Source organism: Bos taurus, chromosome 3 (assembly GCF_002263795.3).
Source record: "Bos taurus isolate L1 Dominette 01449 registration number 42190680 breed Hereford chromosome 3, ARS-UCD2.0, whole genome shotgun sequence".
Taxonomy (NCBI): Eukaryota; Metazoa; Chordata; class Mammalia; order Artiodactyla; family Bovidae; genus Bos; species Bos taurus.
Genome location: NC_037330.1, coordinates 78,180,100 through 78,252,188, shown reverse-complemented (window position 1 = coordinate 78,252,188; position 72,089 = coordinate 78,180,100). Strand labels below are relative to the sequence as shown.

General features: G+C 38.4%; 1 protein-coding gene across 7 annotated transcripts; it reads right to left on the bottom strand.

Moving 5' to 3' along the window:
- Window positions 1–13,811: 13,811 nt before the first annotated feature.
- On the bottom strand, window positions 13,812–58,909 carry C3H1orf141 (chromosome 3 C1orf141 homolog). 7 transcript variants are annotated; one of them, XM_059884911.1, is made up of 9 exons: window positions 58,877–58,909; window positions 58,199–58,283; window positions 50,948–51,039; window positions 47,050–47,207; window positions 36,048–36,160; window positions 24,771–24,838; window positions 21,958–22,094; window positions 17,024–17,207; window positions 13,812–14,800 (listed from the first exon to the last, which is right to left on the bottom strand). In XM_059884911.1, exons 3-9 carry the CDS (start codon window positions 51,020–51,022, stop codon window positions 14,213–14,215), a joined length of 1,323 nt encoding a protein of 440 aa, XP_059740894.1. In that variant the 5' UTR covers window positions 51,023–51,039; window positions 58,199–58,283; window positions 58,877–58,909; the 3' UTR covers window positions 13,812–14,212.
- Window positions 58,910–72,089: the final 13,180 nt, after the last annotated feature.

Sequence of the window (72,089 nt, the reverse complement as noted above, 5' to 3'; positions counted from 1 at the left end):
AGACTGCACTAGCTTGACCTTGTTATAGAAACAATTTTACCTTGTGTTTAATCAGGTGACCAACAATATCAAAAACTTATTTCTTGATCATGTTACATGAGGGCTATGGGTTGGCTGAGGCTCTTCTGGCCTTTGTAGGATTCAACTTGCCTTGTTTCCAGATGTCTTCTCATAGTGGACCCAGATTCAAGGCATGACCACTACTTGAGATATGCTGTTCTCATGGTGGAGGACAGGAGCAAGAAGAGCAAAGCTGAATTTTCTGAGTCACATCTGCTAACATTCTACTGGTTAAAGTAAGTCCCACGACCAAGCCCACATCAGTGGAGTAGGGAAATACACTTCAACTACGGTAATCCAAGTCTATGCCCTGATCAGTAATGCTGAAGAAGCTGAAGTTGAATGGTTATACAAAGAACTACAAGACCTTCTAGAGCTAACACCCAAAAAAGATGTCCTTTTCATTATAGGGGACTGGAATGCAAAAGTAGGAAGTCAAGAGACACCTGGAGTAACAGGCAAATTTGGCCTTGGAGTACAGAATGAAGCAGGGCAAAGGCTAAGAGAGTTCTGCCAAGAGAACATACTGGTCATAGCAAACACCCTCTTCCAACAACAAAGACAAGACTCTACACATGGACATCACCAGATGGTCAACACCGAAATCAGACTGATTATATTCTTTGCAGCCAAAGATAGAGAAGCTCTATACAGTTAGCAAAAACAAGACCAGGAGGTGACTGTGGCTCAGATCATGAACTCTTTATTGCCAAATTCAGATTGAAATTGAAGAAAGTGGATAAAACTATTAGGCCATTCAGATATGACCTAAATCAAATCCTTTATGACTATACAGTAGAAGTGAGAAATAGATTTAAGGGACTAGATCTGATAGACAGAGTGCCTGATGAACTATGGATGGAAGTTCATGACATTGGATAGGAGACAGGAATCAAGACCATCCCCAAGAAAAAGACGCAAAAAACAAAATGGCTCTCTGGGGAGGCCTTACAAATAGCTGTGAAAAGACAGGAAGCAAAAAGCAAAGGAGAAGAGGAAAGATACACCCATTTGAATGCAGAGTTCCAAAGAACAGCAAGGAGAGATAAGAAAACCTTCCTCAGCGATCAATGCAAAGAAATAGAGGAAAACAATAGAATGGGAAAGACTAGAAATCTATTCAAGAAAATTAGATGCCAAGGGAACATTTCATGCAAAGATGGGCTCAATAAAGGACAGAAATGGTAGGGACCTAACAGAAGCAGAAGATATTAAGAAGAGGTGACAAGAATACACAGAAGAACTGTACAAAAAAGATCTTCATGACCCAGATAATCACAATGGTGTGATCACTCACCTAGAGCCAGACATCATGGAATGAAGTCAAGTGGGCCTTAGGAAGCATCACTATGAACAAAGCTAGTGGAGGTGATGGAATTCCAGTGGAGCTATTTCAAATCCTGAAAGATGACGCTGTGAAAGTGCTGCATTCAATATGCCAACAAATTTGGAAAACTCAGCAGTGGCCACAGGACTGGAAAAGGTCAGTTTTCATTCCAATCCCAAAGAAAGGCAATGCCAAAGAATGCTCAAACTACCTCTCTGTTGCACTCATCTCACACGCTAGTAAAGTAATGCTCAAAATTCTCCAAGCCAGGCTTCAGCAATTCATGAACCGTGAACTTCCAGATGTTCAAGCTGGTTTTAGAAAAGGCAGAGGAACCAGAGATCAAATTGCCAACATCCGCTGGATCATGGAAAAAGCAAGAGAGTTCCAGAAAAACATCTATTTCTGCTTTATCGACTATGCCAAAGCCTTTGACTGTGTGGATCACAATAAACTGTGGAAAATTCTTCAAGAGATGGGAATACCAGACCACCTGATCTGCCTCTTGAGAAACCTGTATGCAGGCCAGGAAGCAACAGTTAGAACTGGACATGGAATAACAGACTAGTTCCAAATAGGAAAAGGAATACGTCAAGGTTGTGTATTGTCACCCTGCTTATTTAACTTATGTGCAGAGTACATCAGGAGAAACGCTGGGCTGGAGGAAGCACAAGCTGGAATCAGGATTGCTGGGAGAAATATCAATAACCTCAGATAATGCAGATGACACCACCCTTATGGCAGAAAGTGAAGAAGAACTAAGAACCTCTTGATGAAAGTGAAAGAGGAGAGTGAAAAAGTTGGCTTAAAGCTCAACATTCAGAAAACTAAGAAAATGGCATCTGGTCCCATCACTTCATGGCAAATAGATGGGGAAACAGTGGACACAGTGGCTGACTTTATTTTTCTGGGATCCAAAATCACTGCAGATGGTGATTGCAGCCATGAAATTAAAAGATGCTTACTCCTTGGAAGGAAAGTTATGACCAACCTAGACAGCATATTAAATAGCAGAGACATTACTTTGCCAACAAAAGTCCATCTAGTCAAGGCTGTGGTTTTTCCAGTGGTCATGTATGGATGTGAGAGTTGGACTATAAAGAAGGCTGAGTGCCGAATAATTGATACTTTTGAACTGTGGTGTTGGAGAAGACTCTTGAGAGTCCCTTGGACCAGTCCATCCTAAAGGAGATCAGTCCTGGGTGTTCTTTGGAAGGACTCAAGTTGAAGCTGAAGCTCCAATACTTTGGCCACTTGATGAGAAGAGGTGACTCATTTGCAAAGACTGTGACGCTGGGAAAGATTGAGGGCAAGAGGAGAAGGGGATGACAGAGGATGAGATGGTTGGATGGCATCACTGACTCGAAGTACATGGGTTTGGGTGGGCTCCAGGAGGTGGTGATGGACAGGGAGGCCTGGTGTGCTGTGGCTCATGGGGTCGCAAAGAGTCAGACATGACTGAGCGACTGAACTGAACTGATGAAGATATATGGGAAAAGTTAGGAGGAAATAAATAACTGTGAACCAATTGGAAATATTGTAAACAAGTGTTTAAAATTTGTGCCTTTATGAATTAAAATCTCCAAGCTCTACTTCTCTCCCATCTTTCTTACCTTCTCTTCTGCCACATCTCTCTGACTTCTGCACTCCTCTGCTTTTAAGGGATCATGTAATTATATTAAGCCCACCAATAATTCTAAATAATCTCCATATTTGAGGTCAGATGGTTAATAACCTTAAATCTGCCTTCAAAGTCCTTTCACAGTTGTATCTAGTTAGTGTTTGAAAAACAAAGGTTGGGAATCTTGGGGAGACATGTTTGAAATTCTACTTACCACACTGGCTTCAATAGTGAAGTAAGAAAAGTTATTTGTGAACTCATTTAGTCCTGGGGCATGTCACTGCCTTCTAGGAAATTAGTGTATTCAAATTATCCATTTCTAGAGGTCAATTCTGAGCATTTCTTTTTTGATAGGAAATCAATCCACTTTTATTTTTTAGATTTTCAAATGTGTTGGCATAAATCTGCATGTACTATTTCTTACAATTCTTTTGCTTGCTCCTATATTTATGGTTATAGGAGCATAAACTAATCAGACTGATCACATGGGCCACAGCCTTGTCTAACTCAATGAAGCTATGAGCCATTCTTTGTACAGCCACCCAAGACAGACGGGTCATGGTGGAGAGTTCTGATAAAACAAGGTCCACTGGTGAAGGGAATGGCAAACCACTTCAGTATTCTTGCCTTGAGAACCCCATGAACAGTATGAAAAGGCAAAAAGAAAGGACACTTAAAGATGAACTCCCCAGGTCGGTAGAGGCCCAATATGCTACTGGAGAAGATTGGAGAAACAATTCCACTTATTTCTGGAGAAAGAATGAAGAGATGTAGCCAAAATGAAAACAACACCCAGTTGTTGATGTGACTGGTGATGGAAGTAGAGTCTGATGCTGTAAAGAACAATATTGCATAGGAACCTGGAATATTAGGTCTACACATCAAGGTAAACTGGAAGTGGTCAAACAGGAGATGGCAAGAGTGGACATCAACATTTTAGGAATCAGTGAATTAAAATGGAATGGAGTTGGCAAATTTAATTCAGATGACCATTATATCTACTACTGTGGGCAAGAATCCTTTAGAAGAAATGGAGTAGCCCTCATAGTTAATAAAAGAGTCCTAAATGCAGTACTTGGGTGCAGTCTCAAAAATGGCAAAATGATCTCTGTTTGTTTCCAAGGCAAAGCATTCAATATCACAGTAATCCAAGTCTATGCTCCAACCACTAATATCAAAGAAGCTGAAACTGAACGGTTCTATGAAGACCTACAAGACCTTCCAGAAGTAACACCCAAAAAAGATGTTCTTTTCATCATAGGGGACTGGAAAGTAAAAATAGGAAGTCAAGAGATACCTGGACAGGCAAGTTTGGGCCTTGGAGTACAAAATGAAGCAGGGCAAAAGCTAACAGAGTTTTGCCAAGAAAATACACTGGTCATGGAAAACACTCTCTTCCAGCAATACAAGAGATGACTCTACAGATGGACATAACCAGATGGTCAATACAGAAATCAGATTGATTATATTCTTTGCAGCCAAAGATGGAGAAGCTCTATACAGTCAGCAAAAACAAGACCGGGAGCTGACTACGGCTCAGATGAACTCCTTATTGCAAAATTCAGACTTAAATTGAAGAAAGTATGGAAAACCCCTAGACCATCCAGGTATGACTTAAATCAAATTCCTTATGATTACACAGTGAAAGTGACAAATAGACTCAAGGATTTAGATCTGATAGAGTGCCTGAAGAGCTATGGATGGAGGTTCATGGCATTCATTGTACAGGAGGCAGTGATCAAGACCATCCCAAGAAAAAAAATGCAAAAAGGCAAAATGGTTATCTGAGGAGGGCTTACAAATAGCTGAGAAAAGAAGAAAAGCAAAAGGCAAAGGATAAAAGGAAAGATATATCCATTTGAATGCAGAGTTTCAAAGAATAGCAAGGAGAGATAAGGAAGCCTTCCTCAGTGATCAATGCAAAGAAGTAGAGGAAAACAATAGAATGGGAAAGACTAGCAGTCTCTTTAAGAAAATTAGAGATACCAAGGGAATATTTCATGCAAAGGACAGAAATGGTATGGACCTTTCAGAATCAGAAGATATTGAGAAAAGATGGTAAGCATACACAAAAGAACTATACAAAAAAGATCTTCATGACCCAGATAACCACAATGGTGTGATCACTCACCTAGAGCCAGAAAAACTGGAATGCAAAGTCAAGTGGGCCTTACAAAGCATCACTACAAATAATGCTAGTGGTGGTGATGGAATTCCAGCTGAGCTATTTCAAATCCTAAAAGATGGTGCTGTGAAAGTGCTGCACTCAATATGCCAGCAAATTTGGAAAACTCAGCAGTGGCCACGGGACTGGAAAAGGTCAGTTTTCATTCCAATCCCAAAGAAAGGCAATGCCAAAGAGTATTCAAACTACCACACAATTGCACTCATCTCACAAGCTAACAAAGTAATGCTCAAAATTCTCCAAGTCAGGCCTCAATGGTATGTGAACCAAGACCTTCCAGATGTTCAATCTGGTTTTAGAAAAGGCAGAGGAACCAGAGATCAAATTGCCAACATCCATTGGATCATAGAAAAAGCAAGAGAGTTCCAGAAAAACATCTATTCTGCTTTACCGAATATGCCAAAGCCTTTGGCTGTGTGGATCACAACAAACTGTGAAAAATTCTTAAAGTGATGATTCCCATCACTTTAAGAGGTCCCATACCAGACCTCCTGACCTGCCTCCTGAGAAATCTGTATGCAGGCCAAGAAGCAACAGTTAGAACTGGACATCAAACAATGGACTGGTTCCAAAATGGGAAGGGAGTTTGTCAAGGATGTATATTCTCATCCTACTTATTTAACCTATACACAGATTACATCAAGTGAAATGCCTGGCTGGATGAGGCACAAGCTGGAATCTATATTGAAGGGAGAAATATCAAAATAACCTCAGATATGCAGATGACACCACCCTTATGTCAGAAAGCAAAGAGGAACTGAAGAGCCTCTTGATGAAAGTGAAAGTGGAGAGTGAAAAAGGTGGCTTAAAACTCAAGATTCGCAATGAGAGCAGTGATGAGAGTTTAAATTCACTGAGGAAATGGGTTTGGTCCTCACCCCTGCCCCCCAGGTTATGGAAAGAACCATGGAGTTGTTGAGTAAACCTCTCTGGGACACTATGTATGGTCAGGGCACGGGTGAGAAGCACCCAGGCAGGGCATGAGTCTCAGTCCCACAGTTCTGACCACTGTGAGCCAGAAGAGAGGGGCACCACACAGGAAGTGCCGATTCCAGAGCACGCAGCCTGGCAGGGGAAGGGAAACAGAAGGAGTGTGAGAAAGGAAGGGTTTTATAACCTCAACAGATGATACCAAGAACAGAGGCAACACAGGGAGGTCTGGCCTTCTGAATGCCAGATCCAGATGCCTGACCTGGATTGCTTTCCCCATTTCCCCTGTGGCAGGAGGAGTCCTGTCACCTTCCAGAGAACTGAGAATGGGCCTTCTAGAATACATCCTTCCATCTGCTCTTAGATCGCCACTTTTTTTTGTTTGTTTTTTTAAATCAAATAGTTCGTTGCAATTTTGAAGTTTTGGATTTCTCCTTTCATCTTTACCTTCCCTTTCAAATCCTTTAATGATAAGAAAAAGTGAAGTTTGGTGCCAGCTAAACTTTTTAAGTGGTGTGGAAATGAAGATAGTACCAAGTAAAAGAATTCAGATATTACTAAGATTTTTTTGGTTTTGAGGTGTTGTAGATAAATGTATTTATGTGCCTAGTGGGGAATCCAATATTATGAATATTAAAAAAGGGGGCAATAAAAAGGGTATGTAAAATATGCATGAAGAAAAGGTGTATAAAAATTTGCCCTTATGCACGGAACTCTGTTTCTAAGTGCCAAGCACAGAAAGCCGCTAAATAAAATCTTTGCAATTGTAAAAAAAAACAAAAAAACTCAAGATTCAAAAAACTAAGATTGTTGAGGTCCTTTAATAGACCAGAACCTGGTGGTCTAGAGTCGATAATAAGAAAGTAAAAGAGAGAGCAAAAGAGGCTGATATTCCTTGGTTTACACAGAAAACCAATAAAGCCCTTTGACACGGGGCTTGCACTGCTACACATAGGCATTAGGTGCCCTCTCGAGGTGGGTGAAGGCAGAGTGTGCCTTCCGAGAGGGTCTTAGAAGCCTGGGCAAGAAAGTGAGCTCAGTGGGCCTCTGTGCTCCAAAGAATTAGCCTGAAAGAGACAGAGAAAGAAAGAAAGACACAGGGACCCAAGCTCTGGTGGAGTGAAGGTGTTTTATTCAACATAGTGTGGGTATGTATACTGTCTTGCTGCTGCTACTGCTAAGTCGCTTCAGTCATGTCTGAGTCTGTGTGACCCCATAGACAGCAGCCCACCAGGCTGCCCTGTCCCTGGGATTCTCCAGGCAAGAACACTGGAGTGGGTTGCCATTTCCTTCTCCAGTGCATGAAAGTGAAAAGTGAAAGTGAAGTCCCTCAGTCATGTCTGACTCTTAGCGACCCCATGGACTGCAGCCCACCAGGCTCCTCCGTCCATGGGATTTTCCAGGCAAGAGTACTGGAGTGGGGTGCCATTGCCTTCTCCAAAAGATGCTTGCTCCTTGGAAGAAAAGCTATGACCAACCTAGACAGCATATTAAAAAGCAGAGACTTTACTTTGCCAACAAAGGTCTGTCTAGTCAAAGCTGTGGTTTTTCCAGTAGTCATGTATGGATGTGAGAGTTGGACCGTAAGGAAAGCTGAGCCCCAAAGAATTGATGCTTTTGAACTGTGGTGTTGGAGAAGACTCTTGAGAGTCCCTTGCTCTGCAAGGAGATCCAACCAGTCCATCCTAAAGGAGATCAGTCCTGGGTGTTCACTGGAAGGACTGATGAAGCTCCAACACTTTGACCACCTGATGTGAAGAACTGACTCATTTGAAAAGACCCTGATGCTGGGAAAGATTGAAGGCAGGAAGAGAAGGGGACGACAGAGGATGAGGTAGCTGGATGGCATCACCAACTTGTTGGACATGAGTTTGAGCAAGCTCCAGGAGTTCATAATGAACAGGGAGGCCTGGTGTGCTGCATTCCATAGGGTCACAAAGAGTCGGACATGCCTGAGTGACTGAACTGAATCTCTATCGTTATTTCTTTTCTCATTCATAATTATATTCCTTTTTTTGCTCCTTTCTCTTAAATCAGGTTTGAGAATAGCTTATCTGTTTTAGTGTATTTTATTTTTTAAAACAGTAGAAATTATTTATTTATGTATCCTTCATTTACGGCTGTGCTGGCTTTTCGTTGCTGTGTGGGCCTTCCCTAGTTGTGGTAAAGGGGGATACTCTCTAGCTGTGGTGCAGAGGCATTTCATCGCAGTGGCTTCTCTTGTGAAGTACGGGCTCTGGGCACTCAGGCTCAGGAGTCGCCACTCCCTCATAGCCTCAGTAGTTGTGGTACAGGGGCTTAGCTTCTCCATGGCAGGCACAATCCTCCTGGATCAGGGATGGAACCCATGTCTCCTGTATTAGCAGGCAGATTCTTTACCACTGAGTCACCAGAAAAGTCTCATTTTAGTGTATTTTAAAAACAAACACACAAAACAATAACTTTTGCTCTTATTTACCCTTTTATATATATACATATATATATATTTTTTTTTTAATGTGTTTTCTATTTTCCAAAATAAGAACCTTGGGATCCTTTTCATTGAAATCTTTTCATTAAGAAAAAGGATGTAAAAAGGAAGAAAGAAGAAAAATAATAAAAGGAAGAAGAAGAAAGGAGGAGATGAGAGAGGAAAGAAAAACAAGAAATATAACTTTTGTTTTAAGCTATTCTGCCATAAAGTTTGAAAGGAAGTGGCTTCTTTTTCATTATTTTTTACTTTATAGTTTGAGTTTTGTTTTCTTCTTTTTCCTTTATTTTTAAAGCAGTTAATATATTTGGATTCTGTTTCATTTTGATTGTTTTGAGTTTTTTTTTTTTAAGTTCTCTACATTCATTAAAAAGAAAAAAAAAAAAGTGTTTCTGTGTAGCCCTGCACATAATCATTTTCTATGGACAAGCTCAAAAATTTCTCTGTTTCAGAAAAACAAAGAAACCAGAGTCTATATACATTACATTAATTTTATTAATTGCATTATATAATTACTCTGTATCCATACTTTTTTTGTTTTACCTGTTTAACTCTTAAAGAAGTGAATTTATGTCTTCCACAATAATTTTATTTTTATTACATTCTCCTGAGATTTCTAATAGTTTTTGTTTTCTATAACTAGCTGTTTTGTCGTTTAGTACATATATAGTGCACCAAAGATGCTGTTATATCTTTTACAGATAGTGTGTTTCTATTATTACATAAGGTATAAGGTCCTTCTTTGTCACATTTATTGTTTCTAATCTTAAATTTTAACGTGATATTAATAATTCCACTGCAGCTTCTCTTTGTTTCATTAGTCTGGTATCTCTGTCTCCATTCCTTTATTTTAAAGCTTCTTTTTATTGCTTTAACTATATTTCTTATAAACAGAATATATTCATCCCTTTGTATCAAGGGGATTAGTTTCAGGACCTCCTATGGATACCAAAACCTATGGATGCTCAACTTCCTTATATAAAATGGGGTAGTATTTGTGTAAAACCTATGTACATCCTCTCATACACATTAAATCATCTCTAGATTACTTACACAGAGAAGGCAATGGCACCCCACTCCAGTACTCTTGCCTGGAAAATCCCATGGACAGAGGAGCCTGGTGGGCTGCAGTGCATGGGGTCACTAACGGTCGGACACGACTGAGCAACTTCACTTTCACTTTTCACTTTCATACTTTGGAGAAGGCAATGGCAACCCACTCCAGTATTCTTGCCTGGAGAATCCCAGGGACCGGGGAGCCTGGTGGGCTACCATCTATGGGGTCGCACAGAGTCGGACACAACTGAAGCGACTTAGCAGCAGCAGCAGCAGCAGATTACTTACAATACCTAATACAATGTAAATGCTTTGAAAATATTTGTAAGTAAATATTTGTAAGTATAATGTAAATGCTGTGTAAATAGCTGCTAATGCTAGGCAAATTCAAGTTTTGATTTTTGGAACTTTTCAGAATTTTTTTAAAATAAGACTTTCTACTTGTGGTTGGTTGAATTCACATATGTAGAACCCGTGTATACATAGAGCTGATTGTATAATTAAGTGTTATTTTTTTAAACTCAGTCTGAGAGTCTCTGTTTTTTAAAGGGAAAATTCAGGCATTCCCCTGGTGGTACAGTGGATAAGAATCTGTCTGCCAATGCAGGGGACATGGGTTCGATCCCTGTTCTGGGAAGATTCCACGTGCTTCAGAGCAACTAAGCCCATGTGCCACAACTACTGAGCCCACACAGAGCAACTACAGAAACCTGAGTGCCTAGAGTTAGGGCTCCGCAACAAGAGAAGCCAACTGCAATGAAGCCTTCACACCTCAATGAAGAGTAGCCCCTGCTCGCTGCAACTAGTGTAGCCAAAAATAAAAGAGTAAATTTTTAAAAAATAAAGGGAAAATTCAAGCAATTCAAATGTAGTATGACAGATATTTGATACCAATATTTTATGATTTTATATCATGTTCTTTTTCATTTTTATATTTTATAAATTGCATTTCCCCTTATTTTGGAAGCTTTCTTATATTTTCTACTCAATTAATAGTTACCTATTCTATCAATTCAGATTGTGATTGAGAGTCATACACACAACCAGTATTTTGTGTGTGTGTGTGATATACTTGAATCTTCTTTAGTGCTTTTTATTATTTTTTTAAATCAAATTATCCCTGTCTCCTCCAGAATCTTAATCTGTTCTACTTATTTTATAGCTGATTGCTAAATGAGCTAGACTTGGCAGGATAAGCAAACAGGAAAAAAACTTCTTTTTTTCAAATTTTTTCTCACTGCTAATCCCACAAAATTACTATGTTTGTTTAATACTCTCCATCCCTAGGTTAAACCTCTGTCAGTTCTCAGGCCCTTTTCCCTGTTATGTCCTGCCTGGATGGCCACTATCTGCTTGCTGTGACCCTTTAGATGGGTTGCTATTTTTCTTATATGGCTCTCAGAAGCTTAAGTCTGTTTATGGCAGCATTTAGTGACCACAGCTGTGTAAATGGTAGAAGGTAGAGTCCTTCTTATTATGTGCTGGTACTATAAAAGCAAGCAGAATATGGTCCTCTGCTGAGGCATCTCAAGGAAAAATTCTCTGAGTTCCAGATTTTTTCATAGGTTTAGTGTTTTCTTCTTAGTCTCCTGGGGACCAATGAGACCAGGAACACTTACAGAGAACCAGAGACAATCTTTCCCTGGGGTAATCTACAGATTCCAACTGCCAGCCAGTCCCTAGACACAGCACAATTTCCATTATTGCCTTCTAACTCAGAGACTGGTCTCCAGAGCCATATTCAGATCTCAGCATTAGAACAGAAACCTTGTCTAAACTTGCACCCCACTTCTTGCAGATCCCAGCATCTGTTTGGCTAAGGAGATAATAGATTAAAGCTGAGAGTAGAAGAGAAAGGTGGTGAGCTTATATCACCATCTTCCCACAACCCACTGCTCCCAGCTGTCTAGCTATTTCAATGGCCAATGCTCGGTGAGATGGAATTTTTAAATTAAGTTAGTGCCCTTCTAAAAAATAAAACTCACATGCTGCGGCAGAAACTTCCAAAAATAACATACAAAATCCTCAGTTCTAATTTAAGTCTACTTTGGGCTAAAGTCTGAAGACTGACTGTAGTTAGGTTTAGCCTCTAATTTAGAAAAGGTTGTAGTAAGAGACCGTTGGGAATATCTTTTAAGAAGTTATTCTTAAATTAAGAGCAGGGGAAAGGATGGGCTTCCCTGGTGGCTCAGATGGTAAAGAATCTGCCTGCAATGCAGGAGACCAGGGTTTGATCCCTGGGTTGGGAAGATCCGCTGGAGAAGGGAATGGCAATTCACTCCAGTATTCTTGCCTGGAAAATTCTAAGGATAGAGGAGCCTGGTGGGCCATGGTCCACGGGGTCACAAAGATTCGGGCACAACTGAGCAACTAGCACACACACTTACATTAAGAATAGGAGAAAGGATGGGAATAAAAGGGGAATTATAAATAAATGCTTACCATACTCAAGAGACTCCACATTGTTTATTTAATCTTTAAAACGAAAGTGAAAGTGAAAGTCATTTTTTGGTATCTGACTCTTTGTGATCCCGTGGACCATACAGTTCATCGAATTCTCCAGGCCAGAATGCTAGAGTGGATAGCCTTTCTCTTCTCCAGGGGATCTTCCCAACCCAGTGATCAAACCCAGGTGGATTCTTTACCAGCCGAGCCACAAGGGAAGCCCAGTCTTTAAAATAATCATACTGTAAATCAAGGTATTGTTGTCCTCATCTTAAGGCAGGAATATAGAAAAGTGAGACTCAGATAGTTGACATTATTTGTCCAAGTTGACTCATAACTGCCCAGATTCAGGGTCTACACCTGTTTCTCTCGTACTGAATATCAGGAAACCCTACCATCATTACTTGTGCTATTACTAGGTATATTTTCTATTTCTTGTCATTTTTACTGTTAGTGGCTAAGAGTCTGTGTTTTCTCTTCTGAGACCGCAGGGTAATTAGGGAAACTATTTTGCTGTGCTGTAAGCCGTCGGGATTACTTCAGTGACTATGGTGGTGGGGTGGAGATAGGAGAAGAATGGATAAAGCAAGCAAAGAGATTAAGGTCAATCTCTGTTTTCTGAAAAGAAAGGTGACTTAATGACTTTGAGCTGCAGCTGCTGCTGCTTCTCCTCTCCACCAGTAATCAAAAGAAAGGTAATTAGCCAAAAAAATTTGTGTGTTCCCACTCTATTACTACCCACTCCAGTGTTCTTGCCTGGAGAATCCCAGAGATGGGGGAGCCTGGTGGGCTGTGGGTCTATGGGGTCGCACAGAGTCGGACACAACTGAAGCGACTTAGCAGCAGCAGCAGCAGCAGCTCTATTACTTCTTACATAACTGAACCCACCACCTTATCTTGAATCTTTATTCTCTTGTTCTTCTCTCATTTACAGAGTCTCCAGTTAACATTCTCTTTCCTCCATCTTCATTTTCTCTCCTTGTCATCCTATTTGAGAACCAAAATCTGCTTCTACTCATGAAGAGATGCTAAAGAGTAGCATTGATGCCACACAATACAGTGGAAACAGAGGCAGTACAGTGGAAACCCGCACAAGTTCACTTCCTCATTCTTGAAAGTTTCCGCTGCTTCTGCTGCTGCTGCTCAGTCGCTTCAGTTGTGTCCGACTCTATGCGACCCCATAGACGGCAGCCCACCAGGCTCCTCTGTCCCTGGGATTCTCCAGGCAAGAGTACTGGAGTGGGGTGCCGTTGCCTTCTCTGGAAAGTTTCCGAAAGACCTCCAAAACCTTCCTTTAACTGAAATGCTTCTAATTAACCCACTTCTCCTCCAGTGCTAACAGTTAGGACTTTAAAAAAGAAAAGTCCTTAAACAAGTAGATTACCAATGAACTCCTGAAATGCGACTTGTTTCTGAGAAGTTAATGAATAAATAGAATAGAAACTGATTTAAAATTTTCAATCTTTCATAGGATTTACTACCAAAATTATTTAGTTACTAAGGATCAGTTGTGCTTTTAAATTGTTTAACAATTCAGAAAAAAGTCAAAGTCACACTTGATAAAGGCATTATATATAGTAAAGAAGTTTCAACATTTACTAACAAAAAGATATTTGAAATTTTGAAAAGCCTTTTAATGTCATGAATTGCTAATATAATATTGTAATAGTTTCCATCAATTATCTAAAATGCTTTTATACAATTAATTCCACATCTATCAAGTTAATGGTATATTGTTTTATTTGATATCCAGTTATGGAACAAAGTTTTTGATGTTATTTGGCTTCCAATAGCAAATATCCAGAGTCAGTCTATACCATTCTTGGTCTTGAATCATACTTAACTGTAGGAATGCTGATGACTGAGTAATCTAATTGAGATAAGAGAAATTTCAGAACTAGTTCCTCTTGGTGATCATTATTTCCTAATTTTATCCTCTTATTTACTAAAAATATTATATCACTGTTGGTTTGTGATTTCAACTTCTACGCTTTGTTCTCTTCTACCATCCACTAGAATATTACCATTTAGACAAGAATTTCTTCTGTGATCTTCTAACTTTGTTATTTGCTTCTTGTTACCCCCAAAATGCTGAATAAACAATATTTTATGAGGTGCTTATTTTTTACTTGACAAGTTTAACAAATCATCCAATGGTGTTACATTATTTATTTTATGGACTTTGAGTATATTTCTTGAAGGCTTTGAGTAATATTTGAAAGGTGAGGCACTGAATTCGCTCACTGGTTTTACTGTAGAAAACATTTTTTCAAATTTTCCAGTTTTAGCACTCATTTCTTGAATAACAGTTTTATCAAGGAAACCCACAAATTTTTTTGTTAAGCTAGAAAATGTCTGTGAAAAATTATAGAGTTTATCCCATGATATGTTTTTGAATGTCTGCTTCCTAGTTTTCTTCCTTAGTTTATCATCTACAACCCTATCGCTGACTTTAAAAGATATTGCTGGTATGTCTTTCTTCTGTGTTGTAGGCAGAGTTCTTTGGGTTTTGGAAGGAGTAATAGATTGATCTCTAGCTACAGATTTAAGCATTTCACAATTTCTTTGTAAAACAACATTTGATCTTTCATATGGGCTGCCATTTCCATTTTTCATAAAATGGGGAGGAAGCCTATTTTTTGTCAAAAGTAACATTTGTACATATCCAGCCTCATGGAACATTATGGGATTTGTATCATTTTTCCCCTGTGGATTAAGGAAAAGAGTCTTTGTTATCTGTCTATTGAGGCAAGAAGGCTAAGTAGTTTAAAACATAAAATAAAATGGCAAAATATTCTAAAAGTAACTACATAGAAGTTTTTACTATAAGCAATAATAGTATTTAAACCTAACAAAAAGATGTCCTTGTGTGTTATACACTTCCTTCTCTTAGTACTCTGTTGCAATGTTAGGGGTAAAATCTGAACTTCTGGCCTCCTAAAATTCTTTCTGAAATAGCATGAGATGTAAAGAAATGTTTGGTGCTGTCACTGGGTAATATGACATTTGGTAGCATGGAACATTGTCCTGGCATTTCTTAGGTTTCCATGCCCAGAAATAAGCAGCATACCAAACAATAGATTGAGTCAAAGATCAAAAGAAACTGATTACATAACTGATTATAAGCCAAAATTACAAAGTCTGAATATCCTAATAAATTCAGAAAGTGTAAAATTTTCTTTAAAAGACTTACATTCATTATTGTATCCCAACATATAGCACAATTTAGCACAATAAAAAGTGCTCAATATATTACATCTGTGAAATAAAAGAGCCAAAGTAGTAGATTGACTTAAAAATAGACTATTTTTATCACACAGTAGTAGCAAAATCTGTATGTATGATCTACTCACTGAACTCTCTTACACATTTCCATTATAAGATAAAAAAATTAAATCCACAGATTACTCATCAAATATAAATATTACCAGTATTTAGTTTGTAAACTTTAAGTCAATGATTGCTACTTTTCTTTTAGAAATATAATTAACAAAGTAAGAAATTAATGATCATCTAATTGTATATTAATGACCTAAGTGTGAAAGGCATATTAATACTTATGATTACTGAAAAAAATGACAAAAGATCTAGTTTTTTAATCCACCAGTGATGCCAATGTTACCTATTTAGCCACAGTAGTAGAGGTTTGTCAAATTTTTGGTCTGTCCAGTACCTTAGGGAATGTACCCTTGCATACATGTTCAGTCCCTGAGTCTGTCTGACTCTTTGTGACCCCAAGGACTGCAATCTGCCAGGTTCCTCTGTCCATGGGATTTCCGGGGGAAGAATATTGGAGTGGGTTGCCATTTCCTTCTCCAGGGGATCTTCCTGACCCAGGGATCGAACTCTCATTTCCTGTATTGCAGGCAGAGTCTTTACCACTGAGCCACCAGGGAAGCCCAATGTACCCTTGCTGCTGCTGCTAAGTCGCTTCAGTCGTGTCAGACTCTGTGCTACTCCTTAGACGGAAGCCCACCAGGCTCCCCCGTCCCTGGGATTCTCCAGGCAAGAATACTGGAGTGGGTTGCCATTTCCTTCTTCAATGCATGAAAGTGAAAAGTGAAAGGGAAGTCTCTCAGTCGTGTCCGACTCTTAGCGACCCCATGGACTACAGCCCACCAGGCTCCTCCATCCATGGGATTTTCCAGGCAAGAGTACTGGAGTGGGGTGCCATTGCCTTCTCCGAATGTACCCTTAGGTAGAGGCAAAAACTCGCTTTATCAGCTTCCCTTAAGATTAGGGCATAGGCATGTGGCCTAGGCTCTGCCACTTGGATACACTTAAGACAGTCTTCAGTTCAGAAAAAGCAAGCACTGTGAAAAGCAGGCATTGCGAAAACTGTTCTAGTGAGGCTGGTGATAGATATAGCTAGCTGAAAGGCAGCAGTGGGCAAAGTTCTTAGAAGCAGTGTCTACTGCCCAGCATCAGAATTGTAAACTTCTTTTGTCTGTGACAAGAGCATGGGCCCCAGTAGAGCAAGCTGTGGCTGTAATAGGGTGAGTCCTGATTGGATAGCTTTCCAGCCATATTGTCTGTCCAGCATTCCTAGAGACTCTGAGCTACCAAATCACCTTTAATAAAAGCTTCTTCTGGTTGAAATAGAATAGATTGATAGAGAAGTGAAACATAATCAACTCATTAAAAAAAAACACCATCTTTGTTTTATATTTCTTTTATAATCAAGAAAATTTGATAAATACTTCATAAAAGGAAAACACAAATTTTTCAGCTGGTGCCAAGGAATCCTCTGGTTGGGAATGGAGGTTCTAAAAAGAATATTAAGAATCCATGTTGTTGTCACTTCAGAATATGAAGCCAAAAGGTAAGAAGAATTTATCAAAGATTCTGGTCACTAGGATACGATATGCCTACAAGTAGTAATAATACATAAGTTTACTGAACAGTAGTATAAATAGATGTTTTTATTACCGTGTGAGAAGTTACTGTCTTTACCAGACCAATGTCGATTATCTTGGCATCTGGCTTTATCAGTTCATCCTCAAAGCACAATGGGAGCAGGCTTTTCTGTCTTACTGAATACTCATTTAGTTGATCATTTCTGATGGATTCATTTTCTTTTGTACTAAAATAATTGAAATCAGAAGATTTTATTCTGAAAATGAGTAGAAGTTCAGCATAAATGTTTATAGGACTGGTTTCAGCTTATCCCTTCTTGTCTATCTAATCCATTCCTCAAAATAACTGCTGCTAATATCTCCCTCAGATCCCCTGCCATACTTTCAACCTGATAAGACCATCATTTGCTGCTTGGTTTGTGCTAGAAAAAAGCAAAAGCAGGGGTGGAAGCAAGGCAGTAATACGTGTGTCTCTTTGGTTTTTGAGTGGGGAGGAAGTACATTATGTAGGTTGAGGAGACCAGCAAAGGAAGACAGGTATATGTGCCACATCTTGTTGAGATTCTGGGACAATAGTTCTTTTCCGGGAGCTTCCTGCCAACACAGGGTCACCTTAGCTTTATTATCAGGATGAAATGATGTGGTCAGGCAGAATAGCTTTCATTCCAGATCTCCATGGGTCCAGAAGTGACATGAACACCCGGATTAGGCTTGCCAACAAGCTTACTATCACAGGGGTAAGCCGCAGCAAAGGCTTCCCTTGGGTGAGGTATAAACAGACAGTCTAAGAACAGATGAAGACACAACAGGAACTCACTGAGTTCTACTGTTCTAATGATACCTGAGAGTGGACCCTATCCAAGTTCAGAGAGAATAGGCTGTAAGTTCATGAACCACAAGTGTCAGTAGCCACAGAACATCTAGAAATGAGGCCAGCAGTCCAAAGGCACTGACCAAGATCGTTGGCCAAATACCTTTTTCTCAATGTCACAAAGTCCAGTGAGTCCCTCGCTCAGATACCATCATAGAAAGAAACAGAAGAGCTGTTTTAAACCTAAAGTGGCTGTGAATTTTTGCTCCAATAACATAATCTTCTGAGTGACCAAACAATTCAAGTGATTCCCTAGGTTTTTTGTTTTTTTTTTTCCCCAGTTTGAGCTGAAATTTTAAAAGATTTTCATAAGAGGTACATATGTATTATGGTATTTACAAAATATTTTGTATGAAATATTTTACATTGAAAAATAACATACAAAGTACTTGGTTTCATGCTTGATCTGTAGCAGCTGTTTAGTAAAAACAAATAAACAAAATAGAACTGGAAAAGACTGAGATCAAGAATCTAATGTTTGGCTAAGACAGATCAAACATAAAACAGGTCTTGGAGATTTTTGTTGCAGAAAGGCATTCCCAAATTTGCAAATCTCTCTAATATGTAAACTCATCATTAGTCAGTGAAAGTGAAAGCTGCTCAGTCGGGTCCAACTCTTTGCGACCCCATGGACTATACAGTCCATGGAATTCTCCAGGCCAGAATACTGGAGTGGGTAGCCGTTCCTTTCCTCAGGGGATCTTCCCAATGCAGGGATTGAACCCAGGTATCCCTCATTGCAGGCTGATTCTTTACCAGTTGAGCCACCAGGGAAAGCCCAGTAGGAAGCCTCAGATGGTTAAATACTTGGCACAGAGAGAGGTCATTTAGCATATGCAAATGGTCAGTTAGGTCTTGCCACTTGGCATGAATAAAGTGTCCAAGATTGAACTCTTCCAAATATGACTGCTGGCCACTCCAGCATTTCTCTACTTTCTTAAATATGTTCCCAGACACACATGTTGTAAGCAGTAAATTCAGCTTTTTCTCTTGCTCTCAAGTAGTTTGTATTCTATGCAATGTTTCCCTTTTTCCCACATAGTGACATTTTAGTTAGTATTCTTTGTTCAGTATACCAGGATAAACACTTGAGGACACTCATAGCCTGGCTACCATACAGCCGCCTGAGCAATCTTTAAGTGCCTAAAAGATTTCAGCACACCTATAACTCTCTGAGCACAACAAATTGCCACGGTATATTAAAGTCAGTTCATTCAGTCTGTTCTGTTTTCTTCTTTACACCAATTATCTCCATGTTGGATATCTTTTCTCTTCTGTTAATATACTATCTTGTCTAATCCAATCATATTTTTATCCTTTCATATTGCATTGCATGCGATTTTCCTAAACTTGCTCTTTAGATCCTCAGTTTGGCTTACTCCATGTTTATTCTACTCCACTACTTTTAATATATCTGTCAGTTCTGCATCATCACTACTTATTTCCTTAAAAATATTGTTAACTCTGATAGCACCATTTCATCCTCAGCAATTATCTTTTGTATTTTCAAATCTTATTTCATAGGATCTTTATTTTCTTTGATTTCTTGAGCACATGAAGCAATTATTGTCTAACTTTTCTCCTATTTCATGGGTTACACGTTTAGTCAAAATGTAGCCATTAGCCATATTTTAAATTATTTCCTTTGTTTGTTGATAGGGGCCATGTTTTGTTTTTATTTTTTTCATCTACTTACCTTTGAATCAGGACACGTTAATCTGGCCTTGATATTATCCCCCAAATAATAGGGGTATATTTTCTTGGGATGTTCTCTCTGTTTACCTGAATATTATTAAATTCTCTCCTTAAAAATTAACAGGTAAATCCAGATATTTTTACTTTACATTATCAGTGTGGGCATTCAGCTATCTGAGTAAACTGCTGAAGGACGTGGAGCCCTGAAAAATCATGAGGAAATTTTCCTGTGCACTGAATGTTTTGTGAAACCTCTTCAATGACTCTAATTTGGTAGTAGTGGTGGGTTCTCTGTCCATTTACAGGTGAGTTGCCACTGAGTTCCAGTTTTTTACCTCTCTCTTGGGGTAAGCAACTCAGTCTGGTGAGGAATTCAATCAAAGAATGACTGCATGGCTCTTGGACTGTTGGATGGGGGCATTTTTTTTTTTTTTAAACAGTATCTAGGTGGCTATTACTCACACTTGCAAAGATGATTCCTAAAAAATTGTATCTGGTCTCTTCTGTTACCAATTCTCCTTTCAAGACCTTGTTCCTCCAAGTTAGGAGGTTTTCTCCCTAACTGAGAATATCCAAAGCAATCTTAAAAATACTGCTAACACAGACTTGGAATGCTGTGATTTACAGTGAGGAAAGGGATCCCAAAGGGGAAGATTTCCCATATTCATATGATTCATCATTGTTTATAAACCTTTTTCTTTGAGTGTGTGAGTGTGTTTGTGGTGGGAGTCAGGGCTGGGTAGGGGAATGGTGCTTAACAGAAGTATTTTCAGAATATTTACTACTGGCTCCTTCAATATTCCCCCCCTCCTTTTTTATAGAACAGGAATTGTGCATTGACTTCTGTAGTCTTTTCAGACTTTCATATGTAATACATAGCAGATTTTCTTTGAGTTTGAGATAAACTGTTCTAGTTTCAAGTAAATGAATTTTTCTTCTCTATTTTTCTTCTTTTTGTTACTTACTTTAGCCAGGATAAACCTGTATGCAGGTTGTCAACTTTCCCAAAAGTCTTAATTTGGAACTTTGATAAAAGAATACAACACTTCTTCTGTAGAGAGACTCAAGAAATTTTATAAAGAGAAATTTGCTTTCCTGAAAGAGTAGAACAGTTTGCCACTGCTGTTAAGGAATACCTCAGAGAGAATGTGATATCTCAGTAGAATCTTAAAGGATAAGTGGTAAACAGAGGGTTGCCTACTTAAGACTCCCCCCACCCACTTTTTTTTTTTTTTTTTTTGCTAACAGAACTCTGATCCTATTCATTTTTCTCCAAGGGAGGTTGGGCTCCTTCCTAAATCAAGGGACTGAATCTTGAATGCGCTAAGGCTGTGCTTTTCAAAATGTGACCTACAACCCATCAGTTCAGATACTAAATCAATTTAGCATCTCCTGACCAACATCTTAAAAAGCAGAAGAGAGTGTGTCACATAGATCCTTAGTAGTAACTATTCAAAGCACTAAAATACTGCAATCAATTTCAACTAGTAGAAAGACAAATACTTAGGGATCTATGAATCTGAATCTTCTGCTCCATAGATAAAGACATCAATCTTTGTAATATAAAAAGTATTAATATTTCATACTGTGGATCATATTAAAAGCAGATAATCATTTATTGGTTTTTAATTTTTATTTTTAAAACCCTTTTATTTTGTATTGGGGTATAGCTAATTAACTATGTTGTGATGGTTTCAGGTGAGCAGTGAAGGGGCTCAGCCACACATATACATGTATCCATTCTCCCTCAAACTCCCTGATTTTAGGTATGGGTGCATGAAGCTTTTCTAGCCAAGGAGACACCAGAGGAGGTCTTTAGATGGCGTTGGAGAGCATTTTCCTCATTTTTACCAAAGAGTCAAAGAGCTTATCTCTTTTTCATTGGGTGTTTCCAGTTTTGTTGAATAGTAGTCACCATCTTATATGGCAAGGCTGTAGGACATTTTATAAGATAAAGACATCTTATCTAGCAAGGCTAGAAGGACAAACTACTTGGTGAGACAGTTGAGGAGGATTGAGAAGCTGCATATGCGATGACATCACTAAATACCTGAGTTAACCTGGAGCTGCCTTACTGATGGACTTCTTGCTATCTGAGACGATTCAAGATAAATAGGAATCTATCAGGTGGAGAAGTATGTTCTAAGCATAGAGAATAGATTGGGTCAAATCACATAGCCATTGGAACAGACTATTTATTCATTGTGATTAGAATCAGTAAAGGACAGAATACACGGCCGGAAAGATATTATATGCCATACTCAGGAATCTAGACTTTACCATTTTTGGAATAGAGTCTTCAGATGTTATTAAGCAGCAAAATAACATGTCATATGATTAGACACTGCTATTTCTTGGTTAAAGGTTTCTGAATGTTTATATCTTAAAGTTAGATGCAGTTAAGTTTCAGTTATTTCAATATAAACACACAATATCTATACCTGTAAATAGAGTCTTCTTTCTTGTATGCATGAGACTGATTGCTGGGTACAGAAGAAAAGACCGTAGAACACAATGTTCTTCTACATTGGTGTCTATGCTGTGAATATAATTCCTGGAAGGGCTTAGCATATTCTGTCTACACATGAAGAAAAGGAGAAACTATTTTAGAAATTATTTTTCCATGTCTATATTGATAAATACTTTTTACTTGAGTATTCACATTTGGTATATCTAACTATGATAACAAATAGCTGTATGCACTAAGTTGCTTCAGTCTGTCCAACTCTTTGTAACCCCACGGACTGTAGCCAGCCATGCTCCTCTGTCTATGGAGTTTTTCAGGCAAGAACACTGGAGTGGGTTGCCATTTCCTACTCCAGGGGATCTTCCCGACCCAGAGATCAAACTTGTGTCTCCTAAGTCTTCTGCATTAGCAGGCGGATTCTTTATCACTGAGCCACCTGGGATATATATACATATTTGAATAGTGCTGGGCACTCTCAAGTACTATACAGATTTTTACTATTATTATCATTTGCCACAAGAAAAAAGAAAGGCAACTAGGAATTCCAGAAAAAGTACACAAGACAGTCAAGGTCTAAACATGAAGGAAACTAATGGCATTATTTTTTAGTAACTTATGGAGAATAATGTACTCAATGAGAAGAAACACAATTCTAGCACATTACTTTATTCTACAATAAACAGTTTAAAAAATATAATAATAAGTTCTGATTATAGTATTTTTAGTTTTAGAATTAACCTACAGGCAAAATATAAAGGCTTAATCAGAGTTGAAAAATGAATATAATCATTAACCTCAAAATCTAAGAATAAATATACACTTGACCTAGGGAAGATGATGTGGAGGAAAGGCTAAACGTGCTAAGATCTTTCATGTGATGTACAAGAGAAATCAGGAGTTATTGGTTACAGTTAATAGGAAAGAAGAACGTATTTAGATATACTATTTCAAGGTACAAAAGTTAAAATAGAAGAAGCAGAAAAGCAACTATCATAGATCCAGAAGAGGAAAGAGGGAGAGAGGTGAGATGTAGAGCAGTATAAACAAGCTAATTCAAATTTTTGTCTTTGATTATGTAGTAAACACTGCTTAAAGTGAAGTTGCTCAGTCGTGTCTGACTCTTTGTGACCCCATGGACTGTAGCCTACCAGGCTTCTCCATCCATGGGATTTTCCAGGCAAGGGTACTGGAGTGGATTGCCATTTCCTTCTCCAGGGGATCTTTCCGACACAGGAATCGGACCCAGGTCTCCTGCATTGCAGGCAGATGCTTTACCCTCTGAGCCACCAGGGAAGCCCCAATACTGCTTAAAATTGATAAATAAAAAAAATAGCAGTAGAAGCTCATTCTTTAGAATCATAGTTAATCATAAAAGGAATTGAAACCGCCAAAGATTAAACTTGATTGCTTCTGCAAAGAGGAAATTAGAACAGGAAGAATGGGTGGAAGGACTTAGTGCTCTTATTAGCCACATGTCAATAGGATAAAACTAATAATCCAGACACTGTATTTTATCAATATTTTTTAAAATTATAAAAAGCAGTAACTATCCAACAAAATGATAATTTGTTATTAATTATGGTGCAAAGTATGTATTTCTTCATGTTTCATTCTCCATATTTGCAATAAACTGTGTTAATAATAATTAACACCTAAGAGACTCTTTTTGAATTTCCTTTGATGATTCTCTGTATTAATTTCTTTTTCTAATAAAACCTGAATGATTTCCAGTCATGTTCAATGGTCAATGCTGGTTGGGCACTTTACAGGATGCCTGTGTACCTCTGCTCAAGCAGTCAGCGAGAGTCAGTAGTGTTGTTACTACAGACATAGAGAACACACTTGGGGCTGCCTAGAGGGAGAGGTGTTGGGGAGGGATGAATTGGGAGTTTGGGCTTAGCAGATGCAAACTATTATATGTAGAATAGGGCTTCCTAGGTGGTTCAGGGGGTAAAGAATCTGTCTGCGATACAGGAGAGGTGGGTTCCATCCCTGGATCAGGAAGATCCCCTTGAAGAGGGAATGGCAACCCACTCCAGTATTCTTGCCTGGAGAATCCCGTGGACAGAGGAGCCTGGCAGGCTACAGTGCATAGGGTCACAAAGTGTCAGCCACAACTGAAGCAAATAAGCATGCAAGCACCACATATGTAGAATGGATGAACACCAAGGTCCTACTGTGTGGCAAGAGAACCATATTCAATATCTGTGGTAAACCATAATGCAAAAGAATATGAAAAAGAATGTATATGTATGTATAACTGAATCACTTGGTTATACAGCACCAATTAACACAACATTGAAAACAAGCTATACTTCAGTAAAACAAATTAAAAAAAAATTTCCCAATAGAATTGTTTCTAAACCTAATATAATCATCATTATTGTAATTCTACGAGCTAAATAACTATAACAAAAATGGTCTTGGCTACATATCAAAAGATTAACAAATGGATGCATATTTTCATATTCTAAATTAAAATAAAATAGTTAGTTATGTATGTAGTTTTCTATGAGGCCTGTCTTAACAGACTTTATGAGAAATGCTAGTGCTTCACACATTCAATAAATAATTTTTACTGTATTGCCTGTAAAACAAATATATTATTTTCTTTATTATTTCCATATTTAAAGTTTTACATAATATAAGAGGTGAAATCATTTAAAATTTTGTCCTTCTGAATCTTAAAATTCATTTGAATTTCAGATTTAGAGAAAAATGCATAAAACTATTAGAGATAATCTGTATTTCTATTAAATAACTGTTATGTATACAAATTAAACCTACCTCAGGTATATCCTTAAGATAATGAAAAGATCTAATAGATCTTGATTTTAGATATTCTTCTACTGGCTCTAAAGAAACAAATCCAAACATAAATGATATTTCTATATTATTAGATTACTTCTAATTTAACTCAATAAACCATTTTCTCTACTTGTAAATATTTTTGGAAATGCAGCTTGTTAGAACTAAATATATTCTAGAATAATTTTCTTTTAAAACAAATTTCTATTAACAGAATATAACTTTCAGTTACTTACTGTTACATAATAATAAAGCTCTATTTTCTTAGAAAAAAACTGATTTCTAAATAGAATCATACTTGATAGTCAAATCAATCTCTTCATTAATTTCTTTGAAAAGAGAATTATTGCCTTCAACATGAATCCCCCAACTCCAATTAGGAATTTTCCTAATTTGGATTATCATTTAACAGATTTTTTTAAAAAGTAGGTATAATGTAGGGTCAAGCATACAGACTTTGGAGGAAGATAGCCTGGGACTTCTTGGGTTTGCAGGAGACACAGAATCAATCCCTGAGTCAGGAAGATATTCTGGAGGAGAGCATGGCAACACACTACAGTATTCTTGCCTGGAGAATCCCATGGACAGAGGAGCCTGGTCAACTGTGGTCCATGGGATTGCAAGGAGTTGGACATGATGAAGAGATCAAGCAGCAGAGAGTCCCAGACCTGAAGCTTGCTTCTGTCAGCAGCAACAACAGCAGAGCCTGGGACCAGAAACTACTTTCCTGTTTGTGAGTTAATTAGTTTCAGAAAAATCATTTCCCTCTCTGAGTCTTAGTTTCCCCTTCTGTTAAGTGGAAGCAATAGTACTTATGTAACAGGGATGCTGTAAGGATTAAATAAGATAACAGATGTAACAAACTTACATCTGCTATTCCTTCGATCAACAATTATTTGTAGATCACCTCAATGTGCCAGAAACTGGTGTTGGACTCTGAAATTGTGATTTCTGCCTAATGATGCACACATTTTAGTGGATAATGCCGAAAAGAATTAAATAAAGAAAAGAGTGAACAATTGAGATGCATGCTGTGACATAGATTTTGGTGAGAAATAGCATTAGGGGGAGGTATAATTTATCAATAGATAGAGTAGTTGCCATGGATTGAATGTTTGCGTTCCTCCCAAAATTCATATGTTGAAGTTATAGTCCTCAATGTGTTAGTTTGGGGAAGTGGGCCTTTGGGAGGTAATTAAGGTTTAGATGAGGAGATAAGTTAAATAAGCAGGGTGACAATATACAGCCTCGATGTACTCCTTTTCCTATTAGGAACCAGTCTATTGTTCCATGTCCAGTTCTAACTGTTGCTTCCTGACCTGCATATAGGTTTCTCAAGAGGCAGGTCAGGTGGTCTGGTATTCCCATCTCTTTTAGAATTTTCCACAGTTTATTGTGATCCACACAGTCAAAGGCTTTGGCATAGTCAATAAGCAAAAATAGATGTTCTTCTGGAACTCTCTTGCTTTTTCCATGATCCAGCAGATGTTGGCAATTTGATCTCTGGCTTCTCTGCCTTTTCTAAAACCAGCTTGAACATCTGGAAAGTTCACGGTTCACGTATTGCTGAAGCCTGGCTTGGAGAATTTTGAGCATTACTTTACTAGCATGTGAGATGAGTGCAATTGTGCGGTAGTTTGAGCATTCTTTGGCATTGCCTTTCTTTGGGATTGGAATGAAAACTGACCTTTTCCAGTCCTGTGGCCACTGCTGAGTTTTCCAAATTTGTTGGCATATTAAGTGCAGCACTTTCACAGCATTATCTTTCAGGATTTGAAATAGCTCCACTGGAATTCCATCACCTCCACTAGCTTTGTTCATAGTGATGCTTTCTAAGGCCCACTTGACTTCACATTCCAGGATGTCTGGCTCCAGGTGAGTGATCACACCATTGTGATTATCTGGGTCGTGAAGATCTTTTTTGTACAGTTCTTCTGTGTATTCTTGCCACCTTTTCTTAATATCTTCTGCTTCTGTTAGGTCCCTACCATTTCTGTCCTTTATTGAGCCCATCTTTGCATGAAATGTTCCCTTTGTATCTCTAGTTTTCTTGAAGAGATCTCTAGTCTTTCCCATTCTATTGTTTTCCTCTATTTCTTTGCATTGATCGCTGGAGAAGGCTTTCTTATCTCTCCTTGCTATTCTTTGGAACTCTGCATTCAATTGAGTACATCTTTCCTTTCTCCTTTGCTTTTTGCTTCCTGTCTTTTCACAGCTATTTGTAAGGCCTCCCCAGACATCCATTTTGCTTTTTTGCATTTCTTTTCCATGGGGATGGACTTGATTCCTGTCTCCTGTACAATGTCGTGAACCTCTGTCCATAGTTCATCAGGTACTCTGTCCATCAGGTCTAGTCCCTTAAATCTATGTGTCACTTCCACTGTATAATCATAAGGGATTTGATTTAGGTCATACCTGAAAGTCTAATGGTTTTCCCTGCTTTCTTCAATTTCAGTCTGAACTTGGCAATAAGGAGTTCATGATCTGAGCCACAGTCAGCTCCCGGTCTTGTTTTTGCTAACTGTATAGAACTTCTCCATCTTTGGCTGCAAAGAATATAATCAACCTGATTTCAGTGTTGACCATCTGGTGATGTCCATCTGTAGAGTCTTCTCTTGTGTTGTTGGAAGAGGGTGTTTGCTATGACCAGTGCATTCTCTTGGCAAAATTCTATTAGCCTTTGCCCTGCTTCATTCTATATTCCAAGGCCAAATTTGCCCATTACTCCAGGTGTTTCTTGACTTCCTACTTTTGCATTTCAGTCCCCTATAATGAAAAGGACATCTTTGGGGGGTATTAGTTCTAGAAGGTCTTGTAGGTCTTCATATAACTGTTCAGCTTCTTCAGCTTTACTGGTTGGGGCATAGGCTTGGATCACCGTGATATTGAATGAATGGTTTGCCTTGGAAACAAACAGAGATCATTCTGTCATTTTTGAGATTGCATCCAAGTACTGCATTTCGGACTCTTTTGTTGACCATGATGGCTACTCCATTTCTTCTGAGGGATTCCTGCCCGCAGTAGTAGATGTAATGGTCATCTGAGTTAAATTCACCCATTCCAGTCCATTTGAGTTCACTGATTCCTAGAATGTCGACGTTCACTCTTGCCATCTCCTGTTGACCACTTCCAATTTGCCTGATTCATGGACCTAACATTTCAGGTTCCTATGCAATATGGTTCTTTACAGCATTGGACCTTGCTTCTATCACCAGTCACATCCACAACTGGGTATTCTTTTTGCTTTTGCTCCATCTCTTCATTCTTTCTGGAGTTATTTCTCCACTGATCTCCTGTAGCATATTGGGCACCTACTGACCTGGGGAGTTTCCTCTTTCAGGATCCTATCATTTTGCCTTTTCATACTGTTCATGGGGTTCTCAAGGCAAGAATACTGAAGTGGTTTGCCATTCCCTTCTCCAGTGGACCACATTCTGTCAGAACTCTCCACCATGATTTGGCCGTCTTGGGTGGCCCCACATGGCATGGCTTATTTAACTTATATGCAGAGTACATCATGAGAAATGCTGGGCTGGAGGGAGCACAAGCTGGAATCAAGATTGCAGGGAGAAATATCAATAACCTCAGATATGCAGATGACCCCACCCTTATGGCAGAAAGTGAAGAGGAACTAAAAAGCCTCTTGATGAAAATGAAAGAGGAGAGTGAAAAAGTTGGCTTAAAGCTCAACATTCAGAAAATGAAAATCATGGCATCTGGTCCCATCACTTCATGGGAAATAGATGGGGAAACAGTGTCAGACTTTATTTTGGGGGGCTCCAAAATCACTGCAGATGGTGATTGCAGCCATGAAATTAAAAGACGCTTACTCCTTGGAAGGAAAGTTATGACCAACCTAGATAGCATATTCAAAAGCAGAGACATTACTTTGCCAACAAATGTCCATCTAGTCAAGGCTATGGTTTTTCCAATGGTCATAAATGGATATTAGAGTTGGACTGTGAAGAAAGCTGAGCATCGAAGAATTGACGCTTTTGAACTGTGGTGTTGGAGAAGACTCTTGAGAGTCCCTTGGACTGCAAGGAGATCCAACCAGTTCATCCTAAAGGAGATCAGTCCTGCGTGTTCATTGGAAGGACTGATGCTGAGGTTGAAACTCCAGTACTTTGGCCACCTCATGCGAAGAGTTGACTCATTGGAAAAGGCCCTGAGGCTGGGAGAGATTGAGGGCAGGAGGAGAAGGGGACGACAGAGGATGAGATGGTTGGATGGCATCACCGACTCGATGCACATGAGTTTGAGTGAACTCTGGGAGTTGGTGATGGACAGGGAGGCCTGGCGTGCTGCAATTCATGGGGTTGCAAAGAGTCGGACATGACTGAGTGACTGAACTGAACTGAACTGAGGAGATAAGGGTAGAATGCCCGTGGTGAGATTAATGTTCTCTCTCCACCACGTGAGAATAAAGCAAGAAGGTGATTATCTGAAAACCAAAAAGGCTCTTACCAGAACCGGACTCTACTGGCACCCTGATCTGAAACTTCCATCCTCCAGAACTGTGAGAAATAAACATTTGTTGTTTTAAGTCTCTCACTTTACAGTAGTCTGCTATAGTAGCCTAATTAAAGAGAGAACTGGGGACTGAGAGATACTGTAACAAATACCAAAAAATATAAAAGGACCTTTGGAATTGGCTAGTGGAGTAGAGGTTGAAACAGCTCTGAGGTGCATCCTAGAAGAAGCCAATACAGCCATGAAGAGATTTTAGAGGCAATTCTGGTAAGAAATCAGAAAGAGAGAAGAGAGCTGTAGAGAAGACTTCCATTTTTAATAGAAAATACATGAATTACCAAACGCAGAAATATGGACGGTAAAGGCCATCCTGACGGGGTCTTAGACAGAAATGAGGAGCACTGGAGAAAAGGTAATCTGTGTTAAAAAGTGGCAAAGAACTTGGTTGAATTGTGTTTATATTGTAGTTTTTTGTGGAAAGTAGAGCTTGTGAGTGATGAAATTTGATAGCTGAGATATCTAAGCAAAGTGTTAAATAAGAGTCTTGGTTTCTCCTGGCTGCCTGAAGTAAAATGCAAGACAAGAGAAATGAACTGAAGGCAAAATCGTTAAGCAAAAGGAATCAGAACTTACAAATTTAGAAAATTCTCATATTACAAAAATGAGAAAACATGCTCAAAAGAGAACTTTAAGGATGTGGTGCACATCTGATAGTTAAGGAGATTAGCATGGGGGTGAAACATGGACCTAATCAGACATCCCAGCAAAGACACTGCCAGTTTGAAATGAAAGGGATAAAGATAGGATAAAATGAAGGAAGGCTGTCAGACTTCTTGGCTTTTACAGGATAGGAGCACAGAGCAATCCACTGCAAATATATGTTATTCCTTAAAACAAGGGAAGAAAGATTATGAAGGTGACTCAGAGATCGTCAGGCCAGCCTCAGTTTCTGCCTGCCAAACCCTTGGGACGAGGCCAACACTACACTCCCACTAGATGAAGTCCTGGGGATGGAATTCTGGCCTACCAGGGTCCCAGGGGGGTGGTGGGAGAGATGTGACCCTCCTCTACCCAGCAGTTTTGAGAGCAAGACCTTTGCCCTGGTTGCTCAGGGAAGCAGAGCATGAAGCCAAACAGGATTATTCTTGAGCCTTAGTATCTCAAAGTTTGTCTTGCTGCTGCTAAGTCACTTCAGTTGTGTCCGACTCTGTGAGACCCCATAGACGGCAGCCCACCAGGCTCTCCCATCCCTGGGATTCTCCAGGCAAGAACACTGGAGTGGGTTGCCAACGTTTTTCGGATCTAACACTCCTTTCTTCTTTCCTATTTCTCCCTTTAGGAATGAGAATGTCTGTCCCATTCCTGTCCCGTCTTGTATTTTGGAAGCACATAATTTGTTTGATTCCACAGGTTCTAGCTGGAGACGAATTTTACCTTAGGAGCAATCATACTGAGTCTCCCCACAGCTGATTTAGAAGATATTTAGGTGAGACTTTGGACTTCAGTAATAACACAAAACTCAGTATGGCAGTAAAATAATTAACATGTTCTAAGATTCTTTTATTGTTCAGAAGGAGGGTAACACTATAGCTTGAAAGGATGAACACTGTAATTTCTAGGATAATCATTTACAGTATAGAAAAAGAGTACCTAACTTCCAAATTAGTAAAGGAGAAAAGTTTAAATTTAAAAAACTCAGTCCTAAATAAGACATAAGAGGACTGAAAAGGAATCAACAAGAGAGACAGAAAGAACAAAATAAGATGGCAGATTTAAATCCAAAGTTCAAATAGACTAAGTGCTCCATTTCAAAAACAAAGATTACAGAGTAGATTTTAAAATCTAACAATTTGATGTTTACAAGAGATGTCTCTTATATCAGAGATAGAACATAACGTTACAGAAATCATGGTAACAAGATGATGGAAAAGGTATATCATGTAAATGTTAGCCAAAAGAAAGCAGGGGTAACTATAGCAATTTCTGATAATAAGATAATCACTTCATAATTTAAAAAGATTCAATACACTAGAAATATGTAATAATTCTAAAATTTTATACAATTAATAAGACAGCCAAAATAATATTAAAGATCTTTAAGGCAAAATTTGATAAAATAATATTAAAGATCTTTAAGGCAAAATTCGATACAAGGAAAAGTCAGTAAGTCTGAAATTTCTTGGCAATTGACAGAACAAGCAAGCAGAAAAATCATTAAGGATATAGAAGAGTTGAAAAACACAATGAAGAAATTTGACCTAAAAGATATATATAGAAAACTGCACCCAATAGCTGCAGAATATACATTATTTTCAAGCACATACTGAGCATTTCCAACAATTGACCACGTACTGGGTGAAAATGCAAGTGTTAACTAATTACACAGGACTGAAATTCTATGGAGTATATCCTCAAACTGCAGTGTAATTGTGCTAAAAACTTATAACCAAATGATAATTAGAAAAGCCTCTTATTTTTGAATTAAGATATAACTTCTAAATAACTAATGGGCCAGAAGAAGAAATCATAATGGAAAACAGAAAAAAATCATGATACTGTTGAAGAACAAGGTGGGAAGACTTGCTTTACCAGATATCAAGGGTTATTTTAAGCTATAGAAATTAATGTTGTATGGTATTTATATTGAAATGGATAAATAATTTAATGAAACAGAATAAGAGCTCCAGAACAGAGTCCAGAGCATTAGGGAAAGAAAATCCTTTTTAATATCATTCTGGAATAGCTGGGTATTCACAAGAACAAAAACTAAATTTGACCCTTGGGATGTGTGTGCATGCTCAGTTGTATCTGACTCTTTGCAACCCCCTGGACTGTAGCCCGCCAGGCTCCTTGGTCTATGGGATTTCCCAGGCAAGAATACTGGAGTGGGTTGCCATTTCCTCTTCCAGGGTATCTTCTTGACCCAGTGACTGGGCCCAGTGATTAAACCTGTGTCTCCTGCATCTCCTGCATTGGCAGACATATTCTTTACCACTGCACCACCTGGGAATCCAGATTTGACCTTTACTTCACTCAAAATGTAATTCCAGGTAGACTTTGGACTTAAAGGTAAAAAGAAGAACTAAAATCTTTTGCAAAATCATATCAGTTGCTCAGTCGTGTCCTAATCTTTGCGACCCCATGAATCGCAGCACGCCAGGCCTCCCTGTCCATCACCAACTCCTGGAGTTCACTCAGACTCACGTCCATCGAGTCAGTGATGCCATCCAGCCATCTCATCCTTTGTCGTCCCCTTCTCCTCCTGCCCCCAATCCCTCCCAGCATCAGAGTCTTTTCCAATGAGTCAACTCTTCGCATGAGGTGGCCAAAGTACTGGAGTTTCAGCTTTAGCATCTTTCCTTCTAAAGAAATCCCAGGGCTGATCTCCTTCAGAATGGACTGGTTGGATCTCCTTGCAGTCCAAGGGACTCTCAAGAGTCTTCTCCAACACCACAGTTCAAAAGCATCAATTCTTCGGCGCTCAGCCTTCTTCACAGTCCAACTCTCACATCCATACATGACCACAGGAAAAACCATAGCCTTGACTAGACGAACCTTTGTTGGCAAACTAATGTCTCAGCTTTTGAATATGCTATCTAGGTTAGTCATAACTTTCCTTCCAAGGAGTAAGCGTCTTTTAATTTTATGATTGCAGTCACCATCTGTAGTGATTTTGGAGCCCAGAAAAATAAAGTCTGACACTGTTTCCACTGTTTCCCCATCTATTTCCCATGAAGTGGTGGGACTGGATGCCATGATCTTTGTTTTCTGAATGTTGAGCTTTAAGCCAACTTTTTCACTCTCCACTTTCACTTTCATCAAGAGGCTTTTGAGTTCCTCTTCACTTTCTGCCATAAGGGTGGTGTCATCTGCATATCTGAGGTTATTGATAGGTAAGTAGCAAAAGATATTCAGGACCACAAAGTAGGAAAAGATTTATTTGATATGGAACAAAAAGTACTTATCAAACAGGGAAAGATTTTGTATTTTTGACCTTATTAAAGTAGAAGAATTCCCATTCATGAAAAAGACAACATAAAGAGAAAGAAAAGAAAACTCACAGAAAAGATGAATATATTCACAATACACAAAACCAACATATTTTCTATATTCTCAAATCTTCTACAAAGAAATTTTATTATGTTCAAAAAAAAAAAAAAACAACAAAGAATGAGTAAAAAGAATATATTTAACAATCAAGGAGAAAGGAGCAAAAAACTAAATTTAAAATAAGGTAAAACTTGGATGGTTTCCAAAAGTATAAATCCAATTTGTCAATAGTTTATGAAAAAATTTTCAAACTTACTAGTAGTCACAGAAATGCAAATAAACCATAATGGTATACTATTAAATACCTAGTAGATTGCTAAAATGAAAAATTGGCAATTTCAAGTGTTAGAAAGCAGAACAAAAAGAACCCTCACAAATCTGATGAGAGCATAAGTTGGTTAAAACACTTTTACCATCATCCAATATATGATGAAAGTAGTCATCATCTATTGTTGAAGATAAGCATTCCCGGTAATGTAAATTCTGGATATACGCTCTCAAGACACTTTTACACAAATGCAGCAGGCTGCATAAAAAAACATTCATTTCAGCATAGCAATGACAAAGTAAATCCCCAAATTTCAAGAGTGGCATGGATAAACCGTGATATAGTCGTGCAATGGAATACTTAACAACAATGAAAATGAAAGAACTATACCTCCACACAACAATGTGAGTGAATGCTACAAGCAAGGCTAAGAAGAAAGAAAAAGAAAATACAAATGAATGCATATGGCATGATTACATTCATGTACAGTAAAAACAAAGCAAACTATATTTTGTAGAGATTCAAAAAATAGATGGTAAAAATGTAAAGAAAAGGAAGTGATGACTACAGAAATCAAGACAGTAGTAACCCCCAAGGACAAGGAAGGGAAAAGTGATTTGGAAAAGGTCAAATGGTTTTATGGGATGTTGGCAATGGTCTATTTCTTGACTTGCAATATGGTTATATAGGTGTTTATTTTTATAATTGATTGTTACACTGCATATTTTATGCTATATTCAGTTTTTATAATGTATGCTATTTCATAACTTAAAATGGTTTAACAAAAAAAAGAAGGAAATTGATTAGAAAGAAGGCAAGAATGAAAGAAGAAATACCTGTCAGCAATCCACTATAGTGGACACACAAAAATGATGATTTGGATTACAGTGGTGATAGCAGAAACAGTGAAAATAGATTAATTCAAGATGAGTTAGAATGAAAATAACTTGTTGATGTATTGAACTTTGGAGAGGAAGGAAAGGGAGATGAAGGATGGCTTCTAGGGCTTTATTATTTTATTATTTTTAAAAGATTTTTTACGTGGATCATTTTTTAAAAGCATTTATTGAATGTGTTACAATATTGTTTTTGTTCTATGTTTTGGTTTTTTGGCTGTGAGGCATGTGTCTTAGCTCCCCGACCAGGTATCAGACTTTCACCCCCTGCACTGGAAGGCGAAGTCTTAACCACTGAACCTCCACAGAGGGCCTGGCTTCTAGGTTTTAGACTGGAGTAACCTGCTGCACTTTGATCAAAGTACTGAGAATGGAATGCTGTTGAGGGGCAGGGGGAATGGGAGAAAGTTTTCAAGGGCAGTTAGGATAAGGAGTCATGAGACCAGTTCTGGATATTAGATTTAAGATGTAGTGAGAAGTTTAAGTGGAGATATCAAATATGCAGTTCAGTATGGGCATCTGTTCTTCAGAGGATTAGTCTGGACTGAGATACAAATGAAGGATTTAATGGTATTTCTACGGTATTTTAAACTATAAGACTGGATTAGATTACCTAAGAGGAGACAGTGTAGAAACAGAGGCAGGCTCAAGATTGCGCTCTCAGCAAATACAGTACCTTAAGGATGGAGAAGAGAAATTTAGAAGAGAGACTGAGAAGAGGTGAGATAGCAGAAAAACAGAGTTTTAAGAAGGAGGGAGTGACGAACTAACTACACTGGTATTGAGAAGTGGAAGAGAACGAAAACAAAAATGCTTTGGATTTAGCAACATGGAGATCATTGGTACCCTAATTCAGGGTAGCTTCAGTAGGATGGTAGAGGCAAAAAACAAATTGCAGCAGGTTGAAGTTTGAACAAAAGTTGAAGGAGTAGAGGCAGCATATGTAAACAAATCTTCTGAGGAATCAGATTATGAAGAGTAACAGAAATGAGGCAAATGGACAACATGGAAGCAAGGCGTCTCAGTCAAGGTTGTTGATGAGAACGACACAATTAGACGTTTTTCTGACAATGTCAGAGAAAGAACAACAAAGATGACATGAAACACCCAAATTCTCTGAGGAACTAAAATGCTGGTTCCTAGCTTACAGATTCCTTAAGTTTTTAGGAAAGTGAATTCTTTTACAGTCCCTATAAAGTAAGTTTCTACTAAACAAGATGTCCAGACTTGAGTGATTTTTTAAAAAATAATAAGAAAATTCAGGATTGAGTTGAAAGGAAATCCAAAGATTTTCTTTCTAGCAAAATAAACATTAAAATATGAATTTTTTGTGAATTGTACAAATTGCCTATTCTGATATTTATTATCTCTTTCTCCTAGGAAATCCTTCTGGATAGCTCACTGAAATCTTTCACAAGCCTTTTCAAGCAAATGCTTTCAACAGAAGCATCAAATTGTAAGAACTTATAAGACAAATTATAAGAACTATAAGACAAACAAATAATAAAGTAGTAAATAAAAGCATTCAATACATCAAAAGAGAGCCAAATATGTTACACAAAACATTACCTATTGACTTGATTTCCTGAGTTTTTATATTTGTTGGCAAAAAGGGTGGTCTTAAATTTGAGTTTTGAAAATCACTTTTTTTAGGTTCAGGCATATTTTTGAAGGAGACATATCTGAAAGAAAGAAAATTAATCTAAATTAAAATAATCAGAAAACTTATAAAATAACTTAAAAAATACATCTGAAGAAATGTAGTCAAGTCCCAGTTATATAAATTTGAATGTTATTGTTTTAATATATTATAGTACAGTGTAAAAGATAGGGACTGATTAAGCAGAAACTGAAAATATTAGTAAGAAAAAAATAGAGAAAACTGCTGGTGTTACAGGATTGAGGGCACTCAGGAAACTACTGTTCAAAAGCTATATTGACCCTTTTAGAAAAATACCTTAGAAATGTGTTAAATTAAATATTAGGAACACTGCCAACTCTAGTCAAGCAGTGGGATATGGATTTAGGGTCAGTTCAGGTTCCAGAACAGTATACCAGATAGGATCATGACATCTGTTTATTGTGAACAAAAACTTTATCCTCTAAATTCTTTGACTATTGATGGTGTGTAAGGAAGTTAATATTACCATATAATTCATGGTAATTCTGACCTTTAAATACTATGACTTAGACCTCAGACACTCATCTCTAATTAATATCATCTAGCCCTCCACCTTTAAATATTATCTATAGATTGCTATTTTACAGATTTTAGTACAGACCCCAAACTCTTCCCTGAATTCCAGATTTATGACTTCTTCAGTTAGATGTATAATGGGAATTTCAAACCTATATTCAAAACCAATGTTTGCTTTCACTTCCTTCCCAATCTCTTTCTCACCCAGGTTTTCTCAATTCCATTCAACCAGAAGGTTAGGCCCAAATTCTGCACTCAAGTCCATTTCTGTCTGTTTTAAAGTTTTTATTGGAGTATCCTGCTGCCAAGTCACTCAGTCATGTTTGACTCTGTGCGACCCCATGGACTGCAGCCTACCAGGCTTCTCCGTCCCTGGGATTCTCCAGGCAAGAACACTGGAGTGGTTTGCCATTTCCTTCTCCAATGCATGAAAGTGGAAAGTGAAAGTGAAGTCACTCAGTCGTGTCTGACTCTTTGCAACCCCATGGACTGCAGCCCACCAGGCTCCTCCATCCACGGGATTTTCCAGGCAACAGTACTGGAGTGGGGTGCCAGGGCCTTCTCCCTTTATTGGAATATAGTTGCTTTACAGTTTTGTGTTAGTTTCTATTGTACAGCAAAGTGGATCAGCCACACACATACTTGTGTGTGCGTACTCAATTGCTTCAGTCATGTCTGATTCTTTGCAACCCCATGGACCACAGCCCGCCAGGCTCCTCTGTCCATGGGATTTTTCCTGACAAGAATACTGGAGTGGGTTGCCATGCCCTCCTCCAGGGGATCTTCCTGACTGAGTGACTGAACCCTCATCTCCTGTGTCTCCTGCCTTTCAGGCGGATTCTTTACCACTGAACCACTGGGGAAGCCTGCATATACATATATCCACTCTTTTTTTGGATTTACTTCCCATTTAGGTCACCAAAGACCATTGAGTAGAGCTTCCATATGCTATACAGTATGTTCTCACTAGTTATCCACATCACACACAGGATCAATAGTGTATATAATCCCAACCTCTCAATTCTTCCCACCACCCCTCCTTCCCCCTTGGTATCTGTATATTTGTTTTCTACATCTGTGACTCTGTTTCTGCTTCATAAATAAGATGGTCTATACCAATTCTTTCAGATTTCAAGTGTATTCTGCAGTCATCTTTGACTTCTGTTTCTCTCATTTCCCATTCCTGATATCTCAACAAATCTCACTGGATCTTTCTTTGAAACACATTCCAAATTGAACAGCTTCTTTCCTCATCACTTCTGTCCTAGTTCCAAGGCCCCTTCATGTCTCATCTGAACTACTCCACATCTCTAGCCTTCTTCTGTCTGCTCTGTCTGCTATCTCTCTTGCACCCAATGGTCCCAATACAACCCATGATGACACTCATAAAATGTAAATGAGATTGTCATTTCCCTCTACCATTTCCCGTCACACTGAATAAAATTCAAAATTCTCATTGAAAGACAGAAACTTTCCTCAATTCTTATATTTCTAAGTAGATGAGTTTCCATTGAATGCCCCTTCCAGGCCTCTCTGTGCATCCCTTCACCCCTCCCCTCAACATGGAAGCAGAGTGAGTTTTCTGGCTGTTTGGTTTAAGAAAAGGAACTTGAGCTCCTACTTCAGGACCTTGGCCCTTGCTCTGTCCTCTGCTTGTAGTATTCTCCCCCTATATATTGAGAGGCTTACTCACCCAAATCATAAGTGATATATTTCATAAGTCTCTACTCAAATTTCCACCTTTCCAGAAAGGTCTTTTTTCATCCTCTCCCATCTAAAGTAATCCCTATCAATCCTAATTCCATTAATTTACTGTATTTTTCTTCATAGCATTTGTCACTAGTAAATTTACATTATATGTTGATTTATTTATTTAGTTTGGGAACCTTATCCTAGAATGTGAATTGAGGATAGGGTCTTTGTTTAGGTCACTGTTGTATTCCTAGCACCCAGGAGAGTGACTGGCACATAGTACCTGTGTAATAAGTATTTGTTGAATGTATAAATTGTTTTGGTAAATTTTCATTGAACTTTCTTAAAATCTTATAACCTGCAGTGAGTTTTCAGTTTATTCTCTTTAGGATTTTCAGTAAACAATCATTTAATCTTTATAAAATAATTAATCTGTTCTTTTCAAAACATTTAAATTTGTATCTCATGTTCTTATGTAAAAACATCATTGACAAATAATTCCACAATAGTTAGGTATACTAGTATGGACAAATAACATGTATTTACATAAGAACATGTATCTCATGTTAGGTATAATAATTTATTATATTATTAGGTAAATATTTATTTATATTTACCTAATAAATATTTATTGGAGAAGGCAATGGCACCCCACTCCAGTACTCTTGCCTAGAAAATCCCATGGACGGAGGAGCCTGGTAGGCTGCAGTCCATGGGGTCGCTAAGAGTCAGGCACGACTGTGTGACTTCACTTTGACTTTTCACTTTCATGCATTGGAGAAGGAAATGGCAACCCACTCCAGTGTTCTTGCCTGGAGAATCCCAGGGACAGAGGAGCCTAGTGGGCTGCTGTCTATGGGGTCCCACAGAGTCGGACACAACTGAAGCGACTTAGCAGCAGCAATAAATATTTATAATAGGTAAATATTTATTATATCATTTTAATATTATATTATTACCTAATATTATATTATTAGGTAAAATTTTATTTACCTAATAATATAATAAATTTATTATATTTATTATAAATAATATAATAAATATATTTATATAAAATAAATATTAAAATATTTATTAATTAAACATTATTGTTTAATTAATGTAATTACTAAGAATTATTTATTAAATAAATAAATATTAAATAAATATAATATTATTATAAATAATATAATAAATATAAATACTTATATTATTTTAATATTATATTATTACCTAATATTATGTTATTAGGTAAATATTTATACCTAACATGTATCTCATGTTAGGTATAATAAACATACATTTACATAAGAACATGTATCTCATGTTCTTATGTAAAAATATCATTGACGAATAATTCCACAATAGTTAGGTATACTAGAATGGGCATCCTATTTCTAATTTAAATGGAATGTGTCAAGTATTCCACCCTAATGGTGTTGACTGTCTTGTTAAGGAGATGATTTTTTTTATCCTTATCTAAAAAAGGTATTTTTTCAAATACATTTGCAGAATATGTTGTTTAGTTGCTAAGTCGTGTCCAATTCTTTGTGATCCATGAACTGTAGTACAACAGACCTCCCTGTCAGGAAGGGAGGAAGGGAGGAAAGAGAAGGTGATGAATTCCAGACTCTCTCATTCACCCCCACGCAGTAGTTCTGGGAAGACCCATCTGTGATAGTGGATGTGGCTATTTTTTCCCTTTTCCTGCTCTCTCCCAGGTTTAATTCCCAGTGTCTGATCCTTTGCATAAATAGAACCTTCTGTTGGATGAAATAAAAGCAAACTAAGGGACTTCAAAAAAATAGATAATAATAAAATATAAGAAAATAATGAGGAAATGATGCGTTTTCAGTATTTGTTTTAATATGTCATTGAATTTTTAGTTTATATATTTAATTTAAATAATGACTGTATTTAACAATGATCTCACAAAATCCCTGCAAATTCAACACTCAGCTCTAAGGAATTGGTGGGAGCTGGCTCTATCACAACAGTGTTCCCCTAACAGAAGGAGAAAAAAAGATTAAAAGAGGGAAGAGGAGGAGATGTGCTGGAGGAAAGACCACACCCACCCCCACTTACAGGTTAGGACAGAAAGAATCAAATTGCTGGCCATACCCTTTTCATTTCAGGTCCTCCAATGTCACTAGACTTACATATGGGGAAGGGAAAGCCTTGACTAATATGTAGGATCAAAATACTAAACTGCACAAGCTTTTAATAACCAAAAATGGGCAGAATGAAATGGAGACATATAAAACTGCTTTATATGGTCCTGAGTTGAGAACAGACAATGAAACGGGTAATATTTTATTTTAGATTTTTAAAAAATCTATAAGTGAAATACTGTAATGGTTTTATATTCTTATGGTCAGACTTGAGGATCAAAGTTATCTTTATGAGAAAAATTGGAAGTATTTCATCTTTGTCTATGCTCAGAAATCATTTAAATAGTTCTTTGAAGAAACTCAACCCTTGACACAACTTCAGGGTGGTGCTTTGGTAAAAGATAGTTTTCTGACAGCTTTCTCAAATTTTTCTAGCTATTGATTTATTTATGTTTTCTTCGTTGTTAATTTTATTTTCACCATTTATAGTTTCCCAGATCATCCATTACCAGACTCATGCTTCAAAGCAGCATAGTTATACGTGTGCTCAATTGCTTCAGTCATGTCTGACTCTTTGCATCCAACATGGATTGTAGCCCATCAGGCTCCTCTGTCCATGGGATTCTCCAGGCAAGAATACTGGAGTGGGTTGCCATGCCCTCCTCCAGGGGATCTTCTGGACCCACGAATCAAACCTGTGTCTCCTGCATCTCCTGCATTGCAGGCAGATTCTTTACCCACTGAGCCACTGGGAAGCAATGTACTCATAATTATCTTAATTTCTTCTACATCCATGTTTATAGCTCTTCCTTTCCCATTACTAGTACTGTGCCTTTCAATTTCTCAAATTATGGTCATTTTAACATTCTTTGGGGAGGTCTTAAACATGCTAATTTTGCAAAATACTCTTAAAGATTCAAAGTGCTTGTGAGAGGAAAGCAAAGTTTGGTGGAATTCCTGGGAGATGACAGCTTTATTTACTTATTTATTTATTGGTCCTTTAGTAAATGCACACTTAATTTATAAAATAAAAAAAAAAACTGAACTAAGTGCTAGGTACGTGTAAAATAAACTTTACATAAACTCTGTCCTCAATTAATCACTTCATTTTTAGCTTACATAGTCCCTTATCATGTTGTTCTCCTTCTTACTTAAAATTTTATTATATGGATTAATTTTGTGGACTTAGTTTAGGTATAACTAAATTATAAATCCTGCTACCTAGAAGCAGGTAGACTTATAGGATAAATATAATAGCTGTGATATAGGTTCCTTCTAAGCTCAGAGGCACCTGGACAAGAATACTCTATTAGTCACTGAGGAATGAGCCACAATTTTGTGTACCACTCAGTTTAAGAGAAGCAACAAGGTTTCTGTCATTCTACCCCTAGCTCCTACCCTCCAACTAGGTGTGGAGAGCTGTGAAAAGTCAGAGATTTGACCCTACTTACAAAGTAACAAGTTGGCCTGATACAATTTCATCTCTTTTGGAAGACACAAGACTGATGGTTCAGAGACAACCAACTATTTATAACACACAGCAATAGGAGTGGGATCTTCTGCATGAATTCTCTGAGCCCCAGTTCCACAGGGCAATAAGCAGAAGGCCAGATGACATCAGCACCCACACTGGGTTATGTTACAGGACTGGAACCTTGGGTTTAGGGAACCCAGATCTTTTTAATGGGCAGTAATATTCTTGCTCCGGAGAAGGCAATGGCACCCCACTCCAGTACTCTTGCCCGGAAAATCCCATGGACAGAGGAGCCTGGTAGGCTGCAGTCTATGGGGTTGCTAGGAGTCGAACACGACTGAGCGACTTCACTTTCACTTTCACTTTCATGCATTGGAGAAGGAAATGGCAACCCACTCCAGTGTCCTTGCCTGGAGAATCCCAGGGACGGGGGAGCCTGGTGGGCTGCCGTCTCTGGGGTCGCACAGAGTCGGACATGACTTAAGTGACTTAGCAGCAGCAGCAGCAATATTCCTGCTCTTGCTCAGAAGAGGGCACTTTCTTTGTCTTCCAAGGCTGTCTGCTATACAAATGTCCTAGAAAAGATGGGAACAAAGGCAGCCAGTGCTTTTGCTCACAAATGTACAGAAATACAAGACACCTGTGGAGAGTTTTCCCAACAGTAGAAAGAAGGAATGGAGGGGATAAGAGTCTAGGAATAAAACTTGTGTTCCTAGTACTGTGTTCTCAAAAAAAATATGAGGAATTGGACTTGGACTTATAAATTTGGTAGGTGACTTCACTAGCATTAAATCATAAATCTGTTTTTTGTAAGTTGTATTGGTTTGGGGCTATGTGGATTTGTAAAAGATTCAACTCTTCCCCTCCCCCTTTTTGTCTTATAGTTAGAAAAATCCCCTGTGAAATTATATCCTGTTGCAGTTGAGTTAAAGGGGACACAGGGAAAGGCCTTGATTTGTGCTGCATGGGCTGGAATTAAAGGAAGGCTGTTGCAGGGGCCTGGAATGGACCATGCGAGTGGCACTGGCACACAAAAGAAAACCAGAGAAAGTACCGTTCAGGTGGAAGCATGGCAGCTGAGCTAAGGCTGCCTCTTCTCAACTGGAAATCTCTTAGGGAACACTTGCCTGGTAATTCTTTGGAATGCTTTATATTTTTATAGAGTAGCCATTTTGAGATGGAAATCCAGAGTTTCATTCAGGCACCATGGGAAAATTTCAAATACATTTTTGTGTAGTAAAGATACTCAGTTTGGATCTTTATTTTATTCATATTTAATTTAAATTTGGATAAAAATATTTCTCCAAGTAGGTTCCTCAGGGAGAATAAATAAGCAGATTACATTCTAAAGTCTTTCAAGTCCAAAAACTTGTCTCTGTTTTCTTCTCAAATATAAATGATGACTCAGCCAAATAGCAGATTTCTGGATTGCCATTCTGTTTAAAAGTTGGAAAGGTTTTACCGTTTTCTAGCCTCAGAGATACAGATGAGACAGGAATCTTATTTGCTATCTTTTCCTTTGTAATTAACTGCTGTTTTCTCCCCTGTCTGAAATTGAGTAATTTTACCATAAGTCTAGTACTTGCTAAAGCTTTAGATCTGAAAATTCAAGTTTGTCTTAAATGACACTTTTTTCTTATAATTCTTTTATTTCCTCATCATCTGTTTCTTGCTCTCCTGATTTCGTTATTAAATGTATATTTTCATATTGAGTATCCTAAAACTGTACCTACATGTTTCTTTTTAACCTTATTTTCATTTTGTGGCAGGGGGTGGGGGGGGTGGTATTTTTATAAGATTGTGTCTTTATTTGATCGTCTAGATTATTGATGCAGTCTTCATCTGTATTCTATTTTTAATTTCTCTACTCAGTTTTTGATTTAAAAAGTCTTTTTTTCTAAATCCCCTTTCCCCCTGTTTGAGAGAGATTTTGTAAAGTTTCCTCTGTTTCCTCCCTTAAATGTGTTTCATTAGGAGTCACCTGTTAATGAGAGTTTAGTTTTATCTCCCTCCTTCATATGAGTCCCCTTAAATGGCCTGTGGTTCTTTACTCATTTCAGTGAGTGTGGGTTCCTGCAGCAACTATGAAGGTCAAGCTATTTGGGACTCAGGTAGCACCAGGCAGTGACAAAGAAGATTCTTTTGCAGTGAACCAGTGGCAAACAATCCCCATCTTCTTAATCTCTATGCCAGGCTAATGTCACACAGAGTAGAAGACATGCATATTGAATTAAGGAAGACAGAATTTGACTGATTAAATTTCATTATAGGCTGTAATCATATTCTCTGTTCATATTTCATTATCTTTCCTGTATGCAAGTTTATCCTTCTATCATGAAAATACTTCTAAAAGGAATATTCTTTTGGATTTATTTTTAGGAAAGTGATTTTTCTAATGAGAAGCCCCTATTAATCTAAAGAAAAAGTATTCTTAATATGTCTACTTACCCTTAACTTGTTTCCTAGATCTCACCACTTAATAAGTGGTAAATTTGCCATTTTCACTTGAGAATCCAGTATGGAAGAGATCACTTTTTTCTCTTTTAAAACTTATGTTCAAGGTAATTTTTTAAAAAGACTTTTTGTTAAAATGAGTATGGCTCTTTTGTAAAAGGTCCAATTATGAAAAGTTGCAAAGAAGAGTAGCTTTGGTGTTTGCTGACAAGTTTTAAAGACCATGGACAAATGAAAGGCAAAAGACTGAGAGAGATTTTCAAATGATTATAAAACTCTCTGCCTATCAGTAAAATAATCCCAGGAATGTCCTTCCAGCAAATTTTGGGTGTTTGTGGCCATCACCTTTGTCAGTTCCCACCTATACAAGAAAAATGCAGAAATCTTGAGCTAATAGTAACATGGAAAAGATCTCTCTGGGAGTAAGAGTAACTGAGAAAGCAGCCCTATGAATTTTAATGATTCGCAATCCTAGCTTTTCTCAGAATCATCTGAGAAACCTTACAAATAGTAATGCCTGGGCCCTACTCCAAACTAATTAAAGTTGAATCCAATTATTTTAAAGCTCTCTGGCTAACATGCAGATGGGTTAAAAACCACTGTTCTGAAAACAAAACTCAACTACAGTTCAACCCTAGGTATGTTTCATCTAGGTGATCATAACACCAAGTTGAGTGTTGCTATGATATCCATATATTCAAGAAGAAGCATGGAGCTTCTTGACCAGCATGATTACAGTGGGGGCACAGCTAGAGCAGGGTGGTCCCTGTGCCAACAGCATCAGTGTCTCCTGGAGACTTAACCAGACATGCAAATTATCAGGCCCCAGCCCAGACCTACAGAATCAAAAACTCTGCCAGTGGGGCCCCACAATCTGTATTTAATGATTCCTCCATGTTTGAAAGGCTAGAGTAGTACTTCTCAATTGATAGTGTCCACAGAAATTACCTGGGGGATCTTGTTAACTACAGCTTTGGTTTGGGATGAGGTCAGAAAATTCTGTATTTCAAACAAGCTGCCAAGTGATACCAATGCTGCCAGATGGAAGATAACACTTTGAATAGCAGTAGACTAGAGGTCAAAAATGAAAAAGGCATGCAGTTGGTAGGAGTTACTCTGGTACTGGTGGGTCATGATTATGATGTAAGTTTTAGGCTGAGCTGAAATCTGTGTGAATCAGATCTGACATGTTGGCTCATGTAGGAGTGGGGCCCAACTTCTATTTTATGCAACTTTTTCTATGTATTATTAAAATATTCTATTTTAACATGGATAGATCTATAAATGATTTTGAAGTAAAAGTATTGGCCATATCTACAGAAAAACAAAGTAGTAGTGAAAGAAGTTTGTGATAAAGCTAAAGTATGTAAACCATTAATATTTATTTGTGCTAGAAACAAACTCCTTTTCTGCACAATGGAAACATGTTCTGACATGTTTTCTGGTAAATCATAAATAACAAAAATACAGTTGAGTAAGCTGTATCTTGAGTCTAAATGGTCTTGTTTTACTTTATATTCAGACATGTTTGTTCAACTGTCTTTTAGATACCACCACCTGGATGTCCCAAAGCTCAGCATTTCTTGTTCTAATCTCTTACCCACCCCAATCTGCTTTTCAACCTATGATCCCTACCTAAGTACAAAACACCAAAATACATCTAGTCACCAAGACCAAAAGCTGGAAATCAGTCTGTAGAAAGTGGTAATGATAAGAATGTAGGCTCTGAAATTTAAATCTAGCTAGTATTTAAATCTAGTGTCTGCCCCTTGCTAGCTGTGTGACTCTGGGCAGATCATTTTAGCTCACCAAGACTTGGGTTTGTCATCTGTGAAACTGCCCTTAATACATTGAGTTGTTTTTGCTGTTTATTTGCTAAGTCATGTCTTACTATTTTGTGACCCCATGGACTATAGCCCCCCAGGTTACTCTTTCAGTGCGATTTCCCAGGCAAGAATACTGGAGTGGGTTGCCATTTCCTTCACCAGGGGATCTTCCCGACCCATGGATCACACCCAGGTCTCCTGCATGGCAGGCAGATTCTTTACCACTGAGCCACTGGGGAAGCCCACCAGAAAGTTGAGTTACTACAGAATAAAAATAAATAAGGTAACAGCAGTATTGATACCCACAAATGCCCAATTGATTTGAAGTCTTATTGATTCTACATTTTACTATTTCTTTTGTCTTGGATCTCCTCCACATTTCTAGTGCCTAGAAAAAATATACCTCATTACATACATGCATAGTGCCAGTGAGAGACCAATTATTACATATTCAGGCTACCCCTTGTAAGTACACAGAGAAACTGCCTTACTTAGTTTTCTAGGAATATCTTTTTTTTTTTTTCAATATATTGGTTGAAGCTTGAAATAAATCCTGATATCAACTTGGATTGATATAATAAAGCTCAAGAAGTCTTTCTTTAAACATTTAGAATTATAACTACTATGTACAATTATCATCTACAATGGTGAAATATTATAATAAATATTTTATAAACCAGTATTCAGAATACTAATCTAGCATACTGTAACTCATAACCATTATGAAATATACCTATGTTGACAAAGCTTACATTTAATATAGATTGCACAATCTAAGTCAATAAAAATAATGCTTTAAAACTTCAGACTGAAAGTTGCAGGTAGTTATAATGATAACCTTTTTGGTTTTTTAGTGCCATATGATCTGTCTTTTGTGATCTTTGAGTTTGTCTTAGATATGGAGGTAGCAATATCCTTTTCAAGTTCCAACTGGAAATCAAACGTCAGGGGTATCACTGAAATCTTTCTCTTTACTTGACTCTGAAGGCAGTTTTTCTGCAACAAATCCAAAATATAACACAGTGAAAAAAATGAGTACATTTCATATGAGGAAAACCCTGTATGGAAAGGGCAAAATTAATCTCACTTTATACATGCACCCGCATGCACAGAATTTATGTGGCAGGCAACAATGGAAAAATAATGCAGACTGAAAATTGGAGGCCTTGTGTACAGACTCTTTTCCCATTTATTAAGTGAGGGTGTTGGACTAGATGCTCATGAAGGTTTCCTCTGAAGTTTAGAATTCTAAAGTTCCGAATTTAAGAATGACCTATATATTCAGCAAAGACAATTATTAATCTGTAGAGTTATTGGAGCCATAGCAGGCAGGTCCCTCCAACCCACTTCTCTTCCTGGAGCCGCATACATGGTGGAGCCAGAGCCAGAAATTGAGTTAAGAAAGCAATCAGAAGAGAATTCCGTTCAAGTATTTATACAGATGGACTGAAGAGCAAAAAGGGTAAAGCTAAAGAGTGAGTTAAGGAGCTGAAAATCTTCTCTAAAAAGCTCTCTCAGAGAACTGCACAGAGGAATAAAGAAATAATAACTTGAAAAGGAAATCATAGGATATGAGCACTTCTGTTTCTGCCAGTGAGGGATTAAGTGCTATAGGAATCGCCCTTCTGCTATAAACAACTAGAAAACCAGACAAAGTATATGAAAACTACAATCAGGCATTAGGAAACAGGCAGAGCAGGACCGTGATCCCTGAGGAAAGAGAAACAGATGAAGTCAACCCTACAATAGCCTAGCTTATTCTTGAAGGGCATTTCCAGACTGAGGCACAGGGAGGGGGAACTCAAACCAAACCCTGTGGCTCTAACCTGGTTGATTCTGAGAGACAGACACTGCACTGGCACACACTCTTGGGCATTCACCCCAAAGAAATAAAACTTTCATTCATACAAAATCCTATACATAAATATTCATAGCAGCTTTACTTCAGCTTATTTTTTTTAGCAGCCTTATTTTTAAAAGCAAAATACTGAAAACAATGAAATACCTTCAGTGGGTAAGCAATTGAAACTGTACATTCATATAATGGAATATTACTCAGCAGTAAATTTTACATATTATTTACCATAAAAAAACCCCACTATTACTTCATGCAAAAACTTAATGGACCTCAAGAGCATAGTGAAATAGTCAATCTCAAAATTTTACACACTGAATAATTTCATTTATATAACATTCTCAATATTATAAAACTATAGATATGAAGAATAGATTAGTCATTGCTGGGGATAGAGACAGAATTGGGATGGGGGAATGGGCTTTCCTGGTGGCTTAGTGGTAAAGAATCTGCCTACAATGCAGGAGATGCAAAAGATGTGGGTTCAGTCCCTAGGTTGGGAAGATTCCCTAGAGGAGGAAATCGCAACCCGTTCCAGTACTCTTGCCTGGAAGATTCCATGGACAGAGGAGTCTGGCAGGCTACAGTCCATGGGGTCACAAAGAGTCGGACACAACTTAGTGATTAAACAATAACAACAAGTGGATCCAAATGCAAAGAAGTAACATGAGGGAGTACTTTTATAGGATGGAGGTGTAATATGCTTTGATTATGGTAGTTTCCACAATCTGTAATGAGATAAAATTGCATAAAACTACAGATATAAATGAATAAAGGTCAAAAAATGGAGATGACTGGGTAAAGTCTGTAGTCTGGTTAACAGTAATGCACCAGTATCAGTGCTGGATGTGACTCATGCTGGTTTGGGCTAGTGAACTACAACTATGTAAGATGTCACTTTGGGGGTCAACTGAGGAAAGGTACATGGAACTATTTGTACTATTTCTGTAACATCCTGTCTATGTGTGTGTTAGTTGCTTAGTCATGTCCGATTCTTTGCAACCCCATAGGCTGCAGCCCACCAGGCCCCTCCGTCCATGTGATTCTCCAGGCAAGAACACTGGAGTGCGTTGCCATTTTCTTCTCCAAAAGGAACACTAGAAAGAAAGAAAGTGAAGTCGCTCAGTCGTGTCCGATTCTTGGCAACCCCATGGACTGCAGCCCACCAGGCTCCTCCATCCATGGAATTGAGTCTACGATTATGAATGTATGATTGTATACATACATTTGTCTTTACTTAACCTCAACTGCTAAAAGGAGTCTGCCTCAGAGGAAAGGATTAGAGGGAAGAGGCGCAAAACTATTAATATTTCTTTATATAATTTTCCTTATGTACAATTTTCTTTATATATATCTATATATATTGCTTAACTTGTTTCCAAAAATATAACTTGAAAACTAAGAAAATATTTTTTAAATGACTTTATATACTTTTAAAAGAACTTCAAGAGAATTTTCTGTCAGTCACATGAATTAAGCATAGTTACACAAAATGAGAAAATACATGGAAATGCTTTGTGCAAAGGAGGCTCCTGGAAAAGTAAGAATTATTATTACCAATTATAACTTAACCTTTTATGTATAAAGAAATTTTGTGACAAATTTAATAGATTTATCTCTGATTATACTTTTAAAGTAAATTACAATTCATTTAAAATAAAAAAATTAAAAAGCAATAAACTTTGGGGTGTCAAAGTCTAACAGGTTTGCTTTAGTTAAGTTATGCTTAGTTTGGTATTTCAAAATTTTGATAGCTATAACAGAACAAATGTATTCCATTTTTCCATATTCCTCTACTTTATTTTCTGAATGAAAGGAGATAATTATGAAATATTAAAAAACCAAATTACTATTCAAACATTAATGCTTTCATTTTCAGGTTTGCAAATATGTTCATTCACTTAAGAGTTTCTCTCTGTGGTGTCCTCCTTGATTTCTCAAACTCCATTGCTCTTTATATATACTTCATTTATCCACATTATTATATTATCTTACAAGTCTTTTTGTAATCAAATTAAATTGCTCACATGTAAAAAATCTGGTGCTTCAGAACTGTATTATTTATTAATATCTTATATTTAATTTTATAATAGTCTCATTCTTTTGAGTCTTCCCTGTTGGCTCAGTGGTAAAGAATCCACCTGCAATGCAGGAGACATTGAATCCCTGGATAGGGAAGATCCCCTGGAGAAGGAAATGGCCACTTACTCCAGTATTCTTGCCTGGGAAATCCTATAGACAGAGGAGCCTGGCAGGCTACAGTCCATAGGGTTCCAAAAGAGTCGGACATGACTTAGCAGTTAAACAACAAACACTTTTCAGTTTATTTTCTAAGAACTTTATTTCTAACTTGGTAGCTATATCAAATATTTTCTTCCTTTTAATGAACCAAATAAACAAGTTTTTACATTTAACATATGAGTAAAAACTATAGTAGTCACATTAAAAAAAATTTATTTGTCTGCACTGGGTCTTAGTCATGGCATGTGGGGTCTTTAGTTGTGACACGTGAACACTTAGTTGTAGCATGTGGGATCTAGTTCCCTGATCAGGGATTGAACCCATGGTCCCTGCATTGGGAGCATAGAGTCTTAGTCACTAAACCACCTGGGAAGTCCCAGGAGTACTCACATTTACTATTTGACTGCTTAGGATTAAAAAAAAAAAAAACAAAAACAGGTTAGATGTATCATAACCAAACATTACAGCTGGCTGGAAGTTACCTCGTATATTTAATCAATTCTTTATAGTATTTCATAAATGACTCTTTTAACTAGTACAATTATTACCTTTTTAAAAATTAGCCTGTAGCCCACTCACATTTGAAATGATAACCTTTTAATGATAAAAGTTAGTGAATTTTAGCTCATATTTTACAAACCTTTGCTCTTGTGGCCAAGAGGGTCTTTGCTTGCTCATCAAGAATATCCAACTTATCTAAGACTCTTTCTGCCATTGTCAGTCAGTAAATTCCTATTTAAAAGGAAGAGGGGGAGGAATAAATCTCCAAAACAAAGTTAAACATATAATTAATTATTTAGGCATAAATTAAGAGACACACATTTCCAACACTGTTTTAGGTAAAGAAAAGAATACAGTTCTTTTCTAGATCGTGGAACAAATCACAGAAATGTAGAAGTACTCAAATGTTTTAGACAGAAGCTCATATGATCAGAATTCCCAGAAGCATGTGGGCCCCAGGAATTCTTAAAAGCATGATTAAAGGTGAGTTGAAGAAAGTTCAAGATTACTGTATGGAAACCAGATGTGACTCATACCTGAAGCAAGGGCATGCAGTTTGATATATATCTTCTTTTTGTCATGATTTAATTTTAATGAAAGTAAATAAAGAGAGCTCACATTTATAGAATTAATTACATTCAAATTAAATTGGTCGATGATCCAAGACTGTTAATACAGCACTTAGCAGGCAATCAGTCACAAGGAGCAACAGCCAAGCTGGGAAGGATCTGTTGCCATAATAGTTCATATTTCCAGTTAATTAATTTGCTACAAATCTCATCTGGGCTCAGATGGTCCACATTAGTTTTAGGGACTTGAATATTAGCAACTAGAACCTGGTATAATTTATTTCCATTTTCAGATGAGAAAATTAAAAGCCACAAAGTACCTTACAATGCAATATACATATCTAGGGGCAGAGTGGAGGCAAGGATCAGGAATACCAATCCCAAACTCCCTCGACTTTATTTATTTATTTTAAAAATTTGAGTAGACATTCATGCATTCAACATATTTTTGTTCACTGAATTAAATGGGCTCCAGTGACATTTATTTAAAGGTCTGTAAAACTTCACAGAAAGTATTGAATTCATCAATATTTCTAGTGAACATCAATGTCTACACTAAGATTCTTTTTAGCTCAAAAACTTTTTATGCATTGTCTCTTATATTGTATATTATTCAGTCAACATCACACAGAGGCAATAAAGCATGAAAAGACAAGAATTAAGAACCCTATGCCAAAAGCTCAAATTATTTTGTATTTGGTTTCTTTTAGCTATCGTTTCTATTTTCTTTCCTTTACTATCATTTCTATTTTCTTTCCTTTACCATCTATTGTGCTGAATTCCTGATGCTCTGCTGGTGTCTTACCATCCCAGCAAGCCCTCTGACATTTTGCTATATCTAAATACTCCACCTCCATCCCATGATGTATGTAGTCCTATGTGACAAAGGACTTTTGTGAGCTATGCAGATAGCCTGCCTTGGTATGAACCACGTAACCTTGTGTTGCAGCTTGGGAAAGAGAGACATAGGGTAATGGTGTTAGCACACTGTGAATGCCTCAGATTCTCTGGGTCTCCTACAGGAGAGTAGGGGAGAAATTAGAGATTATCTGGACACTGTATACTGTCTTCTCAGATTTAGAAACCACCCCTCTCATATATCCTAAAAACAACTACAGGAATTTTAGCTTCTGTGTTACTCTTAAACATAATATGACTTCAAATATGGGGAAGGATACTCTAATTCTCACCAAAATTTATTTTAGTGGGGACAAGGATTTCTATTTCTAAATAAAACACACAGAGGTAAATAACTAGAAGAACCAAAAGAATGCATTTCCCAGTTTGAGGAAGATGTGAATTATATGAGGGCATGGAGACTTGCTGCTTACAGTGGGAGGGACAGAAAGCAGGGCTTTTAAAGGGTAAAATGTCTTATGCCTTTTACAATCCCTTGTCTTCAACATCACATCAGATATTTTAAGCTACGCCACATCATTCTAATTTTTATAAACACACACATAGAAAGCTAATTTGAAGGAAATTTTTATGTTTTTGGTTTAAAATTATTTTGCTATGAGCAAATTATTCAGCTATGATATGATTTCTGGCAAATCACTGTGCTTATGAGTTTTTCTGAAGTGAAGAATATGAAGTTTGACAATGAAACTGACAGAATGTTATTAGTTTCAGTTTTGCAGTCTTATTTTCATATTTTGGAGGCAAAATTCCCTTTTTTAGCTTGCAAATGTTTTCATAGCCCTTTGGCAACGTGCCAGTGGTTACCAGTGGATGAAGGGCGCTGGGGGGGAGTGCAGGGCAGGTAACACCACAGATTAACCTGCTTGCTTTCATCATCACCCTGGGGGTATCAAGAACCTAGTTGTGTCTCCTCAAGTAAATGCTGAGAGCAAAGGACCACCAGGTCTAATATGATGATGCATCCCAGCTGCTTTTGCATGAAGTAAAAGCTAACCTTTTAATCAAGAGCATCCAGATTATATTAAATGTCCCTCAATTTGACCATCTGTCCTTTCTTGATTTAATCTTTAATTTTAATGTCTATTTTAAACCAGCATACTGGCTTCATACTTCAGTTTCATATTCATACTTCTATGGGCATAAATTCTACTTCATTATTCTATTTCTATCAGCATACAATTTCATTTAATGATAGACATTTCGTTTGGCTTCTAGCCACTAATTCCATTACATGAAACATACTGTGCTAGGTATTCTATCACAGTAAGTTGTCTCTTGGCAGACGTTTTTCTTGTGACACCCATCTTCCTAGGCAAGGCAAATAGTCTCTCATATGTCCCCAAAAAGAATAGAGACCATCAGGTAAGAACTTCTTTAACTTCCACTTCTCATACCAAAGTCTCATTGGCATCCATCCATTGCCATCTCGCTTGTATTTTAATTTTAATAGAAGTGTTGCCTCTCCCATCCAAAGCTAATTCCTCCCATATATCCTAGACTCTACTATCTTTAGCCTCCTAAAAGAATTATTTCCATTTTTTAATTTCCTTGTCCCTTTATCTTTTATTGTTTTTCTTCACCAATTCCTTTTCCTTAGCATGCTCAGGGCTCTTCTATTTGAAAAAAGGGAAAAAATTCCTCCATTCTCCCTACTAGCCATCACTTTCTCTCTCAGCTTCCCTTGATTGCCAAATTCTTAAGATAATTGTTTATACTGAGGTTTTCTAATTTTTTACATCCCTTTTCCTTCTCAGTCGGTCATCATTTGACTTCTTAACCTATTCCTCTAAATCTGCCCCCATAAGTTACCAGGGTCACCATTTTATAAATAGGTGGATACTTTTCTGCTCGTATTTATCTTATTTGAGTTTTTTAAACTTTTGCTAATGTTAACCACTGCTTTCTACTGGTCTCCCTTCTCTTGGTTTCTATGACAACAGTCCTGTCATCTTATCTTCTCTAAACATTCCTTGCCAATATCTTCAATTTGCTGTTCTTTCTCACACTACTTCCTAAATACTAGTGTTCTTAAATGTTCAGCCATTTTCCCACTACTCCATATATTCTTTCAGGATGACGTCCCAAACTCAGGGCTTCATCTGCTGCTGCTAAGTCGCTTCAGTCGTGTCCAACTCTGTGTGACCCCATAGATGGCAGCCCACCAGGCTCTCCCGTCCCTGGGATTCTCCAGGCAAGTACACTGGAGTCGGTTGCCATTTTCTTCTCTGATGCGTGACAGTGAAAAGTGAAAGTGAAGTTGTTCAGTCATGTCCGACCCTCAGTGACCTCATGGACTGCAGCCTACCAGGCTCCTGCGTCTATGCGATTTTCCAGGGAAGAGTACTGGAGGGGGGTTCCATTGCCTTCTCCCAGGGCTTCATCTCCCACCATCTATTTCCAAACAGAATCTCTCTTCTCAATTCCAAACTATATACCTCACTCAGTCCAGATTTCCCACAGGTGGCCCAAATGTAGGACTAAAAGTAAATCCATTCTTCTGCTCCCTTAGCCAAAAACCTCTTCCAACTTTTATTATCACATAGATTATATCTTAGGCATCCAGCCCATAAACTTAGGAGTCGTAATGGTTTTCAACAAAGGTCCATCTTTGTTGAAAGATGGTTTGCCAACAAAGGTCCATCTAGTCAATCCTAGTTATACTGCAGAATGAACTCAAAAGTTTTCAAGAAGTACAAATTCCCAGTTACCTCCACAGACCCACTAAGTTAGGATTTACAGAGGTAAAGACCAGGAATATATTTTTTAAAGCCCTTCTAACGCAACAGTTCCCCAAACCAGAATTTGGTCACCACTCTCTAGGAATAGCCATAGTAAAATAGCTGTACCCAGCTAAAAAGGCAGCTGGGACTCGCAGTCCCTTTATCTCTGTGATACAGTCGGGTGAAAATCAGGATTTTCTTACTAAGAGACAAATGGAAAATAAATATCAGAAGTTCTGTCATATTCATTTTGTCTTCTCTCCTGATTGCTTCTCAAATTCTCTGCTAGGTAAATGGCTCCCATTACTTTAAAATGTTTTCCTATTTTGAGTACAACAGAGTAGAAGATAGGTATCTCTCACAAGAAATTAAAATTAAAAAAAAGGATAATGGCAAATTTTCTGTTTTGGTTTATAGATAAAGTAAAAGCTTACATCACTAGAATTTTGGCTAAGAGATGGGAACCAAACTAGGGAATAATTTGGGCTTAAAAATAGAGGTATTTACAATTAATCAGGGCTTCCCTGTGCTTCAGACGGTAAAGAATATGGCAGAAATAAGAATTTCTGCCAGTGCAGAAAACTCGGGGTCAATCCCTGGGATGGGGAGATCCTGTGAAGAAGGGAATGGCAACCCACTCCAGTATTCTTGCCTGGAGGATTTCATGGACAGAGAAGCCTGGTGGGCTACAGTCCATGGGATCACAAAGAGTCAGACATGACTGAGTGACTAACACTAACACACTCCAGGAAAACTCCTTCCTACCCTTTCTCTAAATATACAATAATCACTTTCTCTTGTATATTCTACATCCTACATATCTTTTCAGTTTTTTTCCTCTTATCCATTCACATTGCTATTTGTCTCAGTGTAAGATTCCATAACTTGTCCGGGTTAATGCAACAGTTTCAAAATATCTTTGTACATTTGTTCCATCCCATCTGTTTTATTCTTACTTTTGCCTGAATTATTTTTTCAAGAAAAATACAATCACATGCCTCCCTGATTACACTCCAACGCCTCCCTATAGATTTCAAGACAAACGTCAAACTCCTTGATTTATCCTAAGAGGCTCAAGGTTTGGCCTCTGACTAAGTCTTGAACCTCACCTGCCTCCTCCTCATGTATCCTTGATATCCCAGTCCTGATGAACAACTTGCAGTCCTTGAATGCATTGTACTTTCCTTCACTAGTTGCTTTGTCTTTGCTATTTCCTCTGCCTACAATGCTGTTATCCATTCTCTGTATTTCTAAGTCCAATGCATCCCTCAAGATCCAATAGAAATAACACCTCTGCTGGGAGGAATTCCTGATAAACTGTGATTTAGATGTCCAATGTCTACATTCACATGATAGTCTATGTATACTGCTGTCCTAGTTCTTTAATCACACTCTCTTAAAGCATTTTATATACTTTGTCCCTGCTCTATACTGTTTATTGAAGGCCAGAGGCAGATCTAACTCATCCTTGCATCCTGAATACCTAACAACCTGAATAAATGAATTAACCACCAGCCATTGAGGAAATGGAAAATGGTAAATGAAAGGCAGAAGAACCAGAGATCAAATTGTCAACATCCAATGGATCATCAAAAAAGCAAGAAAGTTCCAGAAAAACATCTATTTCTGCTTTATTGACTATGCCAACACCTTTGACTGTGTGGATCACAATAAACTGTGGAAATTTCTTAAAGAATTGGGAATACCAGACCACCTGACCTGCCTCCTGAGAAATCTGTATGCAGGTCAAGAAGCAACAGTTAGAAGTGGACATGGAACAACAGACTGGTTCCAAATAGGAAAAGGAGTATATCAAGGCTGTATATTGTCACCCTGCTTATTTAACTTATATGCAGAGTACATCATGAGAAACGCTGGGCTGGAGGAAGCACAAGCTGGAATCAAGATTGCCGGGAGAAATATCAATAACCTCAGATAAGCAGATGACACCATCCTTATGGCAGAAAGTGAAGAAGAACTAAAGAGCCTCTTGATGAAAGTGAAAGGAAAGTGAAAATGTTGGCTTAAAGCTCAACATTCAGAAAACTAAGATCATGGCATCTGGTCCCAACACTTCATGGCAAATAGACGGGGAAACAGTGTCAGATTTTATTTTTCTGGGCTCCAAAATCACTGCAGATGGTGATTGCCACCATGAAATTAAAAGACGCTTACTCCTTGGAAGAAAAGTTATGACCAACCTAAATAGTATATTAAAAAGCAGAGACATTACTTTGCCAACAAAGGTCCATCTAGTCATGGCTATGGTTTTTCCAGTGGTCATGTATGGATGTGAGAGTTGGACTATAAAGAAAGCTGAGCACCAAAGAATTGATGCTTTCGAACTGTGGTGTTGGAGAAGACTCTTGAGAGTCCCTTGGACTGCAAGGAGATCCAACCAGTCCACCCTAAAGGAGATCAGTCCTGGGTGTTCATTGGAAGGACTGATGTTGAAGCTGAAACTCCAATACTTTGGCCACCTGATGTAAAGAGCTGACTCATTGGAGAAGACCCTGAAGCTGGGAAAGATTGAGGGCAGGAGAAGAAGGGGACAACAGAGGATTTGATGGTTGGATGGCATCATTGACTCAATGGACATGAGTTTGGGTGACTCCGGGAGTTGGTGCTAGACAGGGAGGCCTGATGTTCTGTGGTCCAAGGGGTCACAAAGAGTCGGACACAACTGAGTAACTGAACTGAGCTGATGCTTGCCTTTAGTCTGCCTTTACATTTATGAGTATGTATAAATCTTTCACAGAGTCCTATTGAGGTTCTCCTAGATAAAGCCATAACATTAAAAAACACTGCTTTCTCTCCCACCTTCAAACTTAGAAAGGCAACGTAGTATACTGGTTAAGAACATGAAATCTAAAATTGGGCTGCTTGGGTTTGCATCCTTGGCTCTGCTACTTACCAGCTGTGTGACTGTGGGCTAGTTGCCTACCCTCTTTGTATTGTCCCATTCATAAAAACGGAATAATAGAAGAACCCACTTCATTTGGGCTGTTATGAGGTTTAACTGAGTGAATGCAAGTGACACATAAAGTGTTTGATAAATGAAAGAAGTAAATATAAGTAATGATACACTTACTGGTTAGGGATAAAATGTATGAGGTTATCTGTAAATTCTGGAAAATGCAAGTTCCACATATGCATATCATTTTGTTTTTTTCTGCATACCTGTCACCGTGCAACCACCAATGGTCTCCATATGTCTGATGGCCTACTTCAGAAGATATTTCTTCAATTATACCCAAACTAAATGCTTGGAAATTGGGAAACAAAAAGAATTTATTCAGCAAGTCAGTGTCTTCTATTTAATCCAGTAATTCAGTATATTCTATTTTAATTCAGAAATGTAATATCTTCTGTACCATGTCATCTATTATCTTTTTTCCTTTTCTTCTCTAATTTTCTCATAGTTTTACTTCTCAATTTTTCATTCAATTCTTTTTTCTGCGTTCAGTCAACAAAAACTAAAACTCATTGTCTCATAAGGCGTTAGTGTAGGTCTTGAATATATAGTAAGTGTTTAGGGAGACAGTTTGATGCTACTTGGATAAGCATTATGATGTTGCCACACTAGAAAATGAAAGTGAAGTTGCTCAGCCATGTCCAGCTCTTTGCAACCCCATGGACTGTAGCCTACCAGGCTAATCTGTCCATGGGATTTCCCCCCAGCAAGAGTACTGGAGTGGGTTGTCATTTGGACAGTCATCAAAAAACAAAATTAGTTTGTGTTCAAGTAAATAGATCTAATCATCTGCCTTTCAATAATATATTAACTAGGGGTGAAAGAGATGATCTTATTTCTTAAATATGCATAGATACACCTGAAGCAATCTTATATACACTTACAGTTGCTGGGAAATGCTCCTTTCTGGAATGGAGAGTTCTTATGTGGTCACAGAAACCTAACCCATAGAATCTTGGGGTTAAAATGGACCAATAGTCTTTCACATAATTCCATGTACAGTGAGGCTACATCGACCCTAACTGGACAAGCCCTTTCTGTTCAGTTCAGTTCAGTCACTCAGTCGTGTCCGACTCTTTGTGACCCCATGAACCGCAGCATGCCAGGCCTCCTTGTCCATCACCAACTCCCAGAGTCCACCCAAACCCATGTCCACCGAGTTGGTGATGCCATCCAACCATCTCATCCTCTGTCGTCCCCTTTTCCTCCTTCCCCCAATCTTTTCCAACATCAGGGTCTTTTCAAATGAGTCAGCTCTTCCCATTAGGTGGCCAAAGCACTGGAGTTTCAGCTTCAACATCAGTCCTTCCAATGAACACCCTAGACTGATCTCCTTTAGGGTGGACTAGTTGGATCTTCTTACAGTCCAATGGACTCTCAAGAGTCTTCTCCAACACCACAGTTCAAAGGCATCAATTCTTTGGCACTCAGCTTTCTTCTTAGTCCAACTCTCACATCCATACGTGGCTACTGGAAAAACAATAGCCTTGACTAGATGGACCTTTGTTGACAAAGTAACGTCTCTGCTTTTTAATATGCTGTCTAGGTTGGTCATAATTTTCTTCAGAGGAGTAAGTGTCTTTTAATTTCATGGTGGCAATCACCATCTGCAGTGATTTTGGAGCCCCCCAAAATAAAGTCTGCCACTGTTTCCACTGTTTCCCCATCTATTTGCCATGAAGTGATGGGACCAGATGCCATGATCTTTGTTTTCTGAATGTTGAGCTTTAAGCCAACTTTTTCACTCTCCTCTTTCACTTTCATCAAGAGGCTGTTTAGTTCCTCTTCACTTTCTGCCATAAGGATGGTGTCATCTGCATATCTGAGGTTATTGATATTTCTCCTGGCAATCTTGATTCCAGCTTGTGCTTCCTCCAGCCCAGCGTTTCTCATGATGTACTCTGCATATAAGTTAAATAAGCAGGGTGACAATATACAGCCTTGACGGACTCCTTTTCCTATTTGGAACCAGTCTGTTCTTTCATGTCCAGTTCTAACTGTTGCTTCCTGACCTGCATACAGGTTTCTCAAGAGGCAGATCAGGTGGTCTGGTATTCCCATCTCTTGAAGAATTTTCCACAGTTTATTGTGATCCGCATAGTCAATAAAGCAGAAATAGATGTTTTTCTGGAACTCTCTTGCTTTTTCGATGATCCAGTGGATGTTGGCAATTTGATCTCTGGTTCCTCTGCCTTTTCTAAAACCAGCTTGAACATCTGGAAGTTCATGGTTCACGTATTGCTGAAGCCTGGCTTGGAGAATTTTAAGCATTACTTTACTAGCTTGTGAGATGAATGCAATTGTGCAGTAGTTTGAGCATTCTTTGGCATTGCCTTTCTCTGGGATTGGAATGAAAACTGACCTTTTCCAGTCCTGTGGCCACTGCTGAGTTTTCCAAATTTGCTGGCATATTGAGTGCAGCACTTTCACAGCATCATCTTTCAGGATTTGAAATAGCTCAACTGGAATTCTATCACCTCCACTAGCTTTGTTCGTAGTGATGCTTCCTAAGGCCCACTTGATTTCACATTCCAGGATGTCTAGCTCTAGATGAGTCATGATCCTGGCTTTTACATTCAATGCTATTGTCTTCCTTAAGACCTTAAGATGTTCATTTTCTCTTCTCTCAGTTACTGCACTCTAATCTCCCTAATTTGCCAGACCCTAACTTTCCTCCTCATTCCTCAAATATTGGTCCTTCAAAATGCCATCAGAGCTGGCTTAATTAAACAGGACACTGATCGGGTCCAGTTCCAGCCCTCAAACCTTAGTTTGCTCCCCAATATCTGCAGAGTAACACACAAGCTCTGCAGATGACATACAGGACAGTTCAAGAAAACAGTCCAGGATCTGGCTCACTCCACCTTCCAGTTAACCTCCCCCATAACCCATCTTCTTCCATGCTTTACCATTTCTTTTCCCAGGACACATCCTGCACCTTTCCAAGCATGTCCTTCACTCCTGCTTTTTTTTCTTTCTTTTTAAAACATTTATTTGTTTGCATGTGCTGGGTCTTAGTGGCAGCATACAGGATCTTCAGTCTTCATTGCAACATGAAAACTAGACATGTGGGATCATAGTTCCTTGACTAGGGATTGAACCCAGGCCCCCTGCACTGGGAGCTCAAAGTCTTAGCCTCTGAACCACTAGAGAAGTCCCATTCCTGCTTTTCATTTCATTGGGATGTTCTTTCCTAATGTCTTCTAGTCAAAAGCCTATCCTTTCTCAACTCCTAATATAAAGGTGGGCTTGCCAGGTGGCGCAGTGGTAAAGAATCCACTTGCCAAGGCAGAAGACACAAGAGACATGGATTCAACGCCTGGGTCGGGAATATCCCTTGGAGTAGGAAATGGCAACCTGCTCCAGTATTCTTGCCTGGAAAATTCCATGGGCAGAGGAGCCTGGCAGGCTACAGTCCATGAAGTCATAAAGAATCAGACACAAATGAGCACACAGCACAGCAATGTAAAGGCAAGCTCTTTTGCAAGACTCTCCTTGACAGTCTCTCATTCTTTGTCCCACTGACAGTTACATTTTATTATGTGCTATTGTATTTTGTCCTTCATGATAGAACTTGGCACATTGTACTACAGAGACTTATCATTTGACAAATCTCTTCCTCACTGTGTTAAATCTCATTTAAAGCAAGAATTGATTTACCTGCTTTGAATCTCAGCACCAGAAAAGGATTTTACACCTAATTGGGATCTGAAAATTATCATTTAGTTTGAATGAATAAAGCATTTTATTCATTTATTTATTCTCTGAATAAAGCATTTTATGGGGAACAATCCCAGTTTATCTGTGATGGATGATATTAATTCAAGATGATTTACTGGGGATGAAATATGAAGTTGAGTGAATTATAAGATTTGGTTCTTGCCAGATCTAAACTTGGTAAAATTATTTTCAAAGGCAACTGAGATTTATGTTCTTAATTACTGGCTCAGTAATGACAGGTTTTTGAAAAAGAACCTAATGAAATAGAAAACTTGCCAACTAGGGCAGAATAAAATTCCCAGTCACTCTCAAAGTAAATCACCCCCTGGCTTCACTGCAAAGACTTGGCTACATCAACAAACAATTTCAAGGCTGTAAGGCCAACATTATAAGCAGTCAGAGACTGAGTCATTACTAAAAATAACAATATCAAACTAAAAAGTTACTTTTAAAAAAGCATTAATTCATTTTAACAGTACTTTTGAACTGGAAAAAAGTCAAAAATCAAACAAAAAGCCCAATGCTGCCAATATTATAGGCTCTGCTAAGAAGTCTTCTTCAGCAAGTTGCAAACATCTCCTATCAAAGGAAAATCTAAAGAAAACTGAAAGTGGCTTAAACTCATAAACTAAAGAGCTGGACTGAGCAACTATCCAGAAAATGGAGGCTCACATTAACGTTTACTCCTTTATCTGGCTTCATCAGGTCATATGTTCACTCCTTGCAGGAAAAGACCTCTTATACTTGTACCTGACACAGACCACTAAACACTGCATGCATGCTAAGTTGCTTCAGTCGTGTCTGGCTCTTTGTGACCCCATGGTCTGTAGCCCGCCAGGCTCCTCTGACCATGGGACTCTCCAGGCAATAATACTGGAGTGGGTTGCCATGCCCTCCTCCAGGGGCTATTCCTGACCTGAGGATCGAACCCACGCCTCTTAAGTTTTTTGCATTGGCAGACAGGTTCTTTACCACTAGCGATACCTGGGAAGCCCCACCAAATACTGTACTGAGCACTAGAAAGCACTTGTTTTAAGTGATTATGTTTTGCTCCATTTGAGATAACTGGCTAAATTTCTTTACCTCACATTCCAAGTACAGACACAAGAGAATTCTTTTTGTTTTTTTTTAGTCTAAAATGTTGACTTATATTACAGGCTGAATTATGTCACCTTCAAATCTGCGTGTTGAAATCCTAATCCCAAGTATCTCAGAGTGTGGCTGTTTTTGGAGGGAGGGCCTTTATTTTTAAAAATGTAACTAAGTTAAAATAGCTGAAATGAGGTCATTAGAGTGGGCCTTGACCCACTGTGCCTGGTGGCATACAGGAAGAGGAGATTAGGACACAGACAATATGCACAAAGGGAAGATCAGGTGAGACACAGGGAAAAGGGCTCCATCTGCAAGCCAAGGACAGAAGCTTAAGAAGAAACCAATCCTGCACACACCTTGATCTTGAACTTTTAGTCTCCAGAATTGTGAGGAATAAATTACTGTTCTTCAAGTCATACTGTCTGTGGTGTGGTGACCCAAGGACAAAGGAGCAGATAACCAAGGAGGGTCTTGGAATGCAGGAATGGAAAAACCAGACCCTTATCGTCCTTCCCTCCCTCTTGTTGTAACTATTAATGGAACAGTATAACCTGTCTCCCCACCTACCCCATAGGGAGGAGGTATTTGCCTTACTCTTCCCCCCACCCAGTATACTTTCCTCATCCAATAAGCAAATAACCTGCAAGATCCCTATCCCACTTCTTGTGCCCTGGGTAGAAAGTGGACTAAGGACCCCTATTCAACACTGGTTCTCCCTTGAGCTGCCCCACTGTTCTAACAGCATCTCCCACTCTAATAAACTTTATTTCCCTCTCATTCTGCTTCATGTCTGGAAATTCTTTTCCAACCTGTGCATGGATCATGACATGTGCTATTGCAGTTGTGGCAGCTTTAGCAAACCAACACAGCCCACAAATCATGAGAACTAGCTTCAGTTCTGTTCAGTCGCTCAGTCGTGTCCGACTCTTTGTGACCCCATGAACTGCAGCACGCCAGGCCTCCCTGTCCATCAGCAACTCCCAGAGCTCACCCAAACTCGTCCATCGAGTTGGTGATGCCATCCAGCCATCTCATCCTCTGTCATCCCCTTCTCCTCCTGCCCCCAATCCCTCCCAGCATCAGTCTTTTCCAATGAGTCAACTCTTCGCATGAGGTGGCCAAAGTATTGGAGTTTCAGCTTTAGCATCAGTCCTTCCAAAGAACACCCAGGACTGATCTCCTTTAGAATGGACTGGTTGGATCTCCTTGCAGTCCAAGGGACTCTCAAGAGTCTTCTCCAACACCACAGTTCAAAAGCATCAATTCTTCAGCGCTCAGCTTTCTTCATAGTCCAACTCTCACATCCATACATTACCACTGGAAAAACCATAGCCTTGACTAGACGGACCTTGAGAACTAACTTAAAAAATCATTATTAGAAGATTTAAAGATCAATCCTGGCCTCTGTGCATAGATCCATACTATTTAATTTCTTGTCCCCTTTGTGTTATGAGAGCAGGGGAGAAAATTGACTCGATTTTCAAACATTACTAAAATTTGCCTGTCACCAATTTGAGGTTGGATGGTAAGCTTCTAACGAAAAATATCAAAGATGTTTTAAAAGTATGTGTACAAACTCTGGGGAGTGTCATTGTGAGCAACCAATGAGATTACGATAGGAAGACTTATTGGCAAATTTGAAACCGCATCACAATTATTGCTGAAGTGATCAACTCCAACCAGCCCCGTCCACAACCGTTCTGTTTGTTTCGGAAGTTTGAAAGGCACTGATTATGATGCCTGGAGCCGCCCACACTTCATGCCGGTCCTCCAGTTCACCTTCCCCGGGAGCCTCCATCTCAGGAGGGCCGCGCGAAGAGGCTCAGGGGTACCTGGAAATCAGGGAGCCCTTCGCAAATACCCTCTGCCTGTGGTCCTTTAATAGCAAACCAAAATATCAAGGATGTTGTGATTGAGGAAACTCCTTAAAATTAAGTATAGAAGAGGCAAAAGTCCTTTCAAGGAAGCTGGGAGAAGCCCCTTAGGCCTGCCTCCCACCTGTGTCCCACACTCACCTGGGAACTCCGCCACCCAGCGTGACAGGGACGCCTCGCGCCCAGTCCCTCCCCAGCCAGATCCCGGGGGGAGAAAGTTCTGTTATCGGCTGGGGAGGAAACGGGCCTAAGACTTAAAAGCATGCGTTTCTTATTTCGCTTTCTATCTCCATACAAATTTTAGCATTCAAACTTGCAACGCCTCCGCCTCCCCAAACCGCACCTACTTTCTTTTCTTTTCTGGCTCTGGTAACTGTTTTCTGCCGGATTCAGGCCCTTAGCTATGCGTCCTGTGTCCATAGAAACAGTTTCCTGAGGTTTCCTACCCTCGAAAAGGTCTCTGCCTCCAGGGGATTTTGCCCACATACTTTTGTAACTAAGATCCAAAGTGACTCACTAAATCCTTAAGGATATAAAAGCTATTATGCTGAACAGTGGAAGGAGAGAGAGGTTAAGAAAAGGAGAGAAGTACAAAGAACTGGGGGCAATGACTCTGCTTCTCTTTATTTCCTTCTGGAAATGCCACAGTTGAAAAAGAAAGTTTCCTCCTTGCAGTTTGCAGCTCTGAATGGAAGTTGACAGCCTGTTTTGAATACTTGATGAAAGATTGCTTTTTCATGACTTATTACTTAAAAAAAAAAACTCATTCTTATTCCTAAGGCCATGAAACCCCCATGTGATTGGTAACATCATCCTTGTATTTTACAGGTTGTGTAGCAGGTTTGGCTACACACACACACACGCGCACACACACACACTACCCTATTCACACACAACAGAATCATACTTTAAAAATGACTGACTTGAAAGCATTCTTGATTTGATCAAGAATGGTGAAAACTGTCTACAACAATGATTAATTTTTTAGTCAAGAATTGTGTTGATAAGTATTTTAGGAATGTGCCTTAACTGATGCAAATCAAAATGGAAACAAAAGCTTTAGAAAACAGCATTAATCATCACAAGTCCATGCTAGTGTTAATGACAGAACTTCACAAAAATAAATATAGGTTTAATTATGTAGTAATCAAAAGACAGCTAGAAATTGTTATTCACAGCCAATGTATGAAAACATTGGAATCGATTTATTTAAATACAAGATTTTCAATGATAAAAGATACGAGGTAGTTTAATTCTATCATATTTCATAAACCATATTCATGAAGTGCAATGATTTGTATGGGATTGGTAACTAGTTTCTAGTGAACATTTGACTAATATTATTATAATCCCTTCACCACAAATTTGCACAAAGGTGAAATTAGTGTCTTTAAAAAAGGAAAACTGAATTCAGAAATGTTAACTACTTAACAATTTTTAGTCAATGAAATTTATAAAGCATGAATCATATAAAATTCTTGGAGTATTATCATTATATCAGTTAATATTTATGTAATACAAACTATGTGCCAGATAGCAGACTAGACATTTTTAGTAACATCTCTCATTCTATCCTTCCTCTTTCATTAATCCTCAATCTTTAATTAGTATGTATGGGAAAGGTATTATCTTCAATTTTAGAAATGATCAAGCTCAAAGAAATCATATGATTTGCCCCAAATTATACAATTATTCAAATAGATGGGGAAACAGTGGAAACAGTGGCAGACTTTATTTTTGGGGCTCCAAAATCACTGTAGATGGTGACTGCAGCCATGAAATTAAAAGACACTTACTCCTTGGAAGAAAAGTTATGACCAACCTAGACAGCATATTAAAAAGCAGAGACGTTACTTTGTCAACAAAGGTCCGTCAAGTCAAGGCTATGGTTTTTCCAGTAGTCATGTATGGATGTGAGAGTTGGACTATAAAGAAAGCTGGGCGCCGAAGAATTGATGATTTTGAACTGTGGTGTTGGAGAAGACTCTTGAGAGTCCCTTTGACTGCAAGAAGATCCAACCAGTCCGTCCTAAAGGAGATCAGTCCTGAGTGGTCATTGGAAGGACTGATGTTGAAGCTGAAACTCCAATACTTTGGCCACCTGATGCAAAGAGCTGACTCATTTGAGAAAACCCTGATGCTGGGAAAGATTGAAGGCAGGAGAAGAAGGGGACGACAGAGGATGAGATGGTTGGATGGCGTCACTGGCTCAATGGACATAAGTTTAGGTAGATTCCGGGAGTTGGCAATGGACAGGGAGGCCTGGCGTGCTGCAGTCCATGGGGTCGCAAGGAATCGGACAAGACTGAGTGACTGAACTGAACTAAGTATTAATAATACAGCATAAAGTATTTTCTTTGATAAAAAAACATTTGGTAAAATGTACACCAGAAACAATTTATTTTTTTTTCAGAAACAATTTAAATGGATTCTTTCCTAACTTTCTTAATTACTTCCTTAATTACTCTCAGTTAAATTCAACAGGTATTTACCAAATGAGTTCATGAACCTATTATAGATAAATATTGGGTAAAGGAATCTAATAAATGCATTATTTTAAAAGTACGCAATGTCTTAGAACATAAACTGTACTCTATAAGAAAGCAAAGAAAGTGATATCTGCAGACTTTTTCCTACTGCAAGGTGTTTGGGCCATCCATAAAGTTAGAGGGCATCTTCTCCAAGACCACCCTCACTTCTGACACCAAGTTTGAACCCTCAGCTTCAATAATTAGCAGAAGGACTCAAAGAACTCACTGAAAGCCATTATTGTCAGGATTAGGGTTGATTATAGGGAAAGGATACAGGTTAAAATCAACCAAAGGCAAAGCATACTGGACAGAGTCCAGGAGAAGTGCCACATGTTTGTTCTCCTGGGGTCAGAAAGAGGTTGGTTTTCCAGCACTGATGTATGACAATACATAAGGAGCACGGCCAACCAGGGAAGCTCATCTGAGCTTTGTGTCCAGAGTTTTTAGCTTTTAGAGGTTCATCATATAAGCATGATTGACTCATTTCCCCCATAGTTAATCTCAATGGGTTGACTGATCCAGAGACCCTGCATTAAGTCACATTGTTCTTTCTAGAGTGGTCATCCCCCACTAGACTAAGTGGTCAGCCCCCCCAAGACTATGCAGGAGTAGATAGCCCTCCACCCTAAATCACATTGTTGGATTATCCAGTGTGACACAAGCCCCCAGACACTCGATCAGGCACAACAATAATAGGACCCAGAGATAACCTCCCAGAAGCCAAGAACAAAGTCCAGAGCTTCTCTTTGGGCAAGAGATTCTTTATTATATAGTCTTTACTACATATTGACTATATTTGGTTTAAATAATATCCAGATATTTATTTAGCCATTCAGAAATGGTGAAATCCTTTGCTTTCCCATCCCCACCTTCTTTCCTCTCTGGAATGGGAGCATCTCTTTTCTTGCTCCACACAAACCACAAGGCCTGAGAGAAGTGTTAATATTCTTCAACTTGCCTATCATCCCCCTCACGCCTTTATTTTTCTTCTTCTTTAGGAAGGGCCTTCTTTTATGAGGTTCAACTATCTTTCCATACCAACTTATTAACAAATCCCCAGCCATCTCTCACCTTTATGGATTTGAGATCTTTCTCAGTCTTCATATTAAATTTATGAAGTCAGTGTCTCACCTTGACCCTCATTCGCCTCCTAGATTAAAGCTTTTTTACTTCATTGTCCAATAAAACTGTAACTGAAATCTTGAGCTTTACCAGTTTGTCCTAGATCACAAACTCTGGTTCCTTTAGCCCATCACCTCTCTTACTTCTAGATAATGAACTCTTTGGCCCCTTAGTGATGCCTTAGTTTCATCTCTCTCATTTGCAAATCCAATGGACATCTTTCAGACCCTACGTTATTTGACCTCAGTTCTGAATTTGACATTGTTGACTTCTGGCTCCTTGAAATATTCCTTTCTCTTGGCCTCAAGGGATGCTACTCTTTCCTACTTCCGTTGCCTCACTGAGAATATTCTTATTACCCTCTTTTGTGAACTCCCATTCCTCTGCTCTCTCAAGTATTATTCTACCCTGAGATTCTTTCCTGTTTTTAATCGCCTTTTGTCCTACAACAATAGGGAAGGAGACAGGGCACAACTTTTACAAGAATGGCATAGCCATTGAGGAGACAACATAACTGGTTAGAACCAATTAGGCCCAAGACGGCAGAAGATTTGACTTTCAGTAGATGTTTACCCATCATTGTATGCTCATTGTAATATGCTCAAATGACACCACAGCTGGTGCCAAGACAGTTCCAAGGCTGACCATAAAGCCCCCAAAGATGGTAATGGTTCAATTTCTGGAAATCCCCTCCTTTCCCAAAACAGTTGGAACAATTGTTTAGCCTATGAAATTACGCAGCTCATAAAAACTAACCTGCCATATTTTAAATGGCAGCTCTCACCTTTTGAGATGAACTGCATTCTGTCTATAGAATGTGTATCTCTCTAAATAAATCCACTTCTTACCTATCACTTTGCCTCTCACCAAATTCCTTCTGCACTGACATAAAGAACAAGCGCTTCATTAAGTCTTGGAACCTGGTGTGCAATCTCAATCAAGAGACAGTAAGTTCAAGTCCCAACTTGTGGGCGCAAGTCCCAGTCTGAGTTTTGGCTGGGTTAGTGCCTCATCTGTGCAGTTTCAGTTCCCTTCCTGGCCTTGATATTGCCCTCAGAACATAGTCCAAGTTACACAGTATAGGATATGGATATGGAAATATCTACCATCTGAGTCCAGTTTATGCTGAATACAGTTGTGATTTTTTTTTAAATTTGGGCCAACCCCTGGCACACAAAAGGACAACCTTATCAGTTCATGTAAATTTTTCAGATGTTTCAGGTTTTCATATTGAAAAGTTGTTGTTGAATCACGCGAAGACACCGGGATTCTTGGCCCCCGGAGGAGAAGAATTCAATCCGGGGCCAGAGACAAGGCTTGATCGCTCAGAGCTTTTGTGTAATAAAGTTTTATTAAAGTATAAAGGAGATAGAGAAAGCTTCTGACATAGGCATCAGAAGCGGGCAGAAAGAGTACCCACTTGCTAGTGTTAACAATGAAGTTATATATTCCAAAGAATGTCTGGAGGTTGTAAAGACCTCATCAGACCTACTCCCATAATTTACATTTTAAGATAATAGAATTAGCCAGAAGGTTTAATCCAAAGACTGTCCTCAGGCAGGATACATTATTGTTATATAATCCTAAGGAATGTGGAGAAAGAAAAAAAGTTTGTCCTTTCTTCCTCCTTGAGAATTCCAGACCCCTCTCTCCTTGGGGACCCCTAGACTCCCTATCAACCTGCCTAGGAAATGACTCTCTCAATATCTTTGTGCCTTGGGGTTCATGCTGCTCCCTCAGCACTTGTGGAGAACTCACTCAACTCCGGGTTTCCAAAGGGAAAACATGTTGTCTATGCTATGGCAATGAGACTACTGACCCCAACCCCCTGACCACAGTGATTGGTTTAGGGAGAGGCATGAGAGAGACCAGTTAGGGACCCCAGTTAAGCTACCACGGAAGTTACAACTACTGTCAGACTTTTTCATAATAAAATAAATCCTCTTTGTGCACAGAGTAGTTTGGATTTATTTTTTTCACTTCCTATGAAAGGATATCTAAAAATTGATACTGAGCTCTACAAATATTTGTCAGATGAATGGAAACTGTAAAATAGGTAGATTAATGATCTCATAGGGCTGGTCTGAGAATTAAATCATTTACCAATCTGAAGCATGAGGCCTGATACCAAACAAAAACAGATATTCAAAACTTTCATTATGTTTCTTTCCCCCAGCCCTCTCCCTATCCCCACAAAGTCCATACAACACAATTAAAAATTGCTACCTGAACTTGATTTTATAGTACTAAGAAAGCACATATTCTCAAATATTTAAATTATTTTTCCCTATAAATCTTTTCTTCCTATTAAAGAACACAACTTTAAACATATTCTATTGTATAATATCTTAAAACGTTTTGCTTGATTTACATGTAAAAACACAGTATTTAAAGAAAAAGATTGTAAAATCTGACTTTATAAATATTTAAAATTTCTGCATGTCCAAAACCATCAAAACATTTTAAACTTGGAAAATTACCCATCGTGTATAAACAAAACGTATCTCAAAAATCTTAGGCATCATTAAGAAAAGGACAAACACAATAATGGAGAAGAAAATGTGTTGAATTTAAACAGTTCATTTGAAAAATACCTACAAATGACTATTAATTATATTTTTAATTATCAAAATATTCAGAGCCATATGCATTAAGCCTACAAAATATAACTTTCCCCTTATCACATTGGCAATCTGGGGAAAGAAAGAGAAACATGCACACCTATGCTCTACCAGTGGAAGTATGACTTGTTAGAATGGTGCTTTACAATTTGTAGGAAATCTTTCAAAATATATGTAAACTTTGATTCAGCAATTTCATTTGTAAGAATTTATATTTAGAAAGTAATCATAGAAACGCACAAATAATTAGGAACCATGTTGTTAGTATAACATTCTTTATAATGGTATGAAAAATTAAAAATAGGATAATGGTATCCAGGTGGCACTAGTGGTAAAGAACCCACCTGCCAGTGTAGGAGACATAAAAGACTTGGGTGTGATCCCTGGGTCAGAAAGATCCCCTGGAGGAGGGCATGGCAACCCACTCTAGTATTCTTGCCTGGAGAATCCCATGGACAGAGGAGCCTGGCGGGCTACGGTCCATGAGGTTGCAAAGAGTTGGACACAACTGAAATGGTTTAGCATGCACACTGGCAGGACATCACCAGAGTCAGCCACAGGGACCCGTAAATAATAAAGTAGGTTCCTGGCCACGAGCTCAGCCGTGTCCAACTCTTTGAGACCCTATGGACTGTAGCCCACCAGGCCCCTCTCTCCATGGGATTTCCCAGGCAAGAATACTGGAGTGGGTTTTCATGTCCTCCTCCAAGGGATCTTCCTGACCCAGGAATCGAACCTGCATCTCCTGTGTCTCCTGCATTGCAGGAGGATTCTTTACCTGTTGAGCCATTGATTCAAAAGAATAAAATGAAGAGAAATATGATATTCCCTTACGTCACATACCCTTTTACCACTTGATGGCAGTATACCAAAGTTTTTTTTTTTTTAAACAACAACAACAACAAACAGTTATAATGACTTGAAATGACACTAAATATCTCATGATAAGGGCTGCACAACAGTTTCCCCCAAATGTGCTGTTTTCCAGTTGGAGATTAAGCTACTGTGACTACACTGTAGGTTTTTGAGAAAGATTCTTTCTGCAATGTGTCCCTTCTCCCTCAGCCCCTGCCCATTTTTATACCTAATATAGAGAAAAGAAATTACCATTATAAAGCAGTGAAACTATTGAATTAA

Bases quoted from the DNA above. Each gene is read 5' to 3' on its own strand.
- C3H1orf141 (XM_059884911.1), bottom strand. From the start codon at position 51,022: ATGGCAGAAAGAGTCTTAGATAAGTTGGATATTCTTGATGAGCAAGCA. The intron at 36,161-47,049 runs GTTATCATTATA...TCTTTCTTTCAG, and splicing joins GGCACTAAAAAACCAAAAAG to ATATGTCTCCTTCAAAAATA. The intron at 14,801-17,023 runs GTAATAAAAACA...CTTAATCCACAG, and splicing joins AGACAGTAACTTCTCACACG to GGGAAAAATGATACAAATCC.